Genomic DNA, 72,089 nt, shown 5'->3' on the forward strand with positions numbered 1-72,089 from the left:
TTTTACTGTAGTGCCTTGCAGCTACAGATTTTCTTTCAGCTTAAATACACTCATAGTTTTTCTTTTAAATATAGTTTTTATAGTACAACCTAATTCACATACATGTAAAATCTCTTTGCTGTTGTGCACCTTTTTATGTTATTATCTATCAATATTTGTTTTTCTCTGCAAATCCTAAGTCAGAAATATGGCAATCCTCCTCCACACTCAGTAGAAAAGAAGCAATAATCTTTACCCTTTCCAGTATACTCACTTACACTGCTTTACTAAGCAAATCACAGACTTCCTTTCCCCCTTTATTTGTATTAATCCACTTCTTAATGGTCACTGTTTCTTAACCCTTTCTATGTGTTCTATAAAGAAGCCCAGTTCTGTAATTGTTTTGAGGATCCATGGACCCACCGCAGGGCTCACCATGGCCACCTGTGTGGTCCACAGTAGATCAATGGATCCACACAGCAGCCTGTAAATGCATTCAACAATCCACTGTTAATGTTTTTCGTTTATATTTTAGTTTGGAGATTTGTGTCAATTGCAAGACATACACATCCTACTGAGCAATTTTTGTACACCAGTGTGCTTTTCACTTTCACACTGAAGTCTCTTTTGTTCCCTTCCTCCCACACTCGTCTTGCTCTATTTCCATAGTAACCATGTTTCCAATAGTCTCTACCTACCAGTAGGTCAAAAGTTCACAAGATGTTCTCAAGTAGTGGTTTTGTGGGTCTGTGAGTGGGTGTGTGAGTGTGTGTATGCCTGTGTGGGTCTGCCAGTGGGTGTGGTAGTGGTTTTGCGGGGGTGTGAGTGAACGTGTGAGTTGGTTTGTGAGTGAGGGTATTTTTTTTAACTGGGCTCTGGAACCATTGTGGATTTACACAGGGACCCGCACTGAGCACCACAGTGGATCAGCGGATTCTCATGTGCCCAAAAAGAACATTTCTGGGCAATTTCTTGCCCATTAGGGGTCCCCCTAAGCCCTATCCATCAGTTCTATGAGGTCAGGATGCCGATATTCTGACTCCTAATATCATATTTTATTTTTGTTCCCTCTGGAACTGTGTCCCGAATCACACAATTGTGGCCACAACATTCCTCTCAGGTTGCAGCCAGCCAGTCACAGCATTGAGGTTGGTGCATGGATCCTCAGATCTGCCTTGGTGGATCTACCATTGATCCACATCTCTTGATATACATAAATCATTTTTCTTTAATAATACTAAAACTACTGAACAGAGTTACACCAAATTATAAAAAGGCTGTTGTTGTGTCTAAAATCCCTATTGGGAATTGCATGGAGACAATGTGTTTCTGGGACCGCCTCCTTTTTCTAAGCCCCTCCTGCTTGCTGAATCACCCTGAAACCTTCCAGACAGCAACTGAAGTGATTGGCAAACTTGTTTTGAAAACTTCATGACGGCTTGTCAAAAATCACCAAATTTATTAGCAAAACAACAAAAATAACTTTATCTATGGGAAAAGATGGTGCTAGCTACAACTGCCTAATGGGTATTGCCAGTAGCCAGTAGGTAATACACAACACACACACATAAAATATATAATAATTTATTTGACCACTCCTTTGCAGCAAAGAATGTGGACAACAAACACACCCTCAGCTGCAAGAATGACATTTGTTTATGTGAGTAGCATGAGCCATGCAATGTGGCTTTGCATAGTTTGATAATCCAGAGTAATGCAAGGCAGTGCATTATCATTAGTATCCTAGTAGATATGGTGCATTTCTGGTCTCTCACTGTCATGCAGCAGAGAAAGTTGTCTTGCTACATTGTGTGACATTTGATAAATTTGCCTCCATGTTCAAAGCAGATGAGGCTGATTTCAGGGGTTTGTAACTTTGATGTGTGCCACTCACATAAATAAATTAAGATTTTGTACCAGAGTGTGCCTGCATCCACTGTCTTTCTTTCTTTGTGTTTCAAAGACGTGGACACATTTTCTCTATAGACTTATGGGTGTGAACTCTGCATGGTCCACAGAGTAGTGGGGCATGTTGTCACTGCACCAGCCTGCCAGGAAGAGTATAGGACTGATGGGTTGGGATGCATGTGGAGTGGATATCAAGCGACTCATGCAATACTATCCAGATTGTGGTCCAGGGTGAGACAGGTGCATGATTATGGGTTAAGGGATGATAGATACCAGGATAGTCTGATATGTAGGGGTATTGATTGGCATCCTCTGTGACTTGATGTTGCTAAAACAGTTTCTATCTCCATGAGGTGCAATATGCAATAGTAGACTGACTTTGACCAAAAATAGGGTGAAGTAGTTGGAGTAGCAATATAACTGAAGGAAATAGGACTTATTTAAGAAGGGGTTTGAAGGGAGGAAAAATATTGGTTAGTCAGACAGGAGAATGCTTGAATGCCCCTCTGTAGAGACTACTGCATGGTCTTCTTAATCTCCAAGAAGAACAGAAAAGAGCTAAAACAGGGAAGAGGGGGAAGGCCACCCGCCACACTGCAGGGGTCCACAGAGCAGGCAATGGAGCTGGTGATACCTTAGCCACTGAAGAGGTCCCTGTTCTTTCTGGTAAGTGATGTTTTTACTTTATTTCCTACTTAAATTATTCCCACATATTGTATATTTCCATCATTCTGTATGTTTCAATTTCCCCTTGGTCTCCTCTAATGTTTATTATGCCCACATATGTCTTTTTTGTTTTTTAAATACCCTGTTTCCTCAGTGGACGTCCTCCTATCTGTAGCTTTTATTTTGTTCCCCACTCCAGTGTTACAGTAGCAGAAACCTTTACCTCACCCCTCTTGTGCGTTTCTATGCCCTGAATCTGTGTCATACAGTACACAAAGGGAAACTGATATGGCCCATGGCTTTAGGAGTGTCAACATTTCAAAACCGTATGAAGCAAGGTGGATACACAATTTACTATTTTGTACTATTTAGAACAGAAGTGAAGTAAAGGATTTCTTATCCAGTACCAACAACTTTTTTCCCTCATTTAAGGACAGTTCACTACCCCAACGTGCCCCAGAGGACTGAAGTAGCCTCCCACCTGCTGATCTGGTGCAGCTGGTAAGTCATGTTGATTTCTTTTTGCCTCTAAACTAGTCTGAGTTAGGGTCTTCTGCATTTTCTTTAACTTCCCCCTTTCTATTTTAGTGTTCACTTTACCACCCAAACCTGCCTCTCTGTGCTTTCCTTTATATTCCTCCTGTCTGTTTCTTTCTTTCCTTGCCTTTTTAGTAATCTTTCTCTTCCTCCTCGTTTAGGTGAGTTATGTTAACAAACGTTTGTTGATAATGTATAGAGAAGCACAGGCCTACGTATACTATTCACACCCCATGTAGGTTGGCAGAAGGCTTTATTGAGCAGTCCATAGTACAGGTATAGTGTTAGACCTGGATTCCTTGGCATGGTTTTCTCCCAACATTTAGGGGGTCATTCCGACCCCGGCGGTCAAGGACCGCCGGGGTCGGCGGGAGCACCGCCAACAGGCTGGCGGTGCTCCGCAGGGCATTCTGACCGCGGTAACAGGAAAACCGGCGGTGTCCCGCCGGTTTTCCACTGCCCTGAGGAATCCCCCATGGCGGCGCAGCTTGCTGCGCCGCCATGGGGGATTCCGACCCCCTCACCGCCATCCTGTTCCTGTCGGTTCCGACCGCCAGGAACAGGATGGCGGTGAGGGGTGTCGTGGGGCCCCTGGGGGCCCCTGCAGTGCCCATGCCAATGGCATGGGCACTGCAGGGGCCCCCGTAAGAGGGCCCCACTTTGAATTTCAGTGTCTGCTTAGCAGACACTGAAATTCGCGACGGGTGCTACTGCACCCGTCGCACCCTTCCCACTCCGCCGGCTCCATTCGGAGCCGGCTTCCTCGTGGGAAGGGGTTTCCCGCTGGGCTGGCGGGCGGCCTTCTGGCGGTCGCCCGCCAGCCCAGCGGGAAAGCCAGAATGGCCTCCGCGGTCTCTCGACCGCAGAGCGGCCATATGGCGGTTCCCGCCAGGCGGGCGGCGACCGCCGCCCGCCGGCCTCAAAATGAGGCCCTTAGCGTTCTGACTTCCTGTTTTTGCTGACTTCATTTTTGCTGGCCTTATGGCTCTTCACACTTTACCACTGCAAAGCAATGCTAAAGTGCTTGTGCTCTCTCCTAAAAACATGTTAGACTGGCTTATACCCAAATGGCATGTTTAATTCACTTGTAAATCCCTAGTAAAGTGGCACTACCTGTGCCCAGGGTCTGTAAATTAAATGCTGCTAGTGGGTTAGCAGCACAGAGTGTGCCACCCACTGAAGTAGCACTTTAAACATGTCTCAGGTCTGCCAATGCAGCTTCTGTGTGTGCCATTTTAAACTGCCTTTCAACCTGGCAAAGTAAACCTTTCTAAACCTTTTTCCATGCCCATACCCTTATTTGTAATACATATAAGTCACCCCTAGGGTAGGTCCGGGACAGCCCAAAGGGCAGGGTGCAATGTATTTAAAATTAGGACATGTACTTTTATGTTTTACATGTCCTGGTAGTGAAAAACTCTTACATTTGTTTTTCACTAGTGGACGGCTTACCCCTGTCAAAGGATAACTTTGGATTTATCTTATTATTATATTTATAAGTGTAGTTTCCAAATGGAAACAGGTACCCAGTTCATATTTGATGTCTCTTGAATTATAATTAAAAAAAATAACCTGTGGTGAAGTTAGATTTTAGATTTCAATTTTGTAAAATTCACTTTTGGAAAATTGCAATTTTCTCGTCTTAGCCATTTGTTGACTGTAGCTTGTTTCTGGATCACATGGCTGGGTGTAGTTAAGAATCAGACCTTGTGTATTCTTCTTAGACAGCTACATACAATGGGAAGCATAGGTGTAATTGAATGAGCCATCACTGGCAGGATGGGATGAAGGAAGTGGGTCCAGCCCCACATACCCTTGAATAGGATTTGTACTGTCTTGACAAAAGGGCTAAATACCATCTGTGGTGAGCCTGGAGCCCGAGCCAGAAGGCATACCTCCTGCATACTTTAAAGGCATGCCTCTAGAAGCTTCTCCCTACTTCAAAGGCAGAACTGGACATAAATATTTGACCTCAGGCACAAACTCTTCGAAACACTACTGGACCTGTGGATACTCAGCCAGAAAGAAGGACCGCTACTCTGCTGGAAATCTGCTCTGAAGGACGCTGTCCTATTGTGCTGACCAGCTTTGTGCTGCTCTCTTGCCTGGGTGAGAAGGACTGGACCTGCATCTCTTGAAACCAGTACCGAGAGTGACCCCAGGGGATAGTTGGCTGGCCTCCTAGTCTGAAGCCTCAGGGACACAACAGGCTTTGAACAACCTTACACATGCACCTTCACTCTCCTATCTGTGAGTCTACCCTGCCAAATAGTGTCACTCTAGACCTGGACCCTTGGAAGTGGGGTTAAGGTGCTCTGCCAGCATCTGTGGATCCAACAGAAAATATGCACCTCCTCTGCTGCATGCTACAAACCCAAGCAGACCACATGCATCATCACTGATGTGTGTATTGCCCCCATTGCAACAACCTGCATCGCTGCCACAGCCCATCTGAACCATCACATCATGACGCATTCCTATTGCAGGTCCTCATATCGCTCATCAATGACAGTCTCAACAGTGATGCTAGACTCTGCATCGCAGCCTTGCAGCACTTTGGAATTGATCAGGGGCGACTCCTCCTTGAGGGTGGATGAGCATCACCCTCCCGCCAGCAGCGATAGCTGAAAAACTTTTACCAAACAACTGTAATAAACCGTGTTGTTTGTTAAAAGGGCATGGCCACGGGGTGATATGCACTGTGCACTCCCCCTCACTGCGCATATATGTTTGGCCAGCATCTCAGGCCAGCCAAACACACATGCGCTGTAGCCTTTCTCCAGCCCAGCAACACAGTTGTTTTGCTGGAGCGAGCCTGCACAGGCTCACAATCTGCCTGGAAGCGCCATGGAAGAATAAAAGCAGGGCTATTGGCACTTAGGATCACATACCACTAGATGTTCCAAATAAAATGCTGCCTCTCCCGAACGTCTTGATTAGTGTTGCATGTTACAGTAATTCAAGTAAACTGTACAGCATTAATTAAATGTGTCCGCAGTATATATGTATCTTTGGATGTTCATTCATTAATTAACACACATTAACTGTATTTTGCAGGTTTCACCACATGAAGTTAAATAGTTTTCACCCTTTTTAGTACAAATATCTATTGTTGATTATGGTGAAGATCAATGATCATGGTTACATACCACACACTGCTACTTCATAGTGAGAAGCATGTACCCTAAACATTTACCCTCTGCTGTGACAAAGGAAAAAGCACATCCTAAAAAATTACAATGGCCCAGGGGGAACAGTAATGTTGTGGCTATTGTCCAAAGGGTTGACTACTAAAATTCATGTTCTTTTCATTTTTCTTTGAATCATCTAGCTATCCTTCAGAAAGAGTTGGAGGACCTGTCCCAGTGGCCCTCTCCCGGTGAGGCACGGCGGTTAAACTGCGCCTCCAGAAATTGGAGGCAATATTAGTAGAGTGTTGCTGGCTGATGGTGCTCGAGGAAGAGGAGGAGGCAGCCACTGCTGTCTTGGGCAACTAGCCAGGTGTTAGTGGCAATGCCATCTCTGCCACCACAGGCTGGCGAAGACCCAGCACCTCCTCCCCTACCCCACCACCATTGACTCTACCACCCTCACTAAGATTGTGCAGGGCCTGGACAAACTACAGTGCAGCCAGAAGAAACTGTTACGCTGGGTGGAGGAATCTGAGGCCTATTGGAACTTAGGGAAAGGGAGAATGGGTAGGACAATTAGTATATTTTGGGCTTGGTTGAGAGGGTGGGCCTGTTGTGGGAGGAGAGGGTGGGAATGGACAGTTGGGGACAAGGGTATTTAGGGTATGTTGGATTTGGGTGAGGGATGGGCTTGTTGTGGGAGAAGAGGGTGAGACTTTTAATTTGTTCAATTAAATTAATAGGTTTCTGTTTATCATGAATATATGTCTTTGCATTAGTTTGAGTACCTTCACACACAGTCAAAGAGGAAACACTACCAGCATTGTGATGACAGAGGCTGTTCTTCTCCACACTATCCCATCGCAAACCAATTGCCCCAATTCCTCATTCAAGTTTTTAAATATTTTCTTACCTGACCTCTCTTTCCATTGGTTTTTAACTACCTTCTGCAAATAATCGTCCCACCCTTGCTTGATGAGGCTGAGCAGCACCCATCCTCCCAGTGTCAGTAATAACTACTATGTCCCTTGCCCTATCCTCTGTAGCTACTAGTGGTCAGTAATTGGGCCAGTTGGCAAAATGACAATCCCTCCTTCCAGAGAGCTTCTTTTCTTGCCCGAATAGATAAAGCAATGTCTACCTACCTCTCCAATAGTCAGTCCATACCTTAATGCAGGGTTTTCCAAAGGGTCTTCTTAATGCTAGCAAAAGTGGACCAACAATGGCAAAAGGGACGACATCAAAAGGGATTACAACAGGACATCGCAAGTGACCTTAGGGAGGTAAACCCATGCATCCCAGCCAACAATGCAGCTCAAATAATTCAGAATGAGTGTAAACTCCAAGACTACCATGATAAAACAACAATTAGCTACATAGTGTTGAGTTACTTACTAAAGTATGCATTATTCATAAACGCCTCAAGTGTCAGGAGGAGTCAGAAGGACTCAGTAGAAGTTTACTTTAGTAGAATACTAATGCATGGGACATAGATAGTGGTAAAGTGCACACTATGTACCCTTGGACATGTATAACTGTAATTACGTCTCTCTACTTTTGTCCTTTTTGTGCCTGGATAGGAGGGGAGGGTGGTGGAAAATGTCAATTTTGGTCCTACCACCTCCTGTAACAGTTGTTGTTGCTTTTTAACACATCCTCACCACCAAGTGTGAGATCTGTTGATGGTTGAGATTAACACACAGTTCAAATGATCACACAAGTCAGGGGAAGAGGGTAATGGGGTTTTAACCAATAGATGAATAGGGGGAATTAGTGAAATGTGAGATAGACAAAGACAACATTCATCAAGTTGATGAGCACATCACATCTGTTGTGAAAGGAAAATGACAAATTAGTTACCAAAATTAAAGCAATGCTTCAGCCCCTATACTTCTTAGTTATCAAATCAATTTGTGTTACCCATAGCTTGAAAATGCCAGATAGGGAAGACATATACAACTCACAACATATTTGTTGTTAGTTGTGAAAAAAATGATACTGTATACAAATGGATGCTGCATCTGTGTTCTTCTGGCGTGGTCCATCGTGGATGCAGGGCTGAATGAAAAGCTGGAGAACTATGGTGCAATTGTCCAACTAGATTCATGTTTCTGCAGATCCCTCTAACAATAAGATTTTGCTGTGTGCAGTAAAGAAGAACGCAAGTTGATCACTTCAGCCACTGCTCTAGATTTCCTAAACTTTGCACCTCTCAAGTCAACAGGGGCAGGCCCCTTTGAGTCCTCTTGTCTCCCACTGCAGCACATTTTAGGCAATTGTTTTCTGGTCATTGCCACAAGTGTTTAGATTTTGTTTCAGCTGAGAGAGATAGACTTTTAGTGTTAGTAATAAAGTGAAAATAATTTTGGGATTAGTAGTTTTAGTTTAGTCTTTTTAGGTAAATAAACTGACTGGTCTCACTGGAACATAGAGGTGATTGACCTAAGTTAATAAAGGGAAATTCAAAGTATATATCCCATTATGTGAAAGGCAAAAATAATTACTGGCAGTCCAGCAAGGGAATGAAAGAAAGGATAGGCATGGGAGACATCTTGTTCTTTAATTTAATTTTTGGGAAACTGAGCCTTTCTATTTCAGCAGACTGTCACATTTAGCTAATTTCAAAGCCAATGGTTGAGCCAAAGGCATTTTTTCAAGCAGGCCTCAAATTCAAATTCTGATGTATTAGTCTGTAGAGGTTGTCCTCACACTTGGAGGGGCATCCGGAAGATAGTCACTGACCAAATTTGTAATATCAGACCAATTGCCCTCATCATCATCAGTTCTTTCAGAAGCACTACAATCCTTTGGAATAAAGTTCCTATTAATTTTAATTATCACCAGCCTCTCCACATTTTGAGGTAAGGCAATGTTCCTTCTGACTATGATAACTGTGCCAGCTGCACTAAAAACGTGCTGCAATGAAACACCGGCCACTGGACATGCAAGATACTTTATTGCAAGTCTACTGAGCACTGGTCACTGTGCCATCTTGCCATGCCAATAGATCAATGGGTTTTGATACAGGTACACCTCTGTTGAGTCATCCAGATAGTCTTGGGTAATCTTCTGAATTGTCAGTGGTGCTGCCACTTGCTGTGCCTGAGCCTCTACATGTGACTTAAGTCCTGCTGAATAAAAACAACTTATTGCAGAAGTTGGCTTGGAAATTGTTGCTGTGGGTTTTGGAGTTTCTGGTGATGATCCATGCTGCTGCTGCAGAGACAGCGAGCCAACAGCATCACCCTGTGTAGAGGTTGAAAGCTGAGCTTCAGAACTTCTGGCCCGGCCTCATATTTGCTGTTGTTATGCTTCTAGATCAGTCGCTATACTAACGTTCCGTGTCTTGCAACTAAGACACCCATTTCAGTAAAAGGAATAATAGTAGCCAGCGCTTTTTTCTATTGTTGATCCAGTATTGTTGCACAGATATAGGCCCTCATTACAACCCTGGCGGTCAAAGACCGCCAAGGCTGTTTTGTCGATTGCACCGCCAACAGGCTGGCGGTGCAATCCTGGGTATTACAACCATGGCGGAAGTGCCGCGGACCGGCGGTTTTCCGCCACAGTGGTCCCGGCAGATTTAATCCTCCATGGTAGCGCTGCTTGCAGTGCTGCCCAGGGGATTACGAGTCCCCCTCCCACCAGCCTTTTCATGGCAGTAGGAACTGCCATGAAAAGGCTGGCGGAAAGTGGAGTTGCGGGCCCCTTTGGCATGGACAGTGCAGGGGCCCCCTGGCACAGCCCCATGGAGCTTTCACTGTCTGCAGAGCAGACAGTGAAAAGCGCGATGGGTGCAACTGCACCCGTCGCACCGCCGCAACACCGCCAGCTCCATTTGGAGCAGGGTCCCGTGTTGCGGCAGACATCCCCGCTGGGCCGGCGGGGATGTCGTAATGGCCACCGCGGGAGTGCTGCTGCATTGGCGGCCGCATGGCGGTTACAACTTGGCGGCCGGCGGTTGCCGCCTGCCAATATTGTAATGAGGGCCATAGTCTTGGAGATAATAATCTCTTTTTGCAGCCTTTGATTAGTACTCAAGTGAAGGATTAAGCTATCTACCAATGAAGTTTCTGCTTCATTGACACTGGCACTGGTGAATATGTATTCCACCTTTTTCAACTGCTCCTGTAGCAGATGCAACGATAGGGTTGCTTGACTCATGTACTATCTTCTTTGCTGAGTTCCTGTCTCATAATCTCAAAAGGAAGTAGCATTTGTATCAGGTACCCTAGTAGCCCCCATTTGTCGACACCCATTGTGATGGCTTTGGCAGTTGCACCCTCTCTCCTTTGAATTGCATAATCATTGACAGATTTGTACTGCTCAAAGAGGCATTCCATCATGTAGTAGGTCGACCTCTAAAGTGTTGGCACCTCCTGTACTAGGGCTTTTACCGGTCGTTTCCTAGCATGTTGAAGGATCCCAAACTGCTTCGGAGCATAAAGTGAATCACTGAAACTAGTGCATATTCTTATGTTGCTGACTACCTCTTCTGTTTTGATAAAGTTCTGAACAATTAGATTGATGCAATGCACCAAACACAGGAGTTTGAAATCTCCACCATCAGCCAGGGATTTAACTATTTTACTGTAATTGTCAGAAGCAACAAATCCAATTGTGAGACCACTGGATTTAAGCCATTTGTAGACTGTGGTATGAAACTCTTCCAAGATGTTGGTAGCTGTATGAAATTGCCCAAGGTGGTCATCACAACTGTTGCATGCTGCCGAAAGCCCTGAAAAAGCATCATGCGCAGTGAGACCGGAAGCTAGCCTTCACCTAACTCCCTTTAAAGAGACTCAGCATGCAGTGATGCACATGTACTCTGTTGCTTGACAACTGTCCACATGTCTGTTGTGAGGTGGAAGGACTGAACAGTGCTCTACTTCATAGCATTGTGAACCAATTGTACCACATCATGATGCTGTGCTGGCAGAGCCATTCTGGCAAAATAGCTCTGACTGGGAACTGTACATTTCGAGCAGCGAGCCTCCATAAATTCTTGGAAACCAACTCCTTACACAAAATCAAAAGGGAGGAGATCAATCAATATCATTTTAGCCTGCTTCCCATTATGGAAATGGGCTTTTTGTGGTTCCAGTGGCACAGCGCCTCCTTGGGAAGCATGGCCTTTATAGTAGTCTGTTTTTCTTGTGGTACTACTGCCACAAGTGACCTATGAGCACTAATACCAGGTAGGCTACCTGGGTGCTTTGGGTGGGAGTTCTTGTATTCCTGCTGTGCCTTGTATCATCAGAGATTGCTGCCGGTGAGGATTGCGTATTGTGGGGGAGGCCAAGATGGCTGTTCTGCATGAAGCTGTTGTTGTCACCCTCTTCTTCCTCCTCCTCCTGATTACCTTCTTTCGTCACTTCAGCTGCTGGTTCTTACTCACCACCAGCAGCTATACTTTTAAGGTGCTCGTCCCACATAATTTTGACTTTCTTGTTGCAAATGGAACATGTTGCAGTGTTATCCTCATGTGAGTTAATCATAAAGAAGTCCCAGACTGGTTAGGAGAGCTTTCAAATTGTGCCAAAGTCTGATGAGCTGGAGATAAAAACAGGTGTTCGTGTTGTTTGGTGCGCTATGGCTTTGGTAGGGGCAGTGGTAGTGGTGCCTGCAGGTTTCTGGGATCTCGCAAATGTGGGAGCTGGAGGTGTTGTTTGAACCACATGAATCTGAGCAGTTTGAATAGAGGTGATCTGTATGTCCTCTGTGCCACTCTCCACACAGATGATTACTGACTTGTCATCATCACTAACATGTTCACTTACAAGGCTTTAAGGAAGCTTCCTTTTCCTTTGTGTCTCTGACTCGGCTGGGGTCCAATCCCAGTGGCAGCTCGTGGGGTGCGGAAGGGGCAGGTGGCGCACAGACGGGGGGGAAGTTAATAACCATTACTGATACTCTGCTTGACAACCACTTGGCTGAGAATGTTTTAAGAGGAAGTAAACCAAACCTAAGCTAAATGTAAAGTTTTCTGTCCATAAGACCCGTAATGAGGTCCAAGTAGGGCTCCAGTGCACTGGCAATTTGAAGCTTTAAAAACACACTTGTCAAATACCGACCAAGGAGGGATGATAGTTCATTCTGCATAACTCAGGCACAATAATTTTTCTTCAGTAGGGTCTTCGAGGGAATGAGCTCAGGGAGTGGTCTGTTCCAATTTAATACAGGTGAAGCCATCATCATCAGCCCAAATGTCTAACAATAGTGTATCCAAAAACGTGCAAAAACTATTTTTTCAAATGACAACAACATTACACAGAAAAGGTTAGTTTGTGTTCCTCTAGGGCAATGGTGGGAAGTGGAATTCTATAGCCGGCAGGAGATGCAGCCAAAAAAATCATTAAATTATTGCTGGTGAGTGATCAACTAGGCGTGGGGCCCATGAGGAACCTATGGGAGGTAGGAAGGTCACGAATTTTTTTTTCTATAACAAAACCAACAGCACACTGCAATACTTTCACTCACAAGCACAACTAAATATATTAGGATAAAAGAAAAAAATGAATAAAAATGTGATATGCCTCTTCTATCAATGGTCTTAGGACATTTGTTTTAGAAGTGGAATAAGGGGATTGAAGCACACACTGGCTGTGTGAAATGGTGGAAGCTAGGGCATCCACCACATGACCAATTAAGAAGAAGGCATGAAGGACAAATGGTAGTCGCCATATGACCAGAAAATAAGCAGACACAGAGAACAAAGACAAAAAGGCCACTGTGACCACACTCACACTGCCTCACAAAATGGCCACCACTGTATGGCTAGCAAAGAAAAGCCATGGAGAACAAAGAACACATGACAGACACACACTGGCTACACAAATAGCCACCTCTGTATGTCCAGCAAAGAAACGGCATTAAGAAAAAGAGGATACATGCCAGCCTGTGGCAAACACACACACTGGCTACACAAATGGCCAACCTCACATGGCCAGCAAAGCAAGGGCATGGAGAACACAGAATACAGTTGCCCTGTCCTGACTAATGCACCTCCCGACTCAGAAAGAACATATTTTACCAATGCAGGCAAAGGCTTGCAAGGATAGTATAAGCAACAGGCCATTGCAGAAAAAAACATATAATTAACCTACTTTTTGAATTGACTCCAGTGGGAATGAGAAATATAACATACATCAAAAATGCACCCAGGGCCTAGTGCAGGGCATGCTAGGCCTCAAATGGTAAAACAACATCACTGTCCGATGGTAAACAAAGCAGTATAAAATTAAAATTAAAATATACACAAAAAGATTGAGACATTTCATATTTAAAGTAGCCTTATACCTCCACCATCATAAAAGTGCTAACATATCTATTTGCTCTTAAACACATTAATCCTGTCCCAAAAAAAACCCTTATCCCAGCCCAAACACCCGGTGAACCACAAACAAAAATACAAAAAAATAAGAAAAAAAAACGGAACAAGAAATACTAGCGCATGCCTTCCCTCAAGCAACAGACTTTTTTCCAAAGTGCTGCATTGCACTTACTAGATTTCTCCCAAAACGTTAAGATTCGAATTCTATGGATATAGCAAGGATTGAGAACAAAGAGAGTGATTCTTTCCCTCCAAAATCAATACCAAAAGTGACTAAGGGCTGGACAAAGCAGAGGGAAGAGTCTTCATGACAGAAAGAGGAAGTTGCTACAGTATAAACAGAAGCCCCCCACTCCACATTACACTTCCTTCCTGTTTAAAAAAATGCATTTTGTGCTGAAAAAATACCCAAGCGGTCCGTGTGGGTAAAATTTGAAATCAGAAATACATTTTGAGTAGATTTTCTGGCCATTCTATGCCTGCCTGCATTAAAGCACTATCACTCACATTCTTGGATGACTTGAATATTTGTGTTCACCAACAAACACGAGCATTTGTGCTCTTGCATTGTTACAGTGTATCACATAGTTCCGGCTGTCTGATTTTCCACAAACAGGAGAATCAGTTACCGACATGGTGTGATGAAGTAACAATTGATAAATCCACACCAGAAGAGTAACATTTAACTATCAAATGATGTAAATTATGCCAGAGCAATTACAATTACACCCTGGTCTAGTTAGGATAGTCACAAAGGTAGGAGTGTTCCAAGTTGCAAGAGAGATCTGTAAGGACAGAGAATTTCATAGGCCAACAAAGTGCTGAAAAGTAGGAAGGCGATACAAGACAGGATAGTTCTCTAGTGTAATATTGCTCTATGGCGTGGGCAGAGGCGTGCTGAACCCTGAGCCTTAAGAGGGTTTGGCCTATTTATGGGTCCCTTCTGTCTGCAACTCATCAGACAAAAGCTCACACCTAACTCTTTAAGGCAGAATGAAACAGGCACATAGAAAAGGGAAAGAAGGATTAAAGGTCGAAGAGAAAGAAAGGTGAACATAAGAAAGGGTGAAAGAAAGGTAGGAAGATTGATAGGGTGGACAAGTGGGTTTCTGAATGAGTGAATGGAAAGGTAAATGGAAATCTAAGATCATGATGGATGGAAGGGTGGAAAAATATCAGAGTAAATGGAAAGCTGAGTGGATGGATGGCAAATTAGATCAATTGATGGATGAAATGCTTTATTGAAGGAGAATTTAAGTCAAAGGTTGATTGCATCAGTGGATTTCTGTATGGATAGATGCAAGCGTAGATGGATGTGTGAATGGATGGATGGATGAAATGATGAAAGCTTGAATAATGGATATAAAGATAAATGGAGGATATCAGCGGATAGATGCAAGTGTAAAAGGATGAATAGATAGATGATTAGATGGAAGAAACAAGGTAGCTCTTCTAGGAAGTCAGGCTCACTTCCTTTACTTGATTGGTGCCATCCGAGTGTAGTTCAAAGTGGGGGGAATTTTAATTTTGTGGGCATTAAATGGCTGAACCCACTTGCTACAATCTTAACATACTTAAAAATATCCTTTGACTCAGTCGACAGACTACTACTTTGGCTTCAACTCAAGGAGCAAGGACTACAAGAAAACCTCTTTAGCGATCTACAACAGCTTTACTGGAAAAATACAGCCAAGGTAAGGTGCAGACCTTGAGGGAAATGCGTGTCTGAATTTGAGATTGAAACTGGAGTCTGGCAAAACTGTGTACTTGACTAATTTTATTTAATCTATTAATAAATAATGTGGACAAATGGCTATTGGACCTAAAAACAGCAATTGCCAGGGGTGGCATTAGAGTGGCGCAACAAAGAGAAATACTTTTATTTATTCTTCTTATTGCTTTTTCTATGTGTGCTGCAAAATACCATTAATGATTGTTTATGTGCACGAAGGTGTCCCTTTCTGCACATAAACAATCATTAAATAGTGATGATTTACTACTTCTATGTCTGCTGCATTCTGCAGCACATATTGAAGTAACAAATTGCCATTATTGAAGGGCCACCTTCCAACACATTAACAATCATTCCCTGCAACGCAGGCACCTTTGCACTATGGTGCGAGGGTGTCTGCGTTAGTGCTAGGCAGCTAATTATAGCACTAGCACAGGGGGAGAGGGCAGAAATGTACTGTATCTTGTAGATGCTGTGCATTTCTGCTCTTTCCTGGTGACACAGGGCAGCACAGCAAGATACCTGCTGCGCATCCCTGTGTCATTGGGGCTTGCAAGGTGTTGGAGCCTTGATTTCAATAAAACTCATCTTTTACTGAGCACGGCTATAGACAAACCCAGAGTTAAAAATGTAGGTGAAAAACATTCCTTGATGTTTGAACTAACAAAGAACTCCTAAAATTGCGATGGCATGACCATATTGCCCACAGGTTCAAAGAAATAGTATGTGCTGCACATTGTGAAAACCCTAGGTCATTGGGCCTTGCAATCAATAATTAAATTATGTTTTGGGGGACATGTCCTGGTTATACGACTTATAATGCAGTTTTTCAGCATCAAGCCCCTAAGCTCCTATCAAATGTACGTGGATCATATATTGACGGAAGCAAAAAGAAGTTTACACATCAAAATTTAGACTGGGAGTACTTAGCCTACACAAAAATGTTAACTAAGAATAAGATGTGCTGAGCTCTCTGCAATTGTGCGATGGGGTGCAAGAATCCCTGCTGCATTTTATGTTTTTATATGCTAACTCCTTGCATTTGGGAACACAGCTTCTTCGCCCTCTCTTTACGAAATATAACATAAGGCATTACAGGAAGGCAATGGCTCTGTTTTACCGGACGGACTCAGATTTTTTTTTATGCCGGCAGCCTCCTATATTTTCCTGACTTGGAAACTTACTAAATCCATTTTTTCAAGATCTTAACCATCAATTTCTTATAATTTTGTTTTACTAAATACTACTAACTGCTTATTCGGCCAAACGAGATCCCATTTTTTATGACTGGATGAAATAATTTAGACTATAAACATTTGTAATGCAATTATTTTGTATGGTCGCTCTACTTTATTGCTTGCTTTTGCCTAAATAAAATACAGTTGAATTTGATTTGGTTTGCCTTTCTCTGTTAGCATAGATTTACTAAACATAACTCTACATCTATATACCTTCACAATAAAGAGATTTTCAAAGTACATAGTTGTGGAGTTATGAATAGTAAATCGACACAAAGCTAGACATACTTGCCTGGATTCTATTGTGGTAGTTGATATCAGGAGTCGATATTTCCAAAGGATGAGATTTTAGCACTCCATACTGTAATATACAATCCATTTTTGTAGGTCAGAAAAGCTCTCAACACCAGAGGGTTTTCAGGGCAGCGAAGTACTGGATAGCAGATCATATGTTAATGCAGAACAGTGGGGAAGATGCCACATTTGTGTTGTGAGGTGCGATGCCTGAATTCATGTTAATTCGAATTAAAATTTCCACGGCTGCATTTCATGTTGTGACTGTAGTGTAGCACCAGTGACGCAACTGGTCGCCAGGCACTACCATCGTTAATAAAGTGTAAGCAGAGGTGAGCTGCCTTGACTCCCCTCCGTGTCTGTGCTAAATGGTGTTGACCTGTGGGTCACGTGTAGAAAGTTATAAAATAAGGGGAAGCCAGCGGGGCGGGAGGAAAACGAGGTTTACAGAGCAAATGTGAGACCCTGCTGGCTCCATGTAATGGAGGGGCCCGCGGGAAGCAAGAGCAACGCTCTAGTCTTCCCGCGGGTCAATTCGGGAAAGGAAGTGACGGCGAGGGACAGGGATTGGGAAAGGTAAGTGGGGGCGGGTCTAGGGGGAGGAAATAAAAGGGGTTGGGGGTGGAGGGACCGGCCTCTTTTCCGCGCTTACATCGCGCGTTTTAATTTGGAGTGGCCGGTCCCTGGGGATCCTTCATAGTGGGAGTTTGTGGTGCAGGTAGGCTGGGGTTTAGGGCAGGGAAGCGGTATATGGGAGTTTTGGTGTCCTTTGGTTTTAATACTAAGGGGCCGGGGCACGCTTGCAGCCCGCGCGGCCCCCTTTCACAATTACTGGGGGTGGCCATGCGCTCCTTTCGAGCACGCCACCCCCATTTCAGGAACAAGACACGCGTTTGCTGGCCAGCAGGCCTGCATTCGCAGCTCCACCACCGCAGTAGCAAGTGGCTGTTTTGAGCCACTGCGGCCCCCTGGGGGCCCCGACAGCAGGCCCCCTCCCCCTTTTTTCCGGGGGGCCCAACATTTTCAATTCATTCAGCGGCGGTCCAGATTGCCTGGCTCCGACCGCGTGGGGGCTCTCAAAAAAAAAAAAAAAAAAAATAATTATTATCAGTAAGTAGACAAGGGTAAGTTTAAATTAGAGCATTATGTTTTCAGGCACAGGCTGGTTAACTATAATTAATAGGTGGGGGGAGATCACACATTAAGGCGTGGGGCCCTCGCCACAGGCTTTCAGGGCCCAATTAAGCGAGTTAGGGCCAATACAGGCGCCCCCCCCCCAAAAAGAAATTAAAAAAAAAATATATATATATATATATATATATTATGAAAAGTAATAGATACAATTTTATACAGGGAGGCTATTGCGCAGGGAAAAATTAACGCGCTCACAGGCCCCCTCCCCTTTGTCCAGGCCCCACGGCAAGACCCTGGGAGGCGGCAGGTTACGCAAAGGCCACGTATCCCTTATCAACACTCCCTCTGTGGGCCGCAGCAAGGGGGCACAGGCAGGCAAGTGTAGGAGGGACCCCCGCCCCGGACATGTCCGTGCCATGCGGCCGGCAGCCGGAGAGGCCAGCAGACAGTACAGGCAACGTAGGAACCTTGCCCCAAGACAGAGGAAGGGGCAGATGGGTACGGGTCCCGAGCGGAAGGGGACAGGAAGTCGGGGAGGATAGTGTTTTAGGTAGCAAGATGGGAGCCAGTGGCGCATACGGCCATGTGGCGCGCGGAAGGTCAATGCCAACGCAAGAGGTTGGTAGAAAGAAGGCGATACCAACGGGGCGCAATACGGCCCCGGCACGTTGGTCAGAAGCGCTAGAGGGGTTTTCGGCGGCCTTCTCTACATCGCAGGATCGGGGACAACACAGAATGGCGGACGCCATGTGGGGCAAGATGACATGTCTAATAAATGCATGAGGATGAGTGGGAGTGTTTGACAAACGGATGTGTGCGAATAGGAAGTGCTAGAACTGGACTATGAATAGGTTTCTGGAAGAATGGGAAAAGGGGGAGATCTGGGAAACAGAGGTACACAGCATAAGGGGGAGGGGAAGAGGACGCAGGAGCGGCGCAACCCCTCTCTCTGTTTCTATTTTTAGGAGCGGGACAAAAGCATGGGTCCACAGGAAAGAAGGCAGGACCAAGCACGGGGCCGAGGGGCCCGGAAAGTTTTTGCGGCTTTCGACCACACGTGGAAGAGGTAAAGGGCAATGGTGGTAGGTTTGGGGGACGGCGAAAAGGGGATGTCATTTCAACTTACAAGTCCGTTGGGGTGGGGGAAGTTTCGACAGTTGACACACTGCTGCGAGCCAGAGCTACAACTGAGGGAGAGGGCGGGGACAAGATAGCAGGAGAGAAGTCAGGCACAGGAGAGTAGGAAGGGGGAGGACACAAGAAGAGGCTACCCTATATGGGTCTGGCTATGCCATTGTGCTCACACGTAGCGGAAAAAGCGAAGGCAAGAATATGGAGACCTGATTATGTAGACGTTTTTAAACTCTTTCATAAGGACATACAAGCCAAAGGAGGGTCTAAGGAAGAAGAGTAGGAGTTGGCCCGTAGGCCGAGGGTGCCAATTAATATGGACGTCAGCGTTTTTAATTTTGCAAGCATTTATTGTGAGAAATACCCTGACATAGGCTATAGCGCTATTTAAATACATGGACATCATTAAGCCATGGGGGGGATGTAGACCCAGAATCATGGATGCAGGGGATGACATCATCACAATCCGCAGTAGCGACACATACGGCCAGTGGGTTACCGGTGGTATATAAGCCTTTTCAGGCACGTCCAGCCCCGGGGGGGGGGGGGAGACAAAGAACAACATTTAACACGACAGGAGCGTGCAGGATTTTCACCAAAGGTTTCTGATCCAGACATCCTTGTAAAAAGGAAACAGGACTGCTCCAAGTGCGGGGCCGTCATCAGGTTACTCGATGTTTTTCACCTTCAGTCCCTCCGTACAATGGAGGGCGGCAAAAGGCAGAGGGACACAGGGCGCTATCTGCTCCAAAAGGGGGCCTACGCCAGTTAGGTTAGTCTTTATCTTACCAGGGCTGCGTATATACACGGATAGGGCAGCTGCTTTGAGTTAGCAGAAGGGATTCAAGAAGGTTTGAGGGTCAGTGACCACGGCTCACGGGTGAGACACTGGGCAGACAAAGTGCGGTCTGCAAGGGAATTACCACAGGTGGTAAGGAAAAGCTGGACAAGGAACGGGCATTGGGCAGAATTGCGGGCCCATTTTTTATGGGCGGCCAAGTCAGATTTTGATGATATCCCCGCTGGGAGTCGTGCCGAAGAAGGCCCCGGGTGAAATCAGGTTGATACATCACCTCTCATGGCCGGAGGGCACATCTGTTAACGATTTCATGGCAGCAGAAGACACCAGACTGGTGTATGCATATGTGGATGATGCCGTAAAATTGGTCAGGGCGTGCGGCCATGGGGCAGAACTGGAAAAATGCAATATACAATCAGCTTTCAGGTTATTGCCGATACACACAAGGGATTTTTGAATTGCTGGGGAATGCAGCTTGAAGGGGCAATCTATGTGGACAGGGTCCTGCCCAGGGGTCGCGCGATTTCATGCGCGTTGTTCGAAGCTTTTAGCACCTTCATGCAGTGGGTCTTTGTCAAGAGTAGTGGGCATTATGCGGTGACCCATTATTTGGATGACTTCTTTTGTAGGAAGGAAGGGTTCGCGGGGAGTGCCGGACGGCTCTGGAAGGTTTTCAGGATATGGCACAGCAGATGGGAGTGCCGTTGGCACCCAGAAAGACCAAAGGCCCCTCATAGTTTCTTACCTTTCTGGGTAGGGATTTAAGACTCCAGTATAATGACGGACAGATTACCGGCACAGACAGTAACGGAGATGCTGTTTTTCTTGGACACGGTGATAGGAAGCACGGAAAATCGATTCGAGACAGCCCAGAAGCGGTTGGGGTACCTTAACCCTGCTTGTAGGACAGTTAAAGGGGGGAGGATGTTTTTGCAGGTGATTAGGGTCGTGCATGTCAGGCGCAGTTTTGCCACACCAAAGAATAAAAGGGTCAAGGGGACTCGGAAGATGTTAAGGTGGGAAATATTTCTGGAACAATTAATTGGGGTACCCAGGTGGTTCTGGGAAGAAGAGACAGCATGGCAGGTGCAGATATTTTCGGATGCGGCAGGAGCGCATGGTTTTAGAGATTTTCGGGGATGGCAGATGGTGCTCGGAGGCAAGGCCAGCATTTTGTTGACAACTTAGGAGGAGCATTGCTGTTCTGGAAATTATTTTCCTTGCTGGTGGCCATGGCAGTATGGGGGCGCGAGTTAGCATATAGGGCAGTTTTCTTCAGAACCAACAACATGGCTGTCGTGGATTGAGGAACAGACAGGAAGCGAGGGATGTGAAGGTTTTTTGCGCTGGTTGCGCCGATTCATGTTGCAGGGCTTATCTCGGAATTGTGATCTTTAAAGCTGTCCATATACCAGGAGTTCTCAACGAGATTGCGGTTTCCCTGTCCCTTTCACAGGGGCAGCGTTTCAGCAACCTGGGGTCAGGAACGGAGCGGACCAAGACAGCGGTCACGGCAGACAATTGGGAATGGGGGGTATGATGATCACGGGTGGGTGGTGATGTTTTTAGCGGACTCCAATCGGCGAAGTTACCGGCTGGCCTGGTTGGGGTTTTTTTCAGTTTTTGAGCGGTTACAGGAAGGTTTGGGGGCAGAGTGACAAACAGTTAGAGCATCAGGAGTTTTGAGTTCTTGTACGGTGCATGTTTCAGAGAGGGTATCAGCGGCCACTATTTGGGGGTAAACTGGCAGGTGGACCTTTTTTATGGCAATTGTTTTTGATCACGACCCAGCAAGAAAGGATCGGTGGGAAGAATGTTAAAAGGTTGGGGCAGAATTAGAGCGGTGGGGGTAGAACGGCCAGGGAACCCAATTTTTGAGTCGTTACTAGATTTGTTACACGAATTGCCGGTATGTTGCGCAGATGAATACGAGCTAGCAATTTTTCCGCTTAGGCAGGGTGGATGTTTTTTGGAGCTTTCAGCCAATCCTCACGGTTGTCAAACAAGGAAGCCGGGGTTTTTGTGCACAGATCAAGGTCCAAGCTCACTAGTTTTCAGCTCTCACGAGTGTTGAGGATGGCGTTGGGTCGTGTGGGCCGCCGGGCCATGGTTTTTTCGGTACACCTTAGTTTAGGTTTGGGGCAGCTACGGCCGCAGCGCATTTGGGTTGGGACTGGGCAAAAGGTCAAGGCGAGAGTCCGCTAGCGATCAAGGTGTTGTGAACTTTAAGTTAAGACCCTGAAAGGTGGGGCGATACAGTTGGAGGGGGTTTTAAAAGGGGGGGGGGGGTTTGTTCTGTTAAAAAAAAAAAAAAAAAAAAACAACACAGGTTACAGTTATTTTTCCATTGCAGGAGATGCGTTTGGTCCATCACAGAGCAAGATGGTTACATGGCTGGTCGGCCATTCATTTGTCCACTGGGCAGCGAAGTTCGTGGAGAAAACAGATATATGGTCGGGGCCTGGGACTATCCAGCAGGCGGCACGAGGTGCTATGGTGGGGAAAGAGCAGAAGGCGGTGGGGTAACCTGCTTCTTTTCATCACTGCTAATTTATGGAATTGGGGATGTGGCGGAATTGTTAATCATACATTTGGGAGAGGATGGCCTTGTGAAATTGTCAGAACTCACGTTACTGCAACACGTGCAGAGGGATTTGGAGATTCTCAAGCAAAAAATGGCATGGTACATACTTGGGTGGACAGAATTTGTTCCGCATAGAGGGTGGAGAGGGGCAGTTAAGTATGGAGCCATGGAGCGGGCTCGAAGGAGTAAAGGTTTTGCTGGGCGCAAGGGCAAAAAATTATTGAAACACGAGAACATTACAGAGCAGGAGGTGGCACTGTTCAGAAACGATGGTGTTTACCTGTACACAATGGGAAACGCATAATATCTGACAAATCTGAGACTGCTGGTGGAAGATTTGTGGGGAGAAAATTGGTGGATTACAAACAAGAAATGAGAAGTACTGGGTCGCAGTAACGTGGCCTTTGGGGGGGTGGGGCAGCAAAACGCCAAATGGGTTTGTGCTGGTTGGCAGTAGATGGGGGAGGGTGGTGAGTCAGATGCGGGCTTGGCCACCCTTCTAGGGAATAAACAAGCAGGTGAAGGCTCTGAGTGGGGGTACGCACGAACCAAATGGGGCATGAAAGGAAAAGGGGAGTGCGTAGGGGAATGGAAACGAGATAAGGGTTTGAACAAGAAGGATGAGCGAGGAGATGTTAATAGGAGGGCGTTATTAAAGTTACGGTTACCTTTGAAAGTTAATGGTTATGTTATTTATGCAATCCTGTCCTAATAAATGACCTTTTACACTAAAACAGCTGTCACTGAATTATTTCCCGATGGAGGGGCCCGCGGGAAGCAAGAGCAACGCTCTAGTCTTCCCGCGGGTCAATTCGGGAAAGGAAGTGACGGCGAGGGACAGGGATTGGGAAAGGTAAGTGTGGGCGGGTCTAGGGGGAGGAAATAAAAGGGGTTGGGGGTGGAGGGACCGGCCTCTTTTCCGCGCTTACATCGCGCGTTTTAATTTGGCCTCCCACCCACCCGGCAATTGGAAGAGCGATTGGAGGGACGGAAGTTAGAGTCGAATAGCAAGGAGGGGAGGGAAATTGTCAGTTAGGGCAGGTTGCAGGGGTGAGCGAGCAGTAGATGGGGGAGGGTGGTGAGTCAGATGCGGGCTTGGCCACCCTTCTAGGGAATAAACAAGCAGGTGAAGGCTCTGAGTGGGGGTACGCACGAACCAAATGGGGCATGAAAGGAAAAGGGGAGTGCGTAGGGGAATGGAAACGAGATAAGGGTTTGAAGAAGAAGGATGAGCGAGGAGATGTTAATAGGAGGGCGTTATTAAAGTTACGGTTACCTTTGAAAGTTAATGGTTATGTTATTTATGCAATCCTGTCCTAATAAATGACCTTTTACACTAAAACAGCTGTCACTGAATTATTTCCCGAAAATCAACTGGTGTCCGTATGTCATTAATAGCACTGGCATATATACAGTGACACACACACACAACACTACATGTGGCGACGGGGGGTCGCACCCATACCTGGACCACACACTCCACGGCGGCCACGTATCACCCATGGTGCTTATGCCTTGTGTGTTTCGGCGCGGGCACCTCTGCTGAGGTCAAACCATCGTCAGAGGCCGGGACGTGACCAGTTAGGCCATCGGATCATTCCACGTAAGCCCAGCAGGGCAGAGTGTGCGTTTGTTTTTCTTCAAGTATACGCCGGCTCACCTGCAGGGCCCCGCCTCTGCCTAGCCCGTTTCCAGGCAGAAGGATCTCTGCTGCACGCTGCTCACCATCGAAGGAGGTCTGCCGAGGCTGGAAAGGACTTGTAGCGCCTGCAGATTCACAGATCTGCAGTACAACAGTCGTCCACGAGGTACAGGGACTGTTTTTAATTAATATATATATATATATATATATATATATATATATATATATATATATATATATATATATATATTATTAGTCCATATAATGACAAAAGCAAACAAGCATTGGCACAAGCAACACAGGGGCCACAGAGCAGCACATCTTTGAAGTGGTAAAATTAAAAAAAAAGACTAATCTATGTGGATATAGAATTTTGTACGACCACATATCACCTTACAGTTGTAGAACAAACTGCGCCAGCCTCACCCAGAGGGCGTAACTAGAGAGATAAATACTACGGGATTTAGGCAACTGTCTTCCCACCCTGTGCACTGCGAATCAGAAAGGGCCACATCACACACTACATGCTCTAACTCAACATGGCTGCTGTCCCTCCAGTTGAGCCCTTTGTCATTGAAGGGGCCCCGTCTGCACAAGCCCCACGATGGAAAGACTGGGTCGACAGAGTACTGCTATTTTTCGAGGCCCCAAAAGTCGAAAATGCACAAAAGAGAGCGATGATCTTACATCTCGGAGGGAAAGACATCTACAAGATATCCAAGAACCTCACGGCAGGCCCCCCCCCCCAAAATGCATTTGAACCTGATAGCTGCCCTAAATATGTACTTCGAGCCCATGGCAAATACAGACTATGAGCGTTTTATGTTCAGGCAAGCCAGACAACAAGCAGAAGAATAGACCAATTCATTCCACATGAGGCTCAAAGACCTAGCCAGCCTGTTCGGGTTCACAGATGAGACTGAAGAGATCAAAAGCCAAGTGATTCAGGGATGCGCATCAGCAAAGCTGTGAGAGAGAATCCTCAAGGAGTCTGGGAGGTCCCTACCTGACATCCTCATGATGGCATGCACCAAAGTGTTATCCAAGGCTCGAGCCTCACATATGAAGGGGGCACTTCAAAGACCAATCAAATAAGAACCAGTTAACACAGTAGCACTGCCTCCTAACAGGGCCAAGCCCAGAAACAGCCAACCACCACCAAGGTCGTGTGGGTACTGTGGTGGACCATCACACCGACCAAGTGAGTGCCCCACCCGAGGAAAAAAATTAGCAGGCTGCGGGAAGCTCAATTACTTTGTAAAGGTGTGCAGCTCGAGCAAACAACGATCAGGGAAGGCATCTGTCAATGCCACTGCAAGTAGATCTGAGAGAGGCAGCGACATGGATGACAACGATGCTGAAGAACATGTCATCCACTCCCTGTTCACCATATGTAATGCGGCCCAATCGTCGAAGAAGCTGCCACGGTGCCAGATCAAACTAGGCGCCCATCCGACCATTGCCGTTGTTGACACTGGTGCCTCCGTACCACCAGATGGTCTCTGCACCTACCTTAGAAACAGCAAAAGTTAAGGTGTACGCATATGGCCAGAAAACACCACTTGTCCTCAAGTGTAGATTCCAGTCGTCCATTGCATATGGATTGTGGTCAGTCCATGCTCAAGTGTACGTAGATGAAGAAGGACAAGGGATGCTGTTAGGGTGCCAAACAGCAGAAGAGTTAGGCGTTGTCACATTCACTTTTGGCATACATCATGAGTCGGTGACTGAACTCACCAGTTTTGCAACGTGTTTGAGGGTATAGGCTGTTTGCGTCGTCGAGAGGTAAAGCTACACATAGATAAGACTGTGCAACTTGTAGTGCTCCGGCACCCATGCATTGCATTCCACCTCAGGCCACAGGTAGAGAAAGAATTGAACAAACTTGAAGCAGCTGGCATCATAGAACGAGTCACTGGGCCCACGATGTGGGTATCACTCATTGTGGTCGCATGGAAGCCCGACCAACCAGGAACTGTACGCATCTGTGTTGACATGCGTCTCCCCAACGTTGCCATCAAGCACAACAGACATCTGACCCCCATGATAGATGACTTGATCAGCGAACTAAGTGGCTCCTGCTAGTTCTACAAGCTGGATTTGTGCTCAGGATACCATCAGTTGTTTCTGGCAAAGGAGTAACGCTATGTAACAACGTTTTCGACGCATGTAGGAGTAAGGCACTACAAAAGACTAAACTTCGACATTTCTAGTGTGGATAAAGTTTTTCAAAATGTCATCCACAAGCTTCTGGTAGATCTGTCTGGCACTTTCAATGTCAGTGATGACATCCTAATCCATGCAGCGACCATCTCGGAGCATAATGCCAGGCTCAAGAGCATGTTACATTGGATAAAATAAGCTGGCCTAACCCTCCACTGCCAAAAGTGCGAATTCCTCACCAGCCGAATCCAATTTTTGGGGTATGTATTCTGCACCTGATCCTGAGAAGGTGCAAGACATTAAGAACGTGCCCCCATCCACCAATGTGACTGAAATTCAAAGCTTTCTAAGAATGGTCAACTACTGTGGCCGCTTCATTAAAGACCTTTCTATGTTAACACAGCCGCTCAGAAACCTGACAAAATCCTTGGAACCGTGGGTGTGGGGATCAGCCCAACAAACTGAGTTTGAAGCCACCAAAGATGCCATATCTAGTGATGCCATACTCTGATATTTTGATCCCTGCAAAGACACAAAGATTGCAGTTGACGCTGGCCCAAATGGCCTGGATGCCACGCTGCTTCAAAAACAGGGCAGCGATGAGTGGTCACCAGTGGCATTTGCGAGCCGGTCATTGACTGACACTGAGCAACAGTACTCGCAAATTGAGAAAAAGGCCATTGCTGTGCACTGGGGGTGCAAACATTTTCATCTTTATGTCTATGGCCGACCATTCCTCCTCACTACTGACCATAAGCCCCTCATTCCCTTCTTCAACGGAACTGCATCAAAACCTCCACCGTGGATAGCCCCGGATAGCTCCAGTTGCAGGACTATAGAGGTCGTTTGGAATACCATCCGGGGTCAGATAACCCAGCTGACTACTTGTCTCACAATCCACGAGTCGCCACAGAAAGCGAGATCCACGAAGCTCGTGAAACCGAGTAGTATGTGAGGTACATGTCTGACAGGTCCCGACCAATACCTGTCTCAACTGAAATAATAATTCAGGCTACGTCGTATGATGACTGCCTTCAAGAAACTTTGCAAGCGGTCCATTCAAACCAGTGGCATGTTTTCAGGAAGCAATTAACATTGCTCACACCGGCCTCCAAATGAATAATGGAAAGCCTGTATCATGTTCACAATGAACTGTCAGTTGATCCTGATGGGTGTTTGCTGCGAGGCTGCCGACTGGTCATTCCATCATCCCTCACTAACCGGGTGGTCCAGTTAGCACACCATGGACACTAAGGTATGGGGAAAAAAAAAAAGTTGGTTGCGAACTAATGTATGGTTTCCCCTAATGGACGAGCAAGGTGAGAATGTGGTGAGGTCGTGTGCATGGTGTCAGGCTTCTGGGGACCCTAGCCGGCCTGTCCATGTTGAGACGGAGCCAGGGCCACAACAACCATGGGTTTCAGCCAGTCTCGATTTTGGGAGTCTGCCTGATGGCCAACACACCATGGTGATGATTTCTCCAAATACCCTGAGGTAGAAATCATCCCTTCCCTTACCACTGAAGTCATGATTCCCCGAATTGAGAAGATCCTAGCCACTCACGGTCTTATCTCTGAAATAAGAACGGACAACGGTCCTCTCTTTCAGAGTACGGAGCTTGCGCCATACTTTGAGATCACTGTTATCCGGCATCGGCGGATCACACCACGATGGCCCCAAGTGAACAGAGAGGTTGAGATATTCATGTGGACCTTAAACAAGGTCGTTCGGATTGCTGCAGCAAGTGGACAGTCAAGTGAATATACCATATATTCCTTCTTATGGAACTATCGAAAGACTCCACATCTACCACTGGCCAAGCTCCTGGGCATATTTCCCTAGGTCGAATAGTTGTAGACTCCATTCCTCACCACCGGCAGTGGATGCCTGGAGCCATTGACGATTTTCAGGTCCACCAGAAGCAGATCAATGTCAATCAAAAAGCTAGCCGCAGACGTCGTGCAAGAGAGTCAGATTTACATGTAGGAGACACTGTCCTGCTAAAAGAGAGTTGCTCTGGAAGTAAATTATGCCTACCATTCAACAAAAACCCTGGCCCATCGTACGCCAGAGGGGATCCACAATTGTGGCTCAGCAAGGGGATTCCACTATAACAAGGAATATTTCCATGTTCAAGAGGTTTCATCCTCACCACCTGGTGGTGATGAATCTGACTCGCCATTGTCTGGTGGCGATCAAGTGGCTTTGTCTGACTCAGATAATGATCTCTCAACTTCCCTGTCCACGAGTCTCGAACAAGTTGCAGCTGATTTGCCACCTGATTGTGTTTCAGAACGGAGTCCTGATATAGATAGGTCCACTCCTACCAAGTACAGGTTATGTGGCAATCCTGCCCTATCTCAGCGATTGCATGACCATCTGGTGTGAGCTGATACCTTCCCAAGCTTGTTATGTTTCAGTTGCTTTGTGTAATTTGTTTTTGGGAGAAATGTAGTGTCGGGCCAGTGACGCAACTGGTCGTGAGGCACTACCATTGTTAATAAAGTATAAGCAGAGGGTAGCCGCCCTGACTCCCCTCCATGTCTGTGCTAAATGGTGTTGACCTGTGGGTCACATGTAGAAAATTATAAAATAAAGGGAAGCCAGCGGGGAGGGAGGAAAACAAGGTTTACAGAGCGAGTGAGAGACCCTGCTGGCTCCGTGTAAAAATCAATTGGTGTCCGCGTGTCATTAACGTGGCAGTCGCACGTATATACAGTGACACACACACACACGACACTACAGTGACCATGACGTAAAATCACCCGAAGGTTTTAGAGGATTTTGTATGATTTTTTTTATACTAACATTTGTAATACTCTGCCCTTATTCATTAATCACTGGTAAACACTATGACACATCATGTCGTTTCTGGCAATGATCATCACCACCTAAAAGCTGCCATAAATCGCTCGGGCAACTATGTAGCTGCTGGTTCACCTCAAACACGAAGTCATCTGTCTTCAGCATCGGCTCCGAGCTCTACTTCAAAACCATATTAACACATGGCCCGGGATGCCAAGAAACCACAGACAGCTCCCTACCAAATGTCACTCCTGCTTAGGACCCAGCCCTATTTGCGGTAGACGATTTAAGAACTGTCCAAAGCCTATTTGCCTATCACTACCTATGTACGGAGAGAATACATTTTTGGGGTACATGCGGTCCCTCTTTCACTCCATTAAAATCGTTTGACACACAGCTCATCAAAGGCATGCAGATATATTTTTTTACAACCCTCCCACGCTGATTGATCTGCATTTGTTGCCCACTTTTTCCGCAGCATCTTGGTGACCTCCTGTATCACAAACAAAGCTGTCGTGAGCAGTGTGCTTCTCTGGCTAAAAACACGAATGTTACCATGAGTCACTACAAAACAAGGTGCTACGACATTGGCAAAGGCTTCATAAAGCACTTCTGAAATTTGTAAATTTTATAAATGATAGACCTCATTCTTACCCAATTTATGATCCTTAATCTACCCCTCTCAGAAAGGATGGAAGGCTGAGCCTGCATTGGTGTAATCGGAATTCATCAGCTCCGGGATACTAAATTTGTCAGTGGCAAGTATTCGATTCACAGAACTTTCTGGCTTTCAATAAACATGTACAGAGTCATCAATTGTCATTTCAGCCTCTAATAAGACCATGCGAGTGCCACAAAGTACTCCATGTCTAAGTGGCGGTCAAGAGATGTCTAAGTGACTGTCTAGAGCAGTGGTACTCAAAGTACGGCCAAGGGGCCGCATGCGGCCCTCTTGACCTTTATATGAGGCCCCCTGATCAACAGCAGTACCCAGCAGCTGTTCACTCGATTCGGCACTTACAGAAGAAAAAAAATAAACATAAAAAACATAACATAAAAAATATTCTGGCAGAAGAATAGATTTGAGTATCCTGCCTCTATCTGTCATTACAACCAATATAGGCATATAATCTTGAAGTACCTTTAAGGGAATGCCCATTTTAGGTACCCATCAGGAGCAAACACTGGCATTTGATCTCATATAAGTGGAAAAGACCCAACTTCACTGTGAAAACTAATTTTGTGCCTGAACTAATATTTACATAATCCGCCTCTCCACTTCTGCATCCTTTTTATTTTGCACACAATCTGTACGTTTCTTTAGAGAAAGTGGGATTTGCAAGAGAGTACCCTGACAATTAAAATACGCCCCACTTCTAACCAAAGTTCTTATGGCACCAAGCAAATGAAGCAAATCATCGCGACCCTCCCACCCCCAGAAGAGCTCTCCTATCTCTCCCATCTAGGCATCTATCTATGCATCCTTCTGTCCTTCTGCTGATGTCCACCATTTTACCTATACATTCTGTCATCCATTCATTCTTTCATTCATCATTCAGTCCTTTCACCATTCCTACGTTGCCCATCCATATTCAAACCTATCCATCCATCCCCAAATCCCAAATCTATCTATCTATCTATCTATCTATCTATCTATCTATCTATCTATCTATCTATCTATCTATCTATCTATCTATCTATCTATCTATCTATCTATCTATCTATCTATCTATCTATCTATCTATCAATCTATCTATCTATCTGTCTGTCTGTCTATCTATCTATCTATCTATCTATCTATCTATCTATCTATCTATCCTTTCACTCATTCATCCATACATCCTTTCTCTCATCCATCCATTAATCCATCCATATTTTCACTCCCTCCATCCAGCTTCCCTTTCACTTATCCATCCATCCACCCTTTCACTCAGCCATCCATCCTTACACTCATCATCCAACCGTTCATCCACTCACCTATCCATCCATTTACCTTTTCACTTAACCATTCATCCTTCCACCCACTCATCCATCCACACTTTTACTCATCCACCCATTCTTTCACTCATCCATTTATCCACATTTTCATCCATCCATTATCCTTTTTCACCACCCATCCACCCATTCTTTCACTCATCCACCCATCTATCCACACTTTCATTTACCCATCCATCCTCTCTTTCTTTCTTTCACTCATCCATCCATTCTTTCACTCATCCATCCTTTTGCTCATCCATTCATTTTTTCAGTCACACATTCATCCTTTTGCTCATCCACCCACCCATTCACTCCATCCATCAATCATCTATCCACCCTTTTGTTCCATCAATCCATCCTCCCTTTCACTCATTCATCCATCCCTTCATTCACACACTCATCCATCCGTCCGTCCATCCATAAATTCTCCCATTTTTATCCACCCTTTCACTTACTCATCCATTCTTTCATCCATCCATCCACCCTTTCATCATCCATCCACCCTTCCTTTCACTCACTCATCCATTCACTCATCGATCCTTACATGACATTTTGTTGGAAGGAGGAGATACCATCTCACCAGTTCTGATCTCCCTGTCTAATTTGTCATTTGAAAAGGGACAATTTTCGGACCGTTGGAAGCATGCAATCATCAACCCATTATTAAAAAAACCCTTCCCTAAACCCTGATAAAGCAGAGAACTATAGACCCATATCCTTGCTTCCAGGGGTCAGCAAGATTATTAGGAAACTGGTCAATAGGCATTTGTTAAACTTCCTGAAAACTCATAACCTCCTACACCAGACCCAAACCGTCTTTCATCCTGGATATTGAACGTAGACTGCTGTCTTACTGACTGTGGAATATCTTAGGAAAACATTAGATCTTGGTGGCTCAGCCTCGCTCATCCTCCTTGATTTGAGTGCAGCTTTCAATACTGTCTCCCACTCTATCCTTAGACATAGGAAGCATTTGGAATCATGGCTAATGCATTAAATTGATTGACCTCCTTTCTGGACAGCAGAATTTTCCATGTCAAAGATGGTTCCTGTGTGTCAGAGATTTCTCAGCTCAAATATGGAAAGCCTCAGGGCTAATCTTTGAGCCCTACTCTTTTCAGTGTGCTTGTACACCCCTTAGTGTCATCAGCTCTGCTGGTTTCTCTATAATGTCATATGCAGATGACACCTAGATCCTCTTATCTTTGGCCCCCAATGCCATCTCCATTTGTCCACCAGCTTGAAGCAAGTGCACAGGTGGATGACTAACAGCTGCTTCAAACTAAATGGCGATAAGACTGAGATGTTGGTGGTTGGGAATAATCCCTCCCTCTGGGGCATCTTGGCTAGCTCATATGTCTGGGGAACCGTCCTATCCCAATAGAGGAGGTTAAGAGCATGGGAGGTCTCCTAGAGACCGAACCATGGCATCTCAGGCCAAGAAAGTAGCAGGGACCTGCTTTGCTCTTCTAAGAGCCCTCAAGAAGACCATCAGATGGCTCCCTGAGGAACCTCAGAGACCAGTGATACATGGTCTTATCTTGTCACGTTTGAACTTTTGGCAGCCCTGGCTATGTTGCCAGGAGGCTGCAGATTATTCAAAATACTGCAACCAGAGTTTTGCTGCATATTCTTTGATCACAGTCTGCACATTCTGCCTTGGTCAGCTTTCATTGGCTACCAGTAGGTAAAAGGATATATTTTATTGTACATAAAGTAAAATATGCTCAAAGACCACGTATCCTTAGGTACCTCATCATTCTTTTCAGCAATGTGTGAGATCTAAGGTCGAACAATCTCTTTTTTCTGGCCACCCTCAGAATCAACAGGGCTAGAAGTGGTGGCCGATCTTTTGCCTATCTTGCAGCTAAGCTCTATAATACCCTCCCAATTCAACTAAGAGTCAACAATAATTTGATTAGTTTCAGAAGACAGCTAAGGACCTATCTGTTTGCATAAGCATAGTACTTTCCCTTACGTCACCTGTTAGCCCTGGGAAGCAGTTTGGGTAGCATTGCGCACTAGAAGTCTACTTACTTACCTACATCTATTTTTTCACTCATTCATCCATCAATCTACCCATCTGTCCTTTCACTCACTCATCCATTCACACTTTCACTCACACATCCACCCTTTCATTCACTCACCTTTGTCTGCCAAGTTAAAAACAGAGGAGGCCAATCAAGAACTCCACCCCTGCTGTAGATGCTAAAGTTGGGGTTCAACTGAAAACCGATCTCTCTAGTTCATTTTGGCAATCATTTGATATTTTTCTTCACCAATTCCAAGTAGACTGAATTGCTAGAACATTTTCATGACTGAATAAAAGCAGTTATATGAACTAACGTATCCTGTGTTTAAGGGAACAAAGGCAGGATTGCTTGATAGCTCGCAGCAGATTAGTGACATAAGTAATTTGTCTCTCAATCATTGAGCATGGAATCCAGAATAAAATACAAGTCTGTGACACAGGAAACCTGTATCAGACACTCACCCTTTGAAGGGGGCCAAAGATATGCTTTGCATAGATTTACTCCATTTAATACTGGCAGTGTTGTAAAGTAGTCTCGATTTATCCCTGGGCTTACAGCTTCTAAAGTGGTAGAGAGGGCAGATCTTGGATTTCCTGGGTCATTGTTCAAAGTAGTAATGATATGGTATTGTGCATATAGATAAGTGGTCACTTTGAATTGCTTCAGTACAATTGCCAGCGGTTAAAAGTAAATATTAAAAAGTCAAGGAGATAAAGTTGACCCTTTTGAAATAAACCAGCTCAAGGGAGTAGTTTTTTTAAACAAAAGTATGTGAATTGTACTAGTTATGACCTATCGATGATAAACTGAAGTGCAGTGTCCTATAGCTAATATTCTCAAATGCAGTGGGCAGGTCAAATTGTTGATAGCCAAGGTTAAGATTGACTTTGTCTCATAACTTTGCCTGAATCCTGCTGGTGAATTTTCCAAGATAGTTTTCATTTCAACAAAAGTTGCATTTTAGAACACTTTTGAGCTGACTGTAAGACTTAGGTCCTGATTTAGAGATGAATGGTGGCGGAGGATCCTCTTATTTACAAACAAAAGTGTTGGAGTTAGATGGAGGTCCACAAGTGGAGCTCCTTTTTACATAGGAATAGAATGAGAATGGAATCCAGTAGTTGACTTTGTGATGGATTTGGCACCTTCTTTGGAGGTTGGAGAATATGCCGTTGCTACAAGCACTTAGTCAGGCCCTTAGAATGGGAGCAGGAATAGAGAAACTAAATAAGTTAGGGAATCAGTTGCAGGCACAGAGCAGGCAATACACTTGCAGCAGAAAAAGAGAGACCTAAATTGATTACATTTAATGGGTCAATATTACCATTCCTCTCCAGTGTTACCATAACGCAAAAAAAGGGGAGAAACTGTCAGGTTGCACCAACTCTGTGTAAAGGATTCAGCAAGAGAAATGCTCTCTTCTACCTATGAACACTCTCAACAATGATGACATTTGTAGTAATATGATGGCCAGCCATAGAAGCAGGGAGAGAAGAAAGAAAAGAGACAGATAAGAGAGAAAATAGTGCCACAAGGCTCAATCATTTCTGTCTTATAACTTGGCTGGTCAATGAGCTCTGTGCAATGTAGTGACATCCTACAGAAACAGATATCTTAAGTGTCTTGTTATTTAAAGAACTAAAAGTAACTGCAATTGTAAATGGATATACTCTGTCACTGTTTTCTTTTTCTTGGATTTTCACAAAAGGTTGAAGCAACACCATCATTAACCCTTTTTACAAATTGCTTCCCCAGTGGTCTGCATCATGAGATTCTTCTCAGCCATGAGAAGGCTCCAGAGAATTCAGACCACAGATGCAAAATGCTGTTAAATGTACAGACATGCACACTAATCTTCCCTGCCCTTAAGGATCTCTGTTGGTTTCCAGTCACAAAAAGATTGTCGTTCAAACTATTATGTATCACTAACAAAGCAATACAAAATAAAAGTCCTGAATTCTTCCAGATCAAAACCGACAAATATGCCTAACCTGCAAATATACATTCCTAACTAACAATTCAATCATTCCGCTTTGCTAAAAAGAAAATGTTAGTGACACTACTTTTGTCGTACAAGCTGCCAAACTATGGAATTACCTCCCACAAATATAACAGATTTTGACAGCCATCTGGAATTTATAAGAATTGGTAAGAGCTGAGTATTCCCAGCCTGACCATGATGGAGTTGTTGAGACATCTCATTTTGCAAAAGAGAATAAAGCCTGTCTTTCCACAATCAGCAGCTCAGGCCCACTTCTCATTAAAGTACACAACTAGCCCTACTTGTTGAGAAATCTCCATCTGACCTGGTCTCTATATAATTAAATGTAAAATAAAAGTACTCTCAATTATGAAAAAAATGACTTCTGAGGTTAAGCCTACCAGACAGTTCAAGCTCTCTGGTTGCAAAAGACCTATTGTGGGCCTACTAAGAATTTGCATGGGGTTACAGCACACCTGTTTCTTACCACTGGTTGGCATTGCTGTAGGGGTGGACAATGTATTCTGCTCTGCTGGTGGAATTAGCAGAATAGTAGCCACTCTGCGTTATGGTTGTACCATGGAGTTCCAGCCGAATTCCACCAACCGCCGACTGGTGCAGTTATTTCTGCGTGGTTCGAAAACAGTAAGTTAGCGCACACAAGTGAGATTTGGTGTTCCCCAGAGTGATATTCGTTCGCAGGGATGGCAACCGTGAGATTTCTCCAACCGTTTACGGTCTGAATGATGCCACTTGAGTAGAAAATCTAGTTGAATAGTAGCAAAATCAACGCTAGAAACTGCTCCCTCTGGCACGCTGTGTGGTGCATTCTGTGCTGATTTTTCAGCATGAGATGAGCTCCCAGCACTAAATCATAGTACGAGCAGCGTGACATGCCTATTTCTGGACATTCTGGGAATTCTGCGGAGTCTCGCTGAGATTTTTTGTAACTTTGTGGAATTCCGTAGAGAAAAACTTCACGAGTTCCACCCAGGCCTAGTTTATTGTCACTTTTACTTACTTTCTGATTTTTTTCAGTGGCTTTCTTTGCACCAGTTAGTGTGTCTTGTGTTTGTCCCTCCTTTTGAACATGGCTTTACCATCTCCCTAATTGATTTGCTTCTATCCTTCCTCTGCTCTCTTTTAGGGAACTACTTTATTTTTAGTTAAAAGCACTCAATCGGATTTTTTCAGCTAGCTCTTTCATCCCCTGTCAAATACCAGCCTCTGCGCTCTGCGTTGCTGTCTCCCTCATGTTACAAGATTTCTCTTGTGTGCTTCTCTCTTGACAAATTCCCTTTCTCTTCTGTGCTCCATGTTGCTTTCTTACTTGTGTGCTTCTCCTCATCCTTTGTGTTGCTCTATTGTGTTGCTTTTGCTGTCACCCTGTCCGCTTCCTGTTGCTGTTGCTGTTCCCCCATTGCCCTTTCCATGCCCACCATCTTTTTTTTAAAACATTTTTTTAACATTTTTTACATTTTGTATTTTCTTTTTCTAGGGGGGAGGAAGAGGCAGCAAATTTTCCATAGCTGCTCTACCTTAAAAAAACACCTTCATACTACTCTTTTTCTTTTTTTTAATTTACCAATCCACTTCAGGTCGGTAAATTAAAATAAGCATTTGCAATGTCAAAGTGCTGCGCCTTTGGTACCTACTGCCTTTCCCAGTGATTTTAGCCATAGGGTGCAGAATCACCAATGCAGCACAGCAAAAAAAGAGAAAAAAAAGCCTAGGATGCTTTAGTTTGTAGGAGCGCAAAATAAGCATGCGCACGCCTATAAAATGATGTGAGCTCTTTTTTTTGGCTTTTTATTTATTGATTCGAGTTGGATTGGGAAACAAAAGGAAAAGTATTTTTAGGTAGGGGAAGTAACATGGGTGGGGGAAGCTATGTGTGAAGGGGGATTGGAATCACAGAGGGTATGGCTGGGGAAGTATCAAGAGAGAGTGGGAAGCAACACATTGGCAGTGGAGAAAGCAACATGAAGGGTGCTGATTGGAGAGTAAAACGGAGAGAGAGGAACATGGGGGAAGCAAAGGATGAGAGAGCACAATGTGAAGCTAGGGGAGAGAAGCACATGAGCGATGAAGAGTTATGCGGGGGAGAACTACACAAGTGCATCACGGGGACAGGGAGAAGTATACAAGCAGAGAAAGAGAAACACATGCACAGCGGAGGAGGGAGTACAATAGGAGACAGCTAGAAAACACATGCAGTCTTGCAGAGTGCTTAAACACAAAGGAAAAAAGTAGTGCTTAAAAAGTGAGCAGAGGAAGGACAAAAGTAATGCCTCCAGGCTTCAAGGGAGGTACAAACACACGAAAAGGGAGGAATAGCCACACAAGCTAATGAATAAGAACTAAGCAAATGAGACTGATAATGAAACCACTCATAATGGGTGAGCAAGCTCCAATCCCACAATAAGCTCACAATATGTCACACAACAGACAGCGCATGCGCTGTCTACTAGGCTGGACATAAAAAATGCATTCTGTGTCACTTAGTAAGTGTGCACACATCATCACAAATGCACGCCTCTACATCCATTGCACCTTTTTTGTTGTAAGTCAACAGGTACCAAAGGTGAGACCTATTGGTTTGCCAATGATTGCTTCTACTATCATATGCTTACGGCTCAAGACTGCATGAAATCCAACTTCCTTCCTCCTACTGTATTGCATAATCTTTTAACAAAACAAAAAGGACTTTGATTATTCCCATAGAATATCTTCAATCGTCTATATGCCTTTCTCCCCTTATTTAACTTCAATTGCAAAATTGAATGTCTTAATTCAATTTCTGCACAGCACTGCACACCGTTTGACTTAATTTTTTTAGATATAGTTGTGTGAATTTCCCCTGTCTAGACCTGTACACTATAAAACCTCCTCCTTCACACAAACTAGAAATCCATAGCCTATCTTCTAAGCTTCCTCTTCCCTTTCTATTCATTCCTCCAATCATTCGCACAATCTAACATATACTCGAACCCCTGCTAGCACTGACATCTAACTTCCTAGTGGGAGCCTCCTGTGCCTCATCAATCCACCCCACCAATCATCTGCATCAAATAGCATATCCCTCACCCCGCCAGCTATTGTAACTGACTTCCTCTGATTCCACTACAAAAAGGGTTAACAGATGGAACACAAGACTAAAAGCCTGCTGTACAAAGCCATTTTGTGGTTACAAAGCCTGTGACCCTCAAAGTCACAGGTTTTTGACTGAAAAATTTAGTTTTGTTAGACCTACTAAACCCATTTTTCACTTTGGTAACAGGTTACTTAATCACAAAATGGATTTAGATATCTACAACGAATCATTATTTGGAACTGGTGTTTAAGGGCATTGTTTTTAAGTAGGGCTTTGTAATGCAGTGTACTAAAGTTTTTCAACCGAAATCTGGTTGCAAAACATTGAAACATTACTTACTCCTAAGCTGCGGTAGTACCGCCTTCCCCTTTGTGAATGTAAAAAAAGTTTGGCAGTGGCAGTGGTTCAGGAGGCCAAAGCCAACTCTTAAACTTTTTTGAAAAAGCAAATGTTTTCTAAAATGCAGATTCATATCCTTTAAATATATACAGGCTGCATTAAAAAAAAACTCTGTTGAAATGTGATCACTGACATGATGATCACCATGGTCACCATCCTTGTAATTGCATTCAATGGTGGTGGTTCGCAATTTGTGACCTACCTCATGAATATATTGTGGGGTAGGTTAGATATTGACCCACTACTATTCTGAATTTTGCAAACCAGCCTATTAGTACATAGGTCAGTTCACAAAATTCCATTAAATCTGCAAAGAGTTGATGCACAATTTGCAACCACTTTTTGCAAATGCAAAGTTCCTATATGATTCTCTATGTTGCTAATCTGTAAACACTAAGGCCCTCATTCTGACCTTGGCGGTCGGCGGAGAGGCGGCGGTCGGACCGCGAACAGACCGGCGGTATTAAAAATGGCATTCTGACCCTGGCGGGAACCGCCAACACAGCCCGCCAACTTAACACTCCGACCGCCACAGCGGTACAAACAAACAGCGCGGCGGTTCCCGCCAACAGCCCGGCGGCAGACAAAGTACCGCCCACCCTATTACGACCCACCAATCTGCCACCTTTTCCGGGGCGGGAGCACCGCCGATAAGAACACGGCGGAAACAGACTACGAACGGGAAAACGCTCACCTCTACGCACTCCAGGCGAGATTCCGGCAGTATGGAGCCAGAGTTACAGGTCATCCCCGCACTCCTATTCCTCCTCATATACCAGGAGCACGCCCGGCGGCGCGGAAGACATCGGTGAGTACTGCACCTACGACACAGGGGAGGGAAAAGATTACCGGCACACACCCACCCACCCACACCCACTACAACACACACATCAATGCATTTCCACAGATCACTGTCACAACCCACAAACCACCCCCCTCCGAAATAATGCAAAGACCAAAAGAAGAGATCATAAACGGGCAGATATATTGAAATATGTACGCCATTAATCCCAAAAAATAAATAAACTATGTACAAAATATATACAGCTACTAAATGTAGTCCAACCACTGTCCGTGGATCACAGGGGTCCTGTGCAAAGGGGCAAGGCCCAGTCCCACGACAAGAACTCCACGGAGAGAACACTGCAGGGGCATCAGAAAGAAAATAGGACAGGCACCTCAGGGGGAAGGGAAGGGGGGGCACCTCAGCCACTTGAGTACACGACGCCAGATCCACGAGGGGACTCCATGACCACTGGGCCATCCTGGGGAGAGCAAAGCCACAGTCCATACAGTCCTTACAGTGGGTGGCCTGCCCACTGGGCCATCCTGGGGAGAGCAAAGCCACAGTCCAAACAGTCCATACAGTGGGTGGCCTGCCCACTGGGCCATCCTGGGGAGAGCAAAGCCACAGTCCATACAGTCCATACAGTGGGTGGCCTGCCCACTGGGCCATCCTGGGGAGAGCAAAGCCACAGTCCAAACAGTCCATACAGTGGGTGGCCTGCCCACTGGGCCATCCTGGGGAGAGCAAAGCCACAGTCCATACAGTCCATACAGTGGGTGGCCTGCCCACTGGGCCATCCTGGGGAGAGCAAAGCCACAGTCCATACAGTCCATACAGTGGGTGGCCTGCCCACTGGGCCATCCTTGGGAGAGCAAAGCCACAGTCCATACAGTCCATACAGTGGGTGGCCTGCCCACTGGGCCATCCTGGGGAGAGCAAAGCCACAGTCCATACAGTGGGTGGCCTGCCCACTGGGCCATCCTGGGGAGAGCAAAGCCACAGTCCATACAGTCCATACAGTGGGTGGCCTGCCCACTGGGCCATCCTGGGGAGAGCAAAGCCACAGTCCATACAGTCCATAACAGACCCCACTGCCACTGGAGGAGGCAAGTTGGCCAGAGGACATCCTGCAGCCCTGCCCGAGATAGATCCTGCCCTGCCACGTCTGCCAAAGGGCCAGCGGTTCTTGCCCTGAAGGGCCCAGTTCAGCGGTTCTTGAGACGGCGGGGCCCAGTTCAGCGGTTCTTGAGACGGCGGGGCCCAGTTCAGCGGTTCTTGAGACGGCGGGGCCCAGTTCAGCGGTTCTTGCCTTGAAGGGCCCAGTTCAGCGGTTCTTGCCTTGAAGGGCCCAGTTCAGCGGTTCTTGAGACGGCGGGGCCCAGTTCAGCGGTTCTTGAGACGGCGGGGCCCAGTTCAGCGGTTCTTGAGACGGCGGGGCCCAGTTCAGCGGTTCTTGCCTTGAAGGGCCCAGTTCAGCGGTTCTTGCCTTGAAGGGCCCAGTTCAGCGGTTCTTGCCTTGAAGGGCCCAGTTCAGCGGTTCTTGAGACGGCGGGGCCCAGTTCAGCGGTTCTTGAGACGGCGGGGCCCAGTTCAGCGGTTCTTGCCTTGAAGGGCCCAGTTCAGCGGTTCTTGCCTTGAAGGGCCCAGTTCAGCGGTTCTTGCCTTGAAGGGCCCAGTTCAGCGGTTCTTGCCTTGAAGGGCCCAGTTCAGCGGTTCTTGAGACGGCGGGGCCCAGTTCAGCGGTTCTTGAGACGGCGGGGCCCAGTTCAGCGGTTCTTGAGACGGCGGGGCCCAGTTCAGCGGTTCTTGCCTTGAAGGGCCCAGTTCAGCGGTTCTTGCCTTGAAGGGCCCAGTTCAGTGGTTCTTGAGACGGCGGGGCCCAGTTCAGCGGTTCTTGAGACGGCGGGGCCCAGTTCAGCGGTTCTTGCCTTGAAGGGCCCAGTTCAGCGGTTCTTGCCTTGAAGGGCCCAGTTCAGCGGTTCTTGCCTTGAAGGGCCCAGTTCAGCGGTTCTTGAGACGGCGGGGCCCAGTTCAGCGGTTCTTGAGACGGCGGGGCCCAGTTCAGCGGTTCTTGCCTTGAAGGGCCCAGTTCAGCGGTTCTTGCCTTGAAGGGCCCAGTTCAGCGGTTCTTGCCTTGAAGGGCCCAGTTCAGCGGTTCTTGAGACGGCGGGGCCCAGTTCAGCGGTTCTTGAGACGGCGGGGCCCAGTTCAGCGGTTCTTGAGACGGCGGGGCCCAGTTCAGCGGTTCTTGAGACGGCGGGGCCCAGTTCAGCGGTTCTTGCCTTGAAGGGCCCAGTTCAGCGGTTTTTGCCTTGAAGGGCCCAGTTCAGCGGTTCTTGAGACGGCGGGGCCCAGTTCAGCGGTTCTTGCCTTGAAGGGCCCAGTTCAGCGGTTCTTGCCTTGAAGGGCCCAGTTCAGCGGTTCTTGAGACGGCGGACGGTCTATGGCCAACTGCTAAATGCCTGGTGGTGCCCTCCTGGGCAGCGGGGATGGTGCTCCTTCACTGCCCACCTGGGCTGTGGGTGGTGGGGCCCTCCTGGCCAGCTGGGCTGGGTCCTCCCTGGGCAGCGGCTATGGGGCTGGTGGGCTCTCCCGGGGCAGCTGTGCCGGTTCCTCCCGGGGCAGCGGCTATGGGGGTTGTGGGCTCCTCCTGGGCAGCAGGCCTGCTGCCTGACCTCTCCAACTTGCTGCCCTTGCCCTCCTTAGTCGTCGGCCTGTGGCCCTTTCCTCCCTTTGGAGCTGTGGCTGGTGACTGTCTCTGGGTGGTGTCCGGGGGGGATGTAGAAGGCGGGCTCCTGCGGCGCCCCTTCCGCCTTCTGCTCCTCTTCCCAGGGGGTGGGCTGGCTGTCCCCTTGCTGCTGGGCGAAGATCCAGACATGCGGGCTGGCGGGCTCCAATACCCCTGCACCCTTGTCAAGGGGGCTGCAGGGCTGGTGGTGGCTGAGGTGCTCTTCTTACCCCGACGAGAAGGAGGGGGGGCTCAGGGTCAGGAAAGAAGTTAGTAGTGGCGAGGAAGAGCTTCTTGGGACAATGGAGAGTGGTAGGTACAGTGGGAATGGGAGTGGAGGGAGAGGATGTGGTTGTAGGTGAGTCACGTTTGCTGTCTTTGGGTGCAGGTGCAGGAGGGATAGGCTGTCGTGAGGTGGATGGCTGTTGGGTGGGTGGGTGGCTGCGTTTGTGTGGTGTGGAAGAGGGGGTGACAGACACAGTGGGAGAGGACACAGGGGACGTGTAAATGGCAGTGGGGGTGGTGACTGCACGTGTGCGGACTGGAGTGGAGGGTGTGCTGGTGATGGAAACACTGGCTGATGGTGAGGTGAATGGAGGTGTGAGTGTAGACGTCACAGGGAGGGAGGAGGGAGACGAGGAGGTGGGGGTCACAGAGGTGTAGTGACTGTTGGCATGTCTGCATCGGAATGTTGCGTGTGTGAATGTCTGCGTGATCTGTGGTGCTTATGTTTGGATGAGCTTCTCTTGGGTGTTGAGGTGTGTGCAGGCTGGTCTGATGGTGTGGGTGGGACAGGCAGAGGAACAGGAGACTGGGAGGAGGGAGTTAGTAGAGGCAGGCAGGAGACAGGGACAATGGCTGCCGTCAGTGCTGAGGCCAGAGCCTGGAACGATCGCTGATGGGCAGCCTGACCCGAATGAATGCCCTCCAGGTACGCATTGCTGCGATGAACCTCCCTCTCCACCCCCTGGATGGCATTCAAAAGGGTAGTCTGCCCAACAATGAGCGTTCGGAGGAGGTCAATGACCTCCTCACTGAGGGCAGCGGGGGTAACAGGGGCAGGGCCTGAGGTGCCTGGGGCGAAGGAGATGCCCGGCTTCCTGGCAGAGCGGGCACGGGGCGAACGCGGAGGGGCTGCTGGGAGGGCGGAGATGGTGCGCTGGGTGGCGGCTGTACCTGTAATGGCGGGGGGCACGGATGGTGCCACCCCCGCAAGGGAGCCCCCTTCCGAGGACGTGTCCGTGTCGCTGCAGGCTCCAGTCGTCCCCGTCGTGGAGCTCCCCTCGCCCTCCGTCTCACTGGTCCAGTCTGACTCTGTGGCATGGCCCTCCTGGGCCATGTGAGATGCAGCTCCCTCCTGCCCCGATGCCACTTCTCCTCCGCCTGATGATGCTGATGCACACAAGCACAGAAAGACAAACAAAAAGGGGGGGGGGAGAGAGAAATAAAGGGATATTGATTACATGGATCTCCGGTACAGTTAGCGGACATGACAGACACAGATGCCCCCTGCACTAAGTTGCGCACTTGGGGTCCGCTACGCATTCCGTGGAACATGCCCTACACGCCTAGAGTTGACAACTGCACCCATGGATGACACGGCCCAGGGATGGCTGTACTGACACACTACTGAGGGTGGTGGCTGGGGACACAGGGGCTTACGGGGGTGCCCAGCCTACAGATATCGCCCTGGCCTAGGGGGACCCACAGCCCTCCTCCCCCACCCAGACACCTCCACTGCGCAACAACAGAGTAGATAATGTTTGGACTCACCCCCTTGTGTCTGCTGTGCTGCCCTCACGCGCCCATCCAAATCAGGGTAGGCCACCGCCAGGATCCGGAACATCAGGGGGCTCAGTTGACGGCAGGCACCCCGCCTACATTGGGAGGCCATCCCCAGCAGAGACTCGGCGGTCTTCTTGGTCCCGCGGCGGATGTCCTCCCACCTCTTGCGGCAGTGGGTGCCCCGTCGATGGTGGACCCCCAGGGCCCGGACTTCCTTGGCGATGGCACGCCAAATCCCGATCTTCTCATGGGCGCGGACCTATGTGACACGTACAGGGAGGGAGAAATACCACGTTCAAGTTTCTCAGCATTTTCCTTTCCAGTGGCCCAACGCCCCCCATCCCCGCCAGGCCCCCCGCCAGGCCCAACATGCCCCCCATCCCCGCCAGGCCCCCCGCCAGCCCCAACATGCCCCCCATCCCCACCAGGCCCCCCGCCAGGCCCCCCGCCAGCCCCAACATGCCCCCCATCCCCGCCAGGCCCCCCGCCAGGCCCCCCGCCAGCCCCAACATGCCCCCCATCCCCGCCAGGCCCCCCGCCAGGCCCCCCGCCATGCCCAACATGCCCCCCATCCCCGCCAGGCCCCCCGCCAGGCCCAACATGCCCCCCATCCCCGCCAGGCCCCCCGCCAGGCCCCCCGCCATGCCCAACATGCCCCCCATCCCCGCCAGGCCCCCCGCCAGGTCCAACATGCCCCCCATCCCCGCCAGGCCCCCCGCCAGGCCCCCCGCCATGCCCAACATGCCCCCCATCCCCGCCAGGCCCCCCGCCAGGCCCAACATGCCCCCCATCCCCGCCAGGCCCCCCGCCAGGCCCAACATGCCCCCCATCCCCGCCAGGCCCCCCGCCAGGCCCCCCGCCATGCCCAACATGCCCCCCATCCCCGCCAGGCCCCCCGCCAGCCCCAACATGCCCCCCATCCCCGCCAGGCCCCCAAGCCAGCCAGTGGCCCCAAATCCAGATAGAATTAAACTCACTTGTTGGTCTGGAGGACCGTAGAGTAGCGCATACTGGGGGAGGACCCCATCCACAAGTTTCTCCAACTCCTCTCCAGTGAAGGCAGGGGCCCTTTCCCCAGTCGCAGCAGCCATTGTCCCTTCCAGACCGAGGTCACAGCAACACTTGCTGTATAGGTCCTCTCCTGTGAAAGTTCAAGTCGCAAGTGGATAAGTAGATAGAAAATGGCGGTCACGTCCGTGGCGGTGCGTACCGCGGCGGTGCGTCCCGCCACCGCCGGCGCCCTTCGCCATTGGCTCCTGAAACCCATAGGCTTCAATGTTAACCAATGCGGCTTCGCGCCGCGGTCTTCGCCCGCCGCCCGCCACGGTGTGCCACGCCAGCGCATTGACCTCACATCCCATTGTCACACTTCACAGGTCAGGCAGCCGCCATTTCCAGGGCCCACATGGCTCAATTTCAACTGCGTCACACAGGCCTAGGCCTTGCATAGCCACTCAGACACGCCATTCACTGCATAGAGAATCGTATACTGTGCTAGCTGTGAGTACGTACCTGTGGGTTGCCTGACTGTGTGCTCCATGTTGTCCTTCCTAGGCACCGTCCGCTGGGTTGGGCGAGGAGACGGATGAATCCTCCCGTGTACCGACCGCTGGTGGACCTGTCGACAATGGAAGAACGCCACATTATCCTGACCTACCGTCTTAACCGTGCCACTATCCATGAACTGTGTGCCCGGCTGGAGCCCGACCTGATGTCCCCCATCCGCCAACCCACAGGGATTCCCCCTCTGGTGCAGGTCATGTCAGTACTCCATTTCTTGGCAAGTGGGTCATTTCAGACAACCGTGGGAATTGCTTCCGGGATGTCTCAGCCCATGTTTTCAAAGGTGTTATCCAGAGTGTTGTCTGCCCTGATGAAATCCGTGAGGAACTACATCATTTTCCCTGAGGTGGGCGAACTGGCTACAGTGAAGGGTGATTTCTACGCCCTTGGACATATTCCCAACGTAATTGGTGCCATTGATGGGACCCATGTGGCTTTGGTTCCCCCAAGAGACAGGGAGCAGGTGTACAGGAACAGAAAAAGTTACCATTCAATGAACATCCAGGTGGTGTGTTTGGCTGACCAGTACATCTCGCATGTAAATGCCAAATTCCCAGGGTCAGTGCATGACGCCTACATCCTGAGGAATAGCAGCATCCCTTACGTGATGGAACAGCTACAGAGACACCGTGTATGGCTAGTGGGGGACTCTGGGTACCCCAACCTGTCGTGGCTACTGACCCCAGTAAGGAATCCCCGGACCAGGGCAGAGGAACGGTACAATGAGGCCCATGGGCGTACTAGGAGGGTGATCGAACGCACCTTTGGCCTCCTAAAGGCCAGGTTTCGCTGCCTGCATATGACCGGTGGATCCCTAATGTACTCACCTAAGAAGGTGTGTCACATCATCGTGGCCTGCTGCATGCTTCACAACCTGGCTTTGCGCCGCCAGGTGCCTTTCCTGCAGGAGGATGGTCGATACGGTGGTGTTGTGGCAGCTGTGGAACCTGAGGAGAGTGACGAGGAGGAAGACGACGGGGCTGAAACAGACAACAGGGACAGAATCATTGAACAGTACTTCCAATAGGACACAGGTAACATTTAAAAGATAATTTAGTAAATGTTAACTACTCTGCAGCATCTCTGCTGCCTGTCTATTTGCCCCAGTGTATGATGACTGAGTTTTGGCTTTTCCCTCCCTATTTCAGATCTGGGGTCCCCACTACGAGTCCTGTGCTTCGTTTCCCCATGGACTACAGCTTTGTGGCAGCTGTTTGTTGACTTCACCATGTACAAGGACATATTTGCACTGTCATGTCAATTACAATCTATTGAAATCACAGCCAGACTCCTGATATTTTGGTGCAAAATAGGTGTTTATTGAAGTGCTCAAAATGGGATGGGTGGTTTCAAGTGGGTGGGGGCTATGGTGAAGGAATGTCCATGGCAGAGTCCAGAGTAACAGTCACACAGGTGCATTGTCCAGAGGCCTGTGGAGAGATGGAGCATGGGCAGTTCGAGGATGGACAGGGTGACAATGTGGGACAGTGGGATGACATCAGGTGGTATCCATTGCTGGCGGGGGTCTTGACATCCTACTCTGTCTTGCGAGATCTCAGGGCCCTCTTGCGGGGTGGTTCTTCTCCTGCAGGAGGTGGGGGTCTGGTGGGCTGCTGCTGTGCGGGGGCCTCCTGTCCACTAGCGCCGGCGGAGGTGGATGGCTGTTCTTGGTCCCGGCTAGTGGCAGGGGCCCTTGGGTGTTGTTCAGTGTCCGCCCTGCTGTTTACGAGGTCCTGCAGCAGCCCTACCATGGTAACCAGGGTGGTGTTGATGGCTCGGATGTCCTCCCTGTACCCCCGATAGTGTTCCTCCTGCAGCACCTGGATCTCCTGGAACCGGGCCAGTACCGTCGCCATCGTCTCCTGGGAGCGGTTGTATGCTCCCATGATGGTGGTGAGGACCTCGTGGAGAGTGGGTTCCCTGGGCCTCTCCTCCCCCCCCTGTCGCACAGCTGCCCGCCGAGTTGCCCTGTTTCCCTTGGCCTCTGCCCCCTGGCCGGTGTGCCCACTACCACTGCCCCCAGGTCCCTGTTGTTGTTGGGGTGGTGGGTTATCCTGGGTGCCCTGCAGTGGTAGACACACCGCAGATTGACGCGCCCTGGAGACAGAGGCATGGGCCCGCTGGGTGGGAGCTGTGCTGGTGTTCCCAGGGGGGTTAGGGTCTATAGTGGCCTGTGCCTGTGTGAGGGGAACCGACTGTCCAGAGGTCCCCGATGGTCCGGGCTGGTCATCGGTGTCCAGATCGACAGAGCTGCTGTCATCGCTGACGGCCTCTTGGGTGGGGGGTGTGGATAATTCTGGCCCCTCCGCCGCGGTGTGTTGACGGTCGGGTCCTGCAGGGGTATAGAGGTATGGTTATAGTTTCAATGTGTGGCATATGGGTGTATCTGTGGGTTCCCGTGTCCCCAAGTGCTGGCATTCGTGTGTGGGGGCATTGGTGAGGGTGGCTTGTGGGGGGGATGTGTATATGCATTGGGCATGCTTTGGTGATGGGTGTCCATGCTTAGTGGACGCATGCAGGCCTAGGTTTTGGGATGTGTGGGTTGTGATGGTGAGACATTGGCGGGGAATAGGTGTGCTGGGGGTGGGAGTGAGGATGGTGGTGGGGGTGAGGATGGTGGTGGGGGTGAGGATGGTGGTGGGGGTGAGGGTGGGGGTGAGGGTGGGGGTGGGGGTGAGGGTGGGGTTCGAGGATGGGGGTGAGGGTTGGGGTCTGATTTGGCATGCAGGTGGGGGGGAAGCAGTATTGAAGCTTCAACTTACCAGTATCCATTCCTCCGCCGACTCCTGCGAGGCCGTCAGGATGCAGGATGTTCAAGACTTCCTCCTCCCATGATGTGAATTGTGGGGGTTGAGGTGGGGGTCCTCCGCCAGTCTTCTGCACGGCGATGTTGTGCCTGGATACCATGGAACGCACCTTCCCCCGTAGGTCGTTCCATCGCTTCCTGATGTCTTCCCGATTTCTGGGGTGCTGTCCCACTGCGTTCACCCTGTCGACAATCCTCTGCCATAGCTCCGTCCTCCGGGCAATGCTGGTGTATTGTATCTGTGTGCCGAACAGCTGGGGCTCTACACGAACGATTTCCTCCACCATAACCCTGAGTTCTTCGTCTGTGAAGCGGGGTTGTCTTTGGGGTGCCATGGGGTGGTGTGTATGATGTGTGGGGTGGAGTATGTGTATTTAAGTGAGTTGAGTGTGGTGGTGTGTGTTGTTTTGTGTGTGGATAGTGTGTGGGTGATGGTGTTGAGTGGCTGTGGCTGTTATGTTTTGGATGCTGGTGTCTCGCTCTTGCCTTCTTTACGAATTTTTAAGCGTAGGGGTTTGTGGGTGATGTGGGTGGGTGTTTTATATTGTATTGTGTGTGTGGGAGTGGTGTGTGTATGTGTATCAGGTGTGTGGGATTCAAATCGACCAATGTGGGTGAGTTTTGTTCGTTTGTGTGTATTCTGACCGCGCCGGTGTGTCCCGCCAATGGAATACCGCGTTTGAATGACCGCCGCGTGGATTCGTGGGTCGTAATGGCATGGGCGTATTTCTGTTGGCGTGGCGGTGGAGGTTTGGTCACCTCCACCTTTCCGCCGACCGCTGGTCTGGCGGTCTGTTGTGGCGGTCGGATTTTCGGAGGTTTGCCTTCTGCGGGTCAGAATGACCGTGGCGGGTTTCCGCGACCGCGGCGGGATTATAGAGGATTTCTGACCGGCGGTAGGCGCCTTTTACCGCCGAGGTCAGAATGACCACCTAAATGTATGACTGAGATTGGGCTCTACTTGCCATGAAGTCCTTCAACACATCTTCTGAGGTAGTAAGCACTACATAAATGACATAATACATAGAATTATAGAGGGGTAACAGTGAATTAAGGGGATGTTCTTCACTGAGGGGTTCTAAGTGATGTCAAATAGACGAGAATGAAGCTCGAGTTGTCTATGAAGTTACTCAAAACCCCGAAGTGAAAAACATCCCCGTAATTTTCCCATCTATAATTTTATGTTATGTTTGCCCCAAAAATCATCTGCCCCTGCCTTCAAATATTGCGCAGGGCAGAGGATAATGTGGAAGCTATACATAACATGCCCTCAAGTGCCTTCTCCCTGACACAAATTTGAAAAATAAATATCTTACCTGCTATTCCTAACCAAAACCCACTACCATCCCTGCCTTCCTTTTGCCTCCTGGAGCTGTGCTTTCTGCTTTCAGTCAAAGCAGACAAGCAACACTGCACTCACAAGCACCCGGAGAGCCCTGTCACCTGACCTACAACTCCTTTATGACATCACAACAGTTGGTAACTATTTGAATTTTGTGTTCAATTGTTCTGATATCACAGCAAGGAGTTATTGTTTTCAGAAACTGAAATAAACATATAGGCCCTCTATGAGGCTATACATAACAATACAGCGCAATTCACTTTAAAGGGCTGTTTACAATAATATTGGGATGATGAACCTCTCTGTGACACCTGACATCCTTAGTTCCAAGCCCTTGACGGCTCCAGAGGCACTTATCATACATGTAATTATTTTCAGAACATTCAAGAGGTGTGCCCTGGCAGCTCTGGGCTCTCTGCAACACCGGGGAATTATCTCAAGATTAGCCATTGGGAGACGTGAGGCAGAGTCCACCTTTTGAGCGTCGAGGGCGGGGCGGTCCTCCCACCTGGGCGAGAGCTCAGCCTGTTTGTGAATTCTTCTGCCACTGTCCCTGGCTCTCGCCTCTATTTGCATGCAGCTTCTCGGCTTTTCTGAAGTGCTCTAATGAGGAGACGGGATGCGAGGGCTGAAAGGGGAACAGATGGATCCCGCCGCCGAAATAATGAGGGCCTGGCTGGTAAAATGCCTTGGAACCCAGGGCGTCACGGAAGGAGGCTGCTGCCCTCTCCGGGATGATCGTCAACACCGTCTGCCTTGCCTCCTGACTCAGAGCACACGGCGGCGAGAGTGGTAAGATGGGCGTCTGGTGATTTCCATGGGCGGCGAGGGCTCGCTTTGTGGATGATTTCGAAACAATCCTCTCAGTCACACACTTTGCTCAAGAGCAGACTTTGTCCAACTCTCCGAACATCGACAGATGCTCATCAGACACCTCAAAACCTCTCCACGACAAAGGGCTCTTGAGTTTGAGCTTTCTAGGGGCGCTTTTACTTGGAATGGCCATGCCCAGAGGCGATTGGTATACTGAATAATTAGTTTCTTTTATAGGTTTTTGCACAGAGCAGAGGGAATTTCAGAGAGGTACTTCAACCTTTTTTATGTTTCTGCCCTGTAAACATTTCCCCATTTACGATTTCCTTTCCCATACATATAGTATGGAATGTGTTGAAGTGCGAGTATTTTTCAAGCCCAGAATACTAATTTGCACCGGTCCTTGCTGGAAGTAATTATGTTGAATAAATAAACTGCGCAACATGATTAGGAACTTTTTTAAATACTCCGAAAGTGACTGATTAATTGTTGGTCACTCCCTTGGTCACCGCCATCTCCTTCCACTCTCGTAGGAATACCCCTCTTGCGTCCTTGCCTACTGCAAAACACCACTATACTTTTAAAATGTATTCTGTGACCATATAATTACGCAAATCATGAGCCCGGAATCGGTATTAGTGAATCACGCCCACAAATCCTGTCTTTTGCTCATTAAAGATGTGCAAATGTTTTGTGAATCAGATCTTCTAAGAGCGTTGATGCAGCCTGTCTGAAACGGGAGAGAAGTGACCAATGTACTGTCCCAGAAAAAGTTTATGACCCAGCGTGCAGTTGCATCACCCTGCTTTTTTATATCTCTGATTCCACAATGGAGACTTATCCTTCTGGAAGCTACTGTGACAGCCTTATAAAGGGTGCAGTTGGTGGAAGAAGGGTGACCCTTTTCAACAACCATTGGCAAAGATTATGGGCCTGCTTCAGATGAGGGTATCATGAAAGCGTATTGCAAGCAGGTGCTACTCTACCACCCTGACAAGATCAAAGACCTGGGCATTGAGCACTGCTGCAAGGAAACTGCTGTGGTGTCTGACATGCTCAGCAATCACAAGAAACTGGAGATCTTTGACAAGTATCGTGAAGAAGGTTTAAAGGGCGGTGAATGGATGATCCCTGGTCCCTCATTCAGATACACCTTCCACAGAGACCCTCATGCTGTTCTGAAAGCCCTTTGGTGGCCGAAATCCTTTTTATATTTTATTCAGTGCATGCAATGGCGACAAAGAAATGGGCATTGCTGACCACGTTGCCAGCTTTAGGATGGGTGGAATGGGTGGATTCAAGGACATGAACTTTACATAGCTCGACAAGGACGTAATCCTATCAATAAAGCAAGAAACTCCCATAGTGTGCAAGTTGAAGATTTATTTAGAGGAGATTTACACAGTCTGCACCAAGTAAATGAAGATTTTTCCTAAGTGTCTGAATCTAAAGGGCAGACGAGCCTAACGACAGAGATCAAGAAAGGTTGGAAAGAAGGCACTCAGCTCACCTCCCCCAAGGAAAGAGGTGAAACAGCAATGAGCATCCCTTCCAATAATCTTTGTTCATAATGACAAATCAAATTAAACTTTATTTGGGATGGCTCAGAAGTGTTTTTCCCAGGTGAAAATCAGTCTGGGAGAGGCTCTTTGTGGATGTATAGACAAAGCCCGACCCTACCCTGGACAACAACAGCATCCCAACTGCCATCAATGATGTCATTAAACCAGGCATGAAACAAAGAATCCTATGCAAAGGTCTCCAGCTACCCATTGCTGCAGAGCAACAAGATGATCTCATCGTCAAGCTTGAAGTGGAATACGTGGACCAAAGAACTCACTAATAGAAGCACGTACTGGAGTGAATACTGCCAGCATAGCCAAAATGGCAAGACAATCAGCCTGCAAGTCGATTTCATCGACAAGCTTTAAGTGGAATTCCTAGACAAAATTCCTTAGCCCTTAAAGGAAGTACTGGAGTGGATACTGTCAGCATAGCCAAAACGGCAAGACTATTAGAATGGACAGTCGATGTGGGTTTACAAAACATATCTGGCAGGATAGCAGGCTGCATGGCCTCCTTCAGAAAAATTGTATATTAAGCGAGAGTTGTAAAGAAATATTTAACAGTAACATGCCTAACCACTATTATTTTAAAACAGATTTCAGCCTTCTGAAGTCCCGGTCAAAATTTGTCACAGTGGAAAGCGTAGGATAGCCCTGTGCAAGCTGGTGTTTTCTGAGATCAAGGTATTACTATAACTACATAGTATACCGAAGGTACTTCCTCACCTGCTAAGTGAAGAAGTGTTAATGTGTGTGAAATCCTATATATTGAATAGTTATTCCATTTATGAGGATTGTGCTGTATTATATGGTATGGTTGTGCAACCTCATTGTGTAAATACATGTACAAAACTGTTGTGGTTAAAGTGAGGCTCATTTATAAAAACCTCTAGTTCAACCCTGGATAGCTGTGGCTTTGAGCAGCAATGCTTAAACAAAGGAACAAGTGTAAAGAAATTAGAAGCACAAACAACAAATCATTTTTTAGACACCAAGATGAGCAAAGTTTACCTGAGAGTTCTGAAAATATAGATTTTTTAAAGTAAAACATAAATTTCAGCTTTTTAGTCCAAAGCACAAACAAACATTGGTAACTGTAAAGTTTAGAAACATTTGAAAATTTGATAGCATTGTGTTTGGTTACTCTGACCCAAGTAGGGCGACCAGTTCCATCAGGGAGAAGGTCAGGGGTACTAATAAGGAGCATCTAGACAGTTACTTGGGGCCAGATGTAGGAAGCCTTTTGCGCGTCGCAAACTGTGAAAAACGCAGTTTGCGACGCGCAAAAGGCTTAACGCAATGCACAACCTCAAATAGGAAGGGGTGTTCCCTTCCTATTTGCGACCGCATCGCCATGCTGAGTTGGTTTGTGACCACGAATGCGGTCGCAAACCAACACATTCGCAAAAGGGAAGGGGTCCCCCTTTGTGAATTCCCCAAAAATATTTTTTCAGAGCAGGCAGTGGTCCATAGGACCACTGCCTGCTCTGAAAAAACCGAAACCAAATGGTTTCGGATGTTTTTCTTTTTGCAGCTCGTTTTCCTTTAAGGAAAACGGGCTGCAAAAAGAAAAAAAAAAAACTGCTTTATTAAAAAAGCAGTCACAGACATGGTGGTCTGCTGTCTCCAGCAGGCCACCATCCCTGTGAGTGCAGGGACTCGCTATGGGGTCGCAAACTGCAACCCACCTCATTAATATTCATGAGATGGGTCTTTGCGACCCCATAGCGTGTCGCAGAAGGTGTCTGAGACACCTTTCTGCATAATATTTTGCGAGTTGCAAATTGCGAGTCGCTATGACTTGCAATTTGCAAGTCGCAAAATATTTTTTTGCTACATCTGGCCCTTAGTCACTAAAGTGACTAGTTCCACACTTTATATCAAGACAGCCGTAGACTTTAATAGAGTGGTCCTGATGCTGGAGATGCAAGATGCTGGGGATGCTGAAAGATGTTCTGGGTGTTGTGCAGTCAATGGGGATGTTCTTGTGGTTATTCCTATGTTCACGGGTAAGGTGGGGAGACTTTGACCTCAGGGGTCAGTGTTCTTCAAAGTTCTCTTTGAGCCGGTAGACAGCCAGCTGCAGCTGCCCTTCAAATCTCTGCACCCAGCGGGTTCATTGGAATCCTATGGTGAGGACTGGTGTCCATGTTTGGTGACCATTCTGGACTCAGATGACACTCCTTAGCTCCAGCAGACCCGGGTGCAATGTTCGACCATCGAGTTAGTATCTTGGGTTGCCCGGTTCCAGTCAGCAGTGATTCAAAGAATGTAGCAACTGACTTGCAGGAATGATCTACTTCAGTTTTGATGGACCTGGAGCCTGAGGCTCAGTAGCAGCTTTTCCATGAGCCAAGAGCCACAGGCACAGTCCTCTCTTTGCTAGCCTAAGGTGCGGCAGGTGCAGTCCAGCAGTCGGTGCAGCCTCTCTTGCCAAGTCCAGGAGACAGCAGGGGAGTCCTTCTTCAGTCCTGTCTCCGGTTCTATCATGATGTGAAGTTCAGGGTATTAGGGGTGTCATATGTATACCCAGAAAGTGCTCTCAAGGATTATGGAGTTACTAACCAATGATCTTCCAGGATCCCTCCTGTCCTTTGCTGACTTCCATTAATGAGTGACATCCCCTAACATGATTCTCAGGTGCTAAAGTGTCTCCTACTGAGATTTTTGCAACACGGAAGGTCGGGGCAATCGTGTGTGGTCACAACCTTTCATGTTGTAAAATCTACTTGAGCAGCATCAAAACCAACTCAAGCAGCAGCGCCCTCTGGTTCACTGCGTGGTGCAGTTCACGCTAATTTCTCAGCGCGGACAAAGCTCCCGTCTCTCACAATCAGCACGGGCAGCGTAACATCCTGATTTCTGCCCCTCGCGGGACTCAATGGAATCTCGTGGAGACTGTTATGTATCTCCACGGAATCTTTACAGAGTGAAACTCCACGAGTTCCATCCACCCTTAATATCCTTCCCTGTCTTTTAGCTGCCCTGTTTTAAATATAGCCCCTGTCCAGAGTGAACTCTTGCTTTCTTCTGTGTATGGGATCTTTACCTCAGTTCTTCTGATCTCCAACCTGTGGAATGGAAGGGTATTGCCAAACAACTCAAATACATCCAAAGGTACTGAATGCCAGTTTCCAGGGGTCTCAGAACCATTTGAATGGTCCCTGATTGTAGCCAGAAGAGCTGAGGACCAGAACAAAGCCTATGCAATGGAGAATGCATTGTTCCACTTGGTCCCCCTTGATCAGTTAACATCACCCTAACGCACTGAGCCCCAGGGATTGCCATGTGCTTCATCTGTCAAATAAACCCCCCCCCAAATGTTTTAGAGCTGCAATACAATGGACATCAGGCTATTCAATTGGCTGGAGTGCTTCATAGCCTAGGAAGATGTCACAATCAGTGCACTAGAAGAGGAGCATGAGCCTGATCCCATGCATGTGGTACAAGGTCCAACATCACCACCTGTAGGACATTAAAGGATACACAAAGAGGTCTGGACACACTTACCTTCCATTTAGTACTTTATGTGGAAATACTAGCTAGAGAAGAGAGACAGTTGATGAAACTGTCAGACATCGCTGACTACCAATTTTCTTTGGTGAAGCTAGGTTCTCCAGAGCCTGTTGAGTTATCACAAACTACGAGGTTGACCTAAAAACAAAATCAGAAATAAATCAAAGATGATTTACAGACAATTGTATGGTCTTTTGCCTGATTGTGGACAGCCTAATGGATTTACTAGGTGTAGTCTTCACCATACCTACTGCACACCCCAACCATCTTCTTATCTACCTCTTTTGAGGAATATTGTATACTATATGCCAATATCTTGGTGGCACTTGGAGTCTTAAGTTTGTGCTTCATGTGTAAAATAACTATTACAAGATCACAAAGTGTTCTATGGTTGATACATATCATAGATAGGCACACAGAAATTATATTGCGGTCAGGAAACTGTAGAGCAACCATGTACTTTCTTCACTGTCTATTCATCCTTCTGTCCATTAGAAACACTTTTAGTTTTATGTTTAGCAGGACAAAAGGGTGATGCCATCTTTGGTTCCTTCCTGACAAAAAGAAGGCAGGTCTGTTATGAGTAAGTTGCAATAGGGTGGGGTTGGCGAGCTCTGAGTTAAAGTGCAATCGAATGTTGAGAAGAAGAAGATGTGGTCATGAAGGTGATGACAGCAGTCTGGTAAAGCAGAGGCTGGCTGTAAGAACAGGGCCTCATGTGGTAGCATATTAAAAGAGACAGTTTCAAAGGGGCACTAGGCTCAGAGATGTTTGTGGTTGCACTAAGGGACTTTCTTTATTTTCTAATTATTGCCCCCTTTCAGCTTCTTCAGAATGCCTTAAGACCCTGGGAAGAAAGAAAGACAGAAGACGAGAAGAAAGAGTAGGTACATGGAGAAGCAGAAAAATGGAAAAGATAGAGTATAAAACACAACTAGGAAGCTGGAAAAATTGAACGAGGTTGGCCTGGACATAAAGAAGGAGGAGTGGTTCTTGAGCCCTGTTGGACTTGGCCCTGTGTGCAGGGTCATCCCCAAGCATTTTACCTTCACCCGCTTGTGTTCTGAACCCAATTGTGTTGGCTTTTAGGACTCTGTGCATATCACCATTGCTAAACAGTGCTAAACTGCTTGTGCTCTCGCCTTAGACATGGTAAAATTAGTTTACTCCCATTTGGCACATTTAACTTACTTGTATATGCAGACTGTATCCTGAGACACATGACTAGCTGTAGTTGGCAGTTTGTCATTGTGTATTGCTCCCAGACAATAAGACAAAGGTTGGATAGATGTGTGTGAGCCAAACCCCAATAATGACCAAAACCACAATAATTTGAGCATCCCAATTTTTACCTATTCAGTTCAGCTCCAAAGTCTCCAGATGATACAGCGTTTAAAGGCTACACTCTTTCTCGAAGCAATATATAATTTAGCAGAGTAAACCAGAGAAAATATGGAAGCATTCCTAAATGAGTTCTAATCAAATAGGGAGAAAATAGATTTATTACAGAATTATTAATAAATGTGACATACATAGAGAATAAATGCACGAATCACTATAAAAGCTGAGATACAGAAGTACAGTGTTACACAACTTAGCCCCATTAGTTAAGCCTGAGTAAAACCCAGAGAGTCAAACTCGTAAAGAGTTGTGACAGAATCCCATAAAAAAAAAATATAACAATTAATGGACATATTCTCAGCATGTGGCCATAAGAAATACGAAAAAGAGCCACAGATCCCAACACCCAGAGCACTTTGTACAAAACTCATATAATGATTAATAGATTCTGCATGTTATGATCATGGTTAAGGATTGCATTGATGAATCAGAGATAGAGACGTCATTTTCTAAATCTTTGGTACTAATCAATTTGTTAAGGTAAGAGACATCTTCCACTTGCTCCTTCAGCAACTGCACTCCAGAGATGTAGAACACAAATTAAAACATTTCTTAAACAATGGCTCCTAGACCTATCACTTTTGAAATGGAACTTCCAGCAAAAGTTCTTGTAAATGATGCTTTGGGCACACGATGGAAGCACGAAGGAATAGTACACGTTTCCTGACACATTCAATGTTTTTTAATCTTTGATATCCGCAGAAAAAAGAGAAGAAATGTCTTGCAGTAGGACACAGAATGGGAGTGGGAAATGAGCAGGAACAAGATGACCAGAACACCAAAAAATGTATCCATTTTTACGTTTAGGGTGTCTAATATGGAAATGTGGCATAAATACTTCACAGTATTAATCATACTCCAAATGACATAGCAAACTTGTTTCAGGTCCAATATTATTAATTCATCGGTTATGACTCCATGCATCATTAAAACCATTAATTTTCAAAAATAAATTTCACACAATATATGCACATTTGCACATTTTTGAAAATGCTATTACAAACTCCAACCTCATAAACAATCATTTTAAATCCCATTAATAACTCTATTAATCGGACATTCATTTTTTCTGCAATCTTCATCTTCTTGGTTAATTGAACATTCTCCTCCATCCATTTGATTTGTAGGAACATTCCATCTTGATAATCATCTTATTCAAAATTTGGGAATCTTTTCTTTTTCTCTGAAATGTTATCCTCATTATTCCCACAGTTGCAAATCTATCTTTATCTTCCAATCATACTCTGTATTAATTTTAATAAAGGAAATAGGAACATTGCTCAAATCAATATTATTATTATTATTATTATTATTGTTGTTGTTGTTAGAACAGCTTGTACAACTCCACCTCCAAAACAACTTAGCCATTCACCTATTTTCCAAGACTACTCCATACCTTTCTTTTCCAGAACTCCATTCTCTCCCATAAGCATGTGTCTTCCAATAATCTAATCTCTTGCGTTTTTGGAAATGGCCCTCTCTGCAAGGTCACCCCAAACATTTTTGCCTTTTCCCTCCACTTTTCGGTGAATTTTATTTTGTTGGCCTTAGGGCTCTGTGCCCTTTACAACTACTAAGCAGTGCTAAAGTGCTTGTGCTCTCTCCCTAAAACATGGTTTGATTGGCATATACCCATTGGCATATTAAATTTACCTATAAATCTCTTGTAAAATGCACTATATGTGCCCAAGGCCTGTAAATTAAATGCTACCAGTAGGCCTGATGCACTGCTTGTGCCACCCACTTAAGCAGTACTTTAAAATATGTCCCAGGCCTGCCATGGCACCCCAAATGCAGTGTTACACTGCTGTGCCAACTTTGTATTTAAAATCCCTTGCCAAGCCTTAATATTCCCATTTATTATATATATGACACCCCTAAGGTAGGCTCTAGGTAGCTCATGGGGCAGGGTGCTGTGTAATTAAAAGGTAGGACATGTACTGTGTATTAAGTTTTGCATGTCCTGGGAGTGAAAAACTCCCAAATTAATTTTTCACTACTGCAAGGCCTACCTCTCTGATAGGATAAGACTGGGGATTCATTCATATATTTATTAAGCTGAAATTCCTAAATGAGAGGAGGTAGATATGTCATTTTCGCTACCTATGAACTTGTAATGATAAAACCTCTTAAAAGGTAAAGTTGAATTTATCAATAGAAGCTTGAAAATGCCACTTTTAGAAAATTGGCATTTTCCTACCTTTAGTCCTCTGTGATTGCAGCCTGTCTTAGGTCAACTGATTGGGTGTAACTGACAGGACATTGTGAATTCCCTTCAGACATTCACACAATAGTGGGATAAGCAGTGCCTGAATGGCCCATCAACTGGCAGGATGGGAGGAGGGGGGCGGAGCTGAGTACAGTCCCACTTGTATCTGAATAGACTGTGCGGGTCATTCCGACCCTGGCGGTCGGTGGCCGCCAGGGCCACCGACCACGGGAGCACCGCCAACAGGCTGGCGGTGCTCCTACGAGCATTCTGACCGCGGCGGTTTAGCCGCGGTCAGACGCGGAAAGCCAGCGGTCTCCCGCGGACTTTCCGCCGCTCGTAGGAATCCTCCATGGCTGCGGAGCGCGCTCCGCAGCCATGGAGGATTCCGACTCCCCCTCCCGCCATCCAGTTCCTGGCGGTTCTCCCGCCGGGAACCGGATGGCGGGAGGGGGAGTCACGGGGCCCCTGGGGGCCCCTGCCGTGCCCATGCCTATGGCATGGGCACGGCAGGGGCCCCCGTAAGAGGGCCCCTAAAAGTATTTCAGTGTCTGCAAAGCAGACACTGAAATACGCGACGGGTGCAACTGCACCCGTCGCACCTTCCCACTCCGCCGGCTCTATTACGAGCCGGCGTCATCGTGGGAAGGTATTTCGGAGGGGGGAAGTCTGGCAGGCGGCCTCCGCCGCCCGTCAGACTCAGAATTAGGCCCTGTGTCTTGTCGCCTCACAATAGGCTTAACAGCCCTGTATTGTCGTATTGTCAGTGCAGTCAGCTTGGAGCCAGGCCAGGGGAGGCAGGAAACTTCCAGAACTTTAAGAAACCTTTCTGGAAACTTTCCCACCTTCTAGGAGAAGGGCACCAGGGTATAAAAATAGGGATCTCGGACCCACTCTTCAGTACACTTCTGGACCTGTGAATACTTTGCCAGGAAGAAGGACTGCTGTGTTGCTAAAATAACTGCCACTCTGCTGGACTGCTAGTCTGGAAGAACTGCTTTCTTCCTGTGCTGACCTGCTTCCTGCTACCCTCCTTGCCTAGATGAGAAGGACTGGACCCACATTGCTTGAACCCAACATCCAGAGTGACTTCAAGGGCCAGCTGACTGGTCTGTTTTCTGAAATCTCAGGGACAGAAAAGACTTCAAACTCATCTGCTACAGCACCTGGACTTTGCCAATTGTGAGCCTTACCCTGCCAAGTGATGCCAAACTAGTCCCGGGCCCTTGTAAGTGGGTATTAAGTGCTGCTACAGTTAAAACCAATACATTGCTGCCAATGCCGGATCAGAACCGGCACATTGTCCCTGTTGTATGGATCAGAACCAATGCATTGGCTCCTTTGAGTGTGATGTTTTCACTGTTTTACTGTTTAAGTGTTGCACAAATACTTTACACATTGCCTCTTAAGTTAAGCCTGGCTGCTCTGTGCCAAGCTACCGGGGGTGAGCACAGGTTAATTTAGGCTCTGTTTGTGACTTGCCATGATTAGGATTGTGGTTCGGACAGGGTGCATACCTCTGCCTACCAGAAACTTCATTTCTAACATGTGTCAAATTAGTTATGTTAGTGATATAAGAATCAATCTCTACACTACAGTCAAGTATTTCTATACAACACTTCTTTGCCTTAATTACTTTAAAGAATCCACCCTCCTTCGCCAGGAGTATATCTAAAGCAAGACAGTTCTGCCTCACCATTGCTCTAATTGCTAACTTCTCTACATTCACTAACTTAAAGGATCCTGCTGTATCCACAGGAAGTCTATCTACAACTCTAGATAATTTTCTAATTTTCACATTATTGATGGCTATTACTATTGAAGAATTAATAGCCCCTAAATGTCCAAGACCACTTATCCAGAATTTCTCCTCACTCTCCTCAAACTATGTTGCTCTTCTAACTCTTTCACATGATAGATTCCTGGGAAAACTAAAGCTAGGTAGGATTAACCCACCCAGTCCTTCGGCAGATTAACATAAGTACAAACATAATGAACACACCGTATGATAGGTTCCACCCCAGTCAAAAGATCTCCACCAACTTTAAATGTTTTATCACACACACTTTCATCAACAAACTCTACTCTTTCTCCTTTCATAGGATTACACTTTACCATACACATTTCCACGTCCTCTCTCACTACATCTTGAACCTTGGATCTAAACCTGAAAATCAAAATTATTTTTCTTCAATTTCCTCCAAAGCAGCTTTCTGTTCTTCCAGACTCCTTAACACTTCTACACCTCTTCATTATATTCTCTAATACAACCACACTCTTCACTAGCTAATAAATAAGAATAAACTTCATCCTTATTAGTATTAGCTATGTGCAATCTATTTCAAATACTTATCATACTTAATCTCCTTATTAATCTCACTAATGAATAAATTCTCCGAAGTCACACTGAAGTCAGCCAGATATGGGGAAAGTAACTCCTCATAACTAAAGATAGTTACAAATACTTTAAATGAAACTCAATAAGAAAGTTCTAACTTACTATGGTGGTCATTACAACCCTGGCGGTCAGTGTTAAAGTGGCGGTAAGACCGCCAACAGGCCGGCGGTAAAAAAATTGGAATTACGACTGTGGCGGAAACCGCCAACAAAGACAGCCACTTTAACACTCCGACCGCCATGGCGGTACAGGTAAAAACAGCTTGGCGTCACCGCCAACAGACAGGCGGAAGACAAAGTAACGCCCACAGTATCACAACCTACCAATCCGCCACCTTTTCCGGGGCGGATTCACCACGGAGAAAAACACGGCGGAAACAGGACTTCGAAGGGAAAACGCTCACCTCTACACACCCCACGAGGAACCAGGACACCATGGAGCCGGAACTCAAAATTCTCCCTGCGATAGTCTTCCTGCTCCTCTACCAGGAGCACGAACGCCGGCGGCAAAGACCACGGTGTGTACTGCACCTACGACACAGGGGAGGGAAAAAACAGGGACACACACATGCAACACCCCCACCCCAACCCCCATCCTCACCCACTACAACACACACACTAATACATATCTATACATTAAAGCTACACCCCACAACCCCCCCGGAAGAATGCACAGACAAAAGAAAATGAGTGTAACCATTGTAATATAATAAAATCAAGTACGCAAAAATATATACATACACCATAAACAAAATATACACCAAGCTCAGTAGTCCAGGTAGTGCTCCAATGAAGTCCGTGGAACACTGGGCCCACACAGTATGGGCGAGGCCCACACAAGATCCCCGACCATGACGGAGAGAACACTGCAGAGGCATCAGAGAGCAAGAAAACAGGCACCTCAGGGTGAGGGAAAGGGGGGGCACCTCAGCTGGTTGAGTGCACGACGCCAAATCCACGAGAGGGCCACATGCCCACTGTTCAATCCTGGGGAGTGCAAAGCCACAGTCTCTCAAGTCTATACAGTGGGTGGGTTGCCCACTGTTCCATCCTGGGGAGTGCAAAGCCACAGTCTCTCAAGTCTCTACAGTGGGTGGGTTGCCCACTGTTCCATCCTGGGGAGTGCAAAGCCACAGTCTCTCAAGTCTCTACAGTGGGTGGGTTGCCCACTGTTCCATCCTGGGGAGTGCAAAGCCACAGTCTCTCAAGTCTCTACAGTGGGTGGTCTGCCCACTGTTCCATCCTGGGGAGTGCAAAGCCACAGTCTCTCAAGTCTATACAGTGGGTGGGTTGCCCACTGTTCCATCCTGGGGAGTGCAAAGCCACAGTCTCTCAAGTGGATGACAGTCTCCACTGGTTCTGGAGGGGGCACTGTGCCCAGAGTGCTTCATCCTGCTAAGGACAGAGGTGGTGAATGACAGTCTCCACTGGTTCTGGAGGGGGCCTTGTGCCCAGAGTGCTTCATCCTGCTAAGGACAGAGGTAGTGGATGTATCTCACCACTGGTTCTGGAGGGGGCTCTGTGCCCAGAGTGCTTCATCCTGCTAAGGACAGAGGTAGTGGATGACAGTCTCCACTGGTTCTGGAGGGGGCTCTGTGCCCAGAGTGCTTCATCCTGCTAAGGACAGAGGTATGGATGTATCTCTCCACTGGTTCTGGAGGGGGCTCTGTGCCCAGAGTGCTTCATCCTTCTAAGGACAGAGGTAGTGGATGTATCTCTCCACTGGTTCTGGAGGGGGCTCTGTGCCCAGAGTGCTTCATCCTGCTAAGGACAGAGGTAGGGGATGTATCTCTCCACTGGTTCTGGAGGGGGCCTTGTGCCCAGAGTACTTCATCCTGCTAAGGACAGAGGTAGTGGATGTGTCTCTCCACTGGTTCTGGAGGGGGCATTGTGCCCAGAGTGCTTCAGCCTGCTTGTGACAGACTCAGTAGCGTCAGTGCTCTTGGCGCTCATGGGCCAGCGGTGCTTGGAGCTGCGGTGCCCTGTTCAACGGTGCTTGAGGCGGCGGTGCCCTGTTCAGTGGTGCATGAGGCGGCGTGCTCCTTTGCAGTGACTCAGCTTCTGGTGGTCCTCTCTGTCCCAGCGGGGCTTGTGCTGGCAGTCCTCTCTAGCCCAGCGGGGCTTGTGCTGGCGGTCCTCTCTAGCCCAGCAGGGCTTGTGCTGGCGGTCCTCTCTGTCCCAGCGGGGCTTGTGCTGGCGGTCCTCTCTAGCCCAGCGGGGCTTGTGCTGGCAATCCTCTCTGTCCCAGCGGGGCTTGTGCTGGCGGTCCTCTCTAGCCCAGCGGGGCTTGTGCTGGCGATCCTCTCTTTCCCAGCAGGGCTTGTGCTGGCGGTCCTCTCTGTCCCAGCGGGGCTTGTGCTGGCGGTCCTCTCTAGCCCAGCAGGGCTTGTGCTGGCGGTCCTCTCTGTCCCAGCGGGGCTTGTGCTGGCGCTCCTCTCTGTCCCAGCGGGGCTTGTGCTGGCAGTCCTCTCTAGCCCAGTGGGGATGATGGCGGTGGCCTCCTGGGCAGCGGGGATGATGGCGGTCTCCTCCACCGTGCTGCTCTTCCCAGACTTTCCTGGTTTCTTGTGGCCCTTCCCCACCTTGGAAGGTGTCGCAGCTGACTCCACACTCCCTTCGGGACCCCTGGGAGCGGCTTTGGTGGCTGGAGCCTTCCCCCTCTCCCACCGGGCACTGGCCACCTTTTGATGCTTCACAGGTGGGGGACTGTCCGTGCTGTGGCTCCGTGCCACACTGGCTGCCCTGGTGGCTGGTGCACTCCAGATTCCGGTGACTACAGGCACCACTGGTCCCGGAGATGTTGTGGCTGAGGTGCAAGTTCGGGACCTAGGAGACGGACGGGGTGGAGGAGGTGTGGGAAAGAGGTCAAGGTTGGACAGGAAAAGTTTTTTGGAGACACTGGGACAGGTAGCTGGAGGGGGTTTGGGAGTGGAGGGAGAGGTTGTGGTTGTGGGAGGTGTTCGTTTGCTGACTTTGGGTGAAGGTGCATGCGCTGGAGGCTGTCGTGAGGTGGATGGCTGTTGGGTGGGTGTGTGGCTGCGTTTGTGTATCTTGGGAAGTGGCGTCACAGACACACTGGGAGAGGACACAGGGGACGGGTGAATGGTAGTGGGGGTGGTGACTGCACGTGAGCGGGGTGTGGTGGTGGGTGTGCTGGTGATGGCAGTAGTGGCTGTAGATGTAGTGCATGTAGGTGTGAGTGTAGATGAGACTGGGAGGGAGGAGGGAGACGAGGAGGAGGGGGACACAGTGGAGGCAGTGGATGTTGGTGTGTCTGCATGTGTGTGATGCTTGCGTGAGTGCCTGTGGGATGTGTGGTGCTTATGTTTGCCAGAGCTTCCCTTGTGTGTTGACGTGTGTGCATGCTGGTCTGTAGGTGTGCTTGTGATAGGCTGGGGTACAGGGGATTGGGTCTGGGTGGAGGAAGTTGGAGGGGGGAGGCTAGAGACAGGGACAATGGCTGCTATCAGTGCTGAGGCCAGAGTCTGAAAAGCTTGCTGAAGAGCCGCCATTTGTTTGTTGCAACTGCCTTTCTACACCCTGGATGGCATTCAAAATGGTAGACTGCCCAACAGTGATGGACCTGAGGAGGTCAATGGCCTCCTCACTGAGGGCAGCAGGGGTGACTGGGGAAGGGGCTGAGGTGCCCAGGTGAGCGGGCACAGGGCAAAGGCTGAGGGGCTACTGCGAGGGCGGTGCTGGTAGGAGGGGTGGCGGCTGTACCTGTAGATGGGGGGGGGCACAGTTGTTGCCGTCACCACAAGGGAGCTCCCATCAGAGGACAAGTCCGTGTCACTGGTCTCAGCTCCTGTCCCTGCCGTGGAGCTCCCCTCGCCCTCCGTCCCACTGGTGAGGTCCAAGTCCGTAGTGTGGCCCTCCATGGCCATGTGGGATGCAGCCCCCTCGTGCTCCGGTGCCACTCCTTCTCCTCCTGATGATGCTAATGCACACAAGAACAGGGAGACCACAAAAAGGGGGGGGACGACAGAAGAAAGACATGTTGAGTGCATGCATTACCGCTACCGTTGGCGGACACGACAGACACAGAGGCCCCCTGCACTACGCCGCGCTCTTGGGCTCCACTGTTCAATCCCTGGGAAATGGCCTACTAGGCTGTGGACGACATCTGCACACATGGATGACACAGGGGCATGACTAGGTGTACTTGGCACTCTACAGAGGTGGGGTGGGGTACCACATGGCCTGCCTTACGGAGGGACCTTGCCTACGAAACTCGCCCTGGGCCAGGGAAATCCACAGCCTACCTCCCCCACCCAGACCCCTCCACTGCGCACAAAATCAGCAGGATGAGAGTGTACTCACCCCCTTGTGGCTGCTGTGATGCCCTCAAGTGCCCATCCAACTCCGGGTACGCCACCGCCAGGATCCTGAACATCAGGGGGATCATGGTGCGACGGGCACCCCTCCCACGTTGGGAGGCCAACCCCAGCTGAGCCTCCGCCGTCTTCTTGCTTCAGCGGCGAATGTCCTCCCATCTTTTCCGGCAGTGGGTGCTCCGTCTGTGGTAGACCCCCAGGGTCCGGACGTCCTTGGCGATGGCACGCCAAATATCTTTTTTCTGGTGGGCGCTGACCTACATGAATTGTACAGGGGGAAGAGAAACGTATTACCAACTGCACCGTCACGGTCATTGGCCCTCATCCCTACCCTTGGCATGTGGCACATGCACTCACCGTCGTTTCATGCACGCCGCAATCTCCCCCCCCTTTCTTACATCCACCCCACTCCACACAGGCATAGCCCATACAGCATGCTCCCAGTGTACTTACCTGTTTGTCTGGAGGACCGTTGAATAGCGTGTACTGAGGGAGGACCCCGTCCACGAGTTTCTCCAACTCCTGCGATGTGAAGGCAGGGGCCCTTTCCCCAGACACTCGAGCCATTGTCTCTTCCAGACCGAGGTCACAGCAGCACTTGCAGTGTAGGTCCTCTCCTGTCGAAGATCAGGTATCGAGTGATTGAACAGATAGAAAATTGCGGTCACGTCCACGGCGGTGCATACCGTCACCGCCGGCGTACATCGTCATTGGCTCATGGGACCCATAGGGTCCAATGTTAATCAATGCAGCATTGCGCTGCGGTCTTCGACCGCCTACCGCGACGGTGTACAACGCCAGCGCAGTTACCTCACATCCCATTTTCCCACTATAGAGGTTAGGCAGCCGCCATTTCAGGGGCCCACATGGCTTCATTTTTAACTGCGTCACACATACCTAGGCCTAGACTCAACACACATACAGGCCACTTTTTGGATTAGGATTTGTGTTCTGTGTAAGCTGTGGGTACGTACCTCTGAGTTGGTTGACTCTGTGCTCGCTGTTGTCCTTCATAGGCACCGTCCGCTGGGATATGTGAGGAGATGGCGGCATCCTCCGGTGTACCGACCGCTGGTGGACCTCTCGACAATTGAGGAAAGACGTGATCATCACCTACAGGCTTGACCGTGCCACAATCTAGGAACTGTGTACCCAGCTGGAGCCAGACCTGATGTCAGCTATCCGCCATCCCACAGGAATCCCCCCTCAAGTGCAGGTGCTGTCAGTGCTCCATTTCCTTGCAAGTGGGTCATTTCAAACAGCTGTGGCCATTGCATCAGAGATTTCCCAGCCTATGTTTTCCAACGTGTTGTCCAGAGTGTTGTCTGCTGTCATGACCACACAAACTTGGCAAATTAAATCAAAGAAATGCTTGAGAAAAGCAAAGAGATATCCTCAGTGGAGACAGCAAAGCCCAAACTGGAAGAAGGTTTGCAGAGTAATCTTGCGCTTATTTCAAAGGAAGAATCAAGAAGAGAAGATTCAAGATGGCCGTCGTGAGTCCTGAAGGTTAGTTACAGTTCTAGTCTTGCAATCGGTTGGTTGCTAGGTTACGAGCTCACCAGCTGGAAGCTTCACACTTCAACTGAGGTCTGACAGGAATCAGCTGTGTGGAGAGAGAGTGCGCTTCAGAGCAGAAACTCCTGTGAGGTAAAATTACCCTTGAAGACTATTTTACAGAAAAAGTGATAAATATTGTCAAGGTTTATTCGAGGAGTTTGATAGTAGACCGTTCCAGTGGAGGTTTGGCAAGGCTACAGAGTTTAATGTATGAATAAACCTTATGTTTACAAGGTTCCTGTTTAAGATACCAAAAAGAAAAACAAACTTTAACAAGCAAGTATTTACAAATAGCAAGGTTATAAACAAAGGCCGAGTTTAACGGAGAAATGAATGTTAACAAGTAAGCATTTACAAATGCAACTGTAATAAACCAAAGTAGAGTTTAAAAGAGAAACGAACTTTAATAAACAAGCATTTACAAATACAGGTTATCGACAGATGTCAAAGTAAGAAAGGAGAAACTAACTTTAATAAACAAGCATTTACAAATGCTTATCATTCATAGAGAGAAGCAAGGCTACAGAGAACTCAGGGTGAGTGAAGAAATAATAGAATTAAAAAGAATTAAGTGTTAAGAGTAGAAAGTGTAAAACTGATGTTGTATGTCCCTAGTAATTGCGACTGTGACTCTTGCAGGTGCTGCATTCAATCTTAGACGTGAAGAGGCAGACTGAGTACTGACGTTCATCATCTCTGTAGCAGTCTCTCTACAATCCCATTCCCCTTTCCCCCTCCGGGGTACTCAGCACGAAGGATTAAAATTCGTTGTGAGTAGCTCGGGTCGGGACTGAGGAGTTTTCTTCTGCTTCTGAGGAAATCAAATTGAAGTATCCTGACAGATTGAAGTGCCTTCACCCTAATTTTAGGGAAAAAACAGATTTCCTCCTGAGCAGAATGACAGAAGGAATTGATATAAAAGCATTAGCCACCATTTTGGAAGGGTTACAGAAACAATTTAATAACACCATAGAAGAAACAGTCCAAATAAAACAGCGAATAAATGAGTTAGGGAACACCGCTAAATCAAATGAATCTGTGTTTTCACAAATCTCTAGCCCTTCACAGTCTGCAGGTATATCCACTCAAGTAATTCATGCGGTTTCCCCTATTATTCCTTTGGCTCAACCCGAGCGCTTCGGTGGGGATCCAAATAAGGCGCAGATTTTTCTGACCCAATGCTCATTGCATTTTTTATGTAGACCAGTCATTTTTTCCAAAGACCAGTCCAAAGTGGCATTTATATTGTCTTATCTGACAGGTGATGCGGCCGCATGGTCCATGCCAATAATTTCCAGAAATGATCCTGTTTTATATAATTTCCAAAATTTCAAGGAAGAGTTCTTAAGAATATTTGATCGGCGAACTGCAGCTCAAGCCAGTGACAATGAACTATTGGAAATCAGGCAAGGTAAAGATCTAGTAGCCTATCTGGCTCATTTCAATAAACTCATTGTAAAGACTGCCTGGACGGAGTCAAAAAGAGCCGCCATATTTTATCGTGGACTGAGAGATGAATTGAAAGATGCCTTAGCACAAGTTCCAAATAGACCCACCGAAATTTCGGAGTTAATTGATCTTGTTTTACAGATTGACCACCGGTTAACCGAACGAAGAGCAGAAAAGAGAAGAGAATATCGACCATTTCCCCTGAGAATTGATCGTGCAAGAAATGATCATACGAGAGCCGGAGAAGGGATAATGATAGAAGAACCAATGCAAATTGGTTCCATCCGAGGTCCTTTATCTAAGGAAGAAAAAGAGAAAAGAAGAGTGAATCAACTATGTTTATATTGTGGTGCATCTGGCCATTTTGTTAAAAACTGTCCCAAGAAACCCAAAACTCGTCAGTCGGGAAAAGGCCAGCTTCATCAGTAGAGGGAGTTGCCCTGATGAAAGCAGAACCCAAGACAACTCCTTCAGATCAACGAATGGCAAATACCTTACAAACCGCAGCGCTACATTTGGTACAAACAGTATCAGTTAAGACCCTTGAGAAGGAAATTCAAGGGATCTCAGTTATGATAGACTCTGGAGCTACGGGCAACTTCTGTGATATCAAATACGCTCGTAAAATGGGTATTCGATTTATCAAGAAATCTACTTTGGAAGTAGTAAGAGCTGTGGATGGAACCAATCTTTCTTCAGGACCCATTTCCCATGAGACCGAACCAATTCAGATGCAAGGTTTTGGTGGGCATCAGGAGCAGATAATCTTTAATTTGATAGATGCTCCACAATTTCAACTCATTTTGGGTCTGCCCAGGCTTACAGAACATAATCCACAAATTGATTGGAGCAAGAGAACAATGAGATGAATTCCTCTTACTGCAAAGAGAATTGCTTTCATGATGGAGTGGAAGTGTCCACCAAGTCCCAAGCGGCCTGTTTATCATCACACTCTTCAATGATCTGTGCACTAAAAACAACAGAAATCCCAAACGAAGATGAGGATTTAGTTGCCGTTTTTGATGAAAAGGAGGCTGAGAAATTGCCGCCACATCGACCCTACGACTGCAAAATTGAACTGGAGCCAGGTGCGATATTGCCATGTAGCAGAATATACGCATTGACCGAAGCATAGAACCAACATTTAAAGGAGTATTTGGATCAATATCTTGCTAATGGTTTTATTTGTCCTTCTGAATCCCCAGTGTCATCCCCACTATTTTTCATACCAAAGAAGGATGGGGGTCTTCGAACTTGAATTGATTATCGAGCCCTCAATCAGGTTACCATCAAGAATCGATAGCCACTGCCTTTAGTGTCAGTTTTATTAGATCAAGTAAAGAATGCTAGAATTTACACCAAATTGGACCTGCGAGGAGCATATCATTTGATAAAAGTGGCTTCAGGGGATGAATGGAAAACCGCTTTTCGGACTCGATACGGATTATTTGAATATCAAGTGATGCCTTATGGGTTATGCCAGTGGTTTCCAAACTTTTTCGACCCGTGGCTCCTTTGACCTATTGGCAGTTGGCTGCGGCTCCCCACTGTGTTTTTTTTTTTTTGGGCGAGTGGGAAGGGGAGGAGGGGGGGGCTTCTAAGCCCGGCCTCTGGAGTTCTTCCATTTCATTCCCTCAAAAATACTTGGTATGAACTATGAAGGTATTATAATCATAGATGTAGCAAAATAAAAAAATCTAACAGTTGCTTAATACAAAAAAAAAACTTTTATTGGTTAAGACGGGAACAGTGCTCTTCAGCACTGTGGTCTACATATGGATTTTCTCTAAAACTATGTTTTGTTCCTAAAAATTGCCTCTAGCACAGGGAGCTCTCCTTCAGGTCATTCTAGTTGTCAAGGAGCCCCTTTTGATATATAAGAATGCATCTCCACTAATCAGCTCTACTATGTTTCATTTTCAAGTACTTTACTAAAGTACTTTACTAAATGTTCCAGCAGCCACCATTATCTTAACACTGCTTCTGTCTCTTCTAGCGTCTTATGGAGTAATTGCACTCTCCTGTCTCAGACCTTACTATGTGTCTGCAGTCTCTGATTCCTTCTCACTATAGTCGTGTGTCACAGTTCGTGTCAATTCAGTTCTTATTATGGTACAAAACTCAGATGGAGGTCCACATAACACCATATCAAAAAAGTTAAAACGCAGTTAAGCATTAAACTTGTTGCATACTATCATAGTTATAAGAACTTATTCATACAATACAAAAGATGTTAAAAAGTCTTCCCACCAACTAACATTAACAAGACTAAAAACAGCGCCCTTCAGGATTAAATAAAATATATTATTAAAACAATATAACTATTTCCTTTAAATTGACACTGTACATACTTAAGTCCAACACGTGCCTGTGTTTATATCTCTGTATTGCTCATAGTTTGTGTTAACTGATCTGACAGATAGGAGCAATTCCTGTGCTATTTTTGCATGTCGCACTGCCATCTAGTGGTATAACAGGGAGTTTCATTTTAGCAAAACATATTTTTGAATGCCGGCTTGAAAAACGAAAGAAATTGCACTTGGAATATTGAGGCATTACATTGCGGCGCCCCTGGGTAGTTTTGGAGGCGCACCAGGTTGCCACGGCACACAGATTGGGAACCTCTGGGTTATGCAGTGCTCCCGCTGCCTTCCAGCATTTCGTTAATGATATATTACGAGAATTCCTCGACCGGATTGCCGTGGTTTATATAGATGACGTTTTAATCTTTTCCGACAATCTACAGGAGCACATTTCCCATGTTCGATCCATCCTCACAAGGTTGAAAGAAAACCATCTCTATGTAAAATTGGAGAAGTGTGCATTTCATGTGGAACGAGTTGAGTTCTTAGGATTCATTTTGTCACCAGAAGGAGTTAGTATGGATCCTACCAAGATAAAGACAGTGCAACATTGGCCTTCTCCTTGCAATGTCAAAGAGATCCAGAGTTTCTTGGGGTTTGCTAATTTTTATCGAAGATTCATATCCAATTTTTCTCAAACAGTTACACCCATTACTCGATTGTTGAAAAAAGAAGTGAAGTTTGAGTGGACAAAAGAAGCTGAAAATGCTTTTAATTTCTTGAAGAATTCCTTAGTCTCAGCTCCAATCTTGCTCCACCCCAATCCGGATGAGCCATATTATGTGGAGGCAGATGCTTCAGATGTTGCCATAGGAGGTATCCTTTCCCAGTATCATAAAGATACAGGTCAATTACATCCAGTGGCCTATTTCTCTCGAAAATTAACACCACCAGAGATAAATTATTCA

The sequence above is a fragment of the Pleurodeles waltl genome, chromosome 4_1, assembly GCF_031143425.1.
Source record: "Pleurodeles waltl isolate 20211129_DDA chromosome 4_1, aPleWal1.hap1.20221129, whole genome shotgun sequence".
NCBI classification, from domain to species: domain Eukaryota; kingdom Metazoa; phylum Chordata; class Amphibia; order Caudata; family Salamandridae; genus Pleurodeles; species Pleurodeles waltl.